Source organism: Adelges cooleyi, unplaced genomic scaffold (assembly GCF_023614345.1).
Source record: "Adelges cooleyi isolate 19-005CV unplaced genomic scaffold, UGA_ACOO_1.1 ACOO_flye_CR_arks_rails_tigmint_CR_PRNA_247, whole genome shotgun sequence".
Taxonomy (NCBI): Eukaryota; Metazoa; Arthropoda; class Insecta; order Hemiptera; family Adelgidae; genus Adelges; species Adelges cooleyi.
The window spans coordinates 12,552,160-12,619,756 of NW_026095912.1; the positions used below are offsets into that span (position 1 = coordinate 12,552,160).

At 33.3% G+C, this 67,597-nt stretch overlaps 5 protein-coding genes and 1 long non-coding RNA gene across 6 annotated transcripts; 1 reads left to right on the forward strand and 5 right to left on the reverse strand.

The window, feature by feature from the left end:
* Positions 1 to 1,673: 1,673 nt before the first annotated feature.
* LOC126836702 (uncharacterized) lies at positions 1,674 to 4,193 on the reverse strand. Its single transcript, XM_050570312.1, has 2 exons — positions 3,693 to 4,193; positions 1,674 to 2,921 (listed from the first exon to the last, which is right to left on the reverse strand). Exons 1-2 carry the CDS (start codon positions 4,077 to 4,079, stop codon positions 1,905 to 1,907), a joined length of 1,404 nt encoding a protein of 467 aa, XP_050426269.1. The 5' UTR covers positions 4,080 to 4,193; the 3' UTR covers positions 1,674 to 1,904.
* Positions 4,194 to 5,448: 1,255 nt separating this feature from the next.
* LOC126837191 (uncharacterized) lies at positions 5,449 to 7,835 on the reverse strand. Its single transcript, XM_050571015.1, has 2 exons — positions 7,340 to 7,835; positions 5,449 to 6,579 (listed from the first exon to the last, which is right to left on the reverse strand). The coding sequence occupies exons 1-2, from the start codon at positions 7,703 to 7,705 to the stop codon at positions 5,449 to 5,451; spliced, it is 1,497 nt and encodes a 498-aa protein (XP_050426972.1). The 5' UTR covers positions 7,706 to 7,835.
* Positions 7,836 to 8,896: 1,061 nt separating this feature from the next.
* LOC126836721 (uncharacterized) lies at positions 8,897 to 11,259 on the reverse strand. Its single transcript, XM_050570328.1, has 2 exons — positions 10,629 to 11,259; positions 8,897 to 10,150 (listed from the first exon to the last, which is right to left on the reverse strand). Exons 1-2 carry the CDS (start codon positions 10,995 to 10,997, stop codon positions 9,095 to 9,097), a joined length of 1,425 nt encoding a protein of 474 aa, XP_050426285.1. The 5' UTR covers positions 10,998 to 11,259; the 3' UTR covers positions 8,897 to 9,094.
* A 7,305-nt stretch (positions 11,260 to 18,564) lies between these two features.
* On the reverse strand, positions 18,565 to 21,256 carry LOC126837192 (E3 ubiquitin-protein ligase SIAH1A-like). The gene is made up of 2 exons (XM_050571016.1): positions 21,250 to 21,256; positions 18,565 to 19,613 (listed from the first exon to the last, which is right to left on the reverse strand). The coding sequence occupies exons 1-2, from the start codon at positions 21,254 to 21,256 to the stop codon at positions 18,565 to 18,567; spliced, it is 1,056 nt and encodes a 351-aa protein (XP_050426973.1).
* A 213-nt stretch (positions 21,257 to 21,469) lies between these two features.
* On the forward strand, positions 21,470 to 22,955 carry LOC126836758 (uncharacterized). The gene is made up of 3 exons (XR_007685380.1): positions 21,470 to 21,649; positions 21,755 to 21,876; positions 22,230 to 22,955. It is a non-coding gene; the product is annotated as an uncharacterized LOC126836758 (long non-coding RNA).
* A 3,193-nt stretch (positions 22,956 to 26,148) lies between these two features.
* On the reverse strand, positions 26,149 to 58,271 carry LOC126836505 (uncharacterized). Its single transcript, XM_050569985.1, has 8 exons — positions 58,023 to 58,271; positions 30,885 to 31,058; positions 28,830 to 29,007; positions 28,612 to 28,690; positions 28,462 to 28,525; positions 28,260 to 28,373; positions 27,853 to 27,984; positions 26,149 to 26,426 (listed from the first exon to the last, which is right to left on the reverse strand). Exons 2-8 carry the CDS (start codon positions 31,020 to 31,022, stop codon positions 26,352 to 26,354), a joined length of 780 nt encoding a protein of 259 aa, XP_050425942.1. The 5' UTR covers positions 31,023 to 31,058; positions 58,023 to 58,271; the 3' UTR covers positions 26,149 to 26,351.
* Between the last annotated feature and the right edge of the window lie 9,326 nt (positions 58,272 to 67,597).

Genomic DNA, 67,597 nt, shown 5'->3' on the forward strand with positions numbered 1-67,597 from the left:
AAAAGGTTTTTTTTTTTAATTTATTGTTTAATTACAGAGTTTCTCTGTTTGAACAAGGACGAAAATGTTATTATGCTGAAAAAAGGTTATGAGAGTTTCGGGCTTTCAGTAGCTCATACAGAAGTACAATTAATAAAGTTCGAGTCCAACATACATTAAGTAGTTACCAAATTGACAGAGATGATCGGCGTCACCGCTGATGAAATTTTCGATTTTACCGGCGCGTGTGAAGGAGTGCAGCTGGAAACCATCAAAAACCGATTAGAAAAAAAATACTATAAATTCCGCACAACAATTCACAGACTGCATTAAAACATCTGATAAATGATTCTTAAAAACGATGTTACGGCTTACAAAAATGGTTTACTTAAATCTGAAGCAAAATAGTAATAGGAATGTTTATCAGCTAGATGGTGTTAAGAAAATCGCTGTATATATTGCATTATTAGTATTGTATTGCTGTTTGTATGTATCTGGCAAGTTTTGACATTTTTTAATTATGTAGCGATACTCTTTTTTATTTTTTTTGTGATTGAGATTATTTTATTGTGTGAAATTGATGGTAAATGATGATGGTGTTTATCATTTGTTTTTGCATTTTATGTATAATTGTATATCATATTTCGTATTATGTATTTTATTTGATTATATATATTTTTTATGGTTCAGACCGCAGAGGTACCAGTTTAGGTAGCAGGTCTTTTTTTTATAGTGACCGGAATTCATTTAAAACCGTCGCTCCCGGAAAAACATTGAATCATGGATATGTTATAGCATTACGAACATATAACCAACATGATTTTCCGATCGCCCCCAGCCTAATAACATATCCATGTTAATGTGCAATTTCATACTTATGTTATTATTACATATGGGAACATATTATATTCGATTGTACGATACTTTTGTTTAAATCCTAAAAACATCATATTTCCTTCTTCTTTCAACACAACCTAACCATCTTGATTTATCTCAGACCTCACATCCACTTGATTTTTTTTTATTCTAACTACTTACATTCGCATATGGTTATTGCGATTTGCGATGTATTGTTATATATAATGTACTCGGACAACACGTTTTTTTCTATCCATAACAAGATTCTTTAATTTATATCATAATTTCTAAAATGTATTAAATTTAGTCTATTAAACTACACTAATAGTGAGTACAAAAATGAACTACTAAAAAAATTACTATTTATTTGTATGTATTTGTTATTGAAAAAAAAATTTTTTTTTGCTCACAAATAAATTAATCTTAAATTACCATTTTTTAGGCGGTTACGCAATACTCTGATATATATCGTCAAGAAACAAACAAAAGAATAACATTCCAATAAAAACCAAACATTGAACATATTTACTTGTTAAAACAGCTATTTGTATCTTATGAAATCTGGTATTTGCCATAATATAAAATTTGATAAAAATTACTCTAATCCTTGAAAAAATTATTTAATTAATTATTTAAATTAAAAAGGCAAGCACAGTGTAGCCAGGGCATAGTAGGGATTATAACAAATAGTAATAATTTCACTTAAGAAAATGACTTCGATGACTAATTTTTATTTTTGTTTCCAACTCGGTTTACACCATGGTTGTTTAGCTATAGAATTTTGTAAATTAAGAACAATTTTGATTATAAAGACTACTTACCTAGTTTCTAGTCTAAATAAACAGAAGGCATACACCAACCTTACATTAGTTCACATGCGAAATTAAGACCGATGTGACATGGGACATTTGTTTTTTTTAATACAAAGGTATATTTTTAAAATAATTTACTATTTTCGAGAGCATAGACATTATTATATTATTATTATTAATAATCTGTATGTTATAAGGGTTTTTAAATATTTAATTATTTTAATCTTAACAAAACATTAGTAATAATTCATATAATTATAACTTAATAATCATATTGATTATCTTGAAAAAATTATTTCCGTTGAAAAATGTTTTAATGCGGCCGATGAATTGATGTGCGGAATCTATAGTTTTTTTTTCTATTCGGTTTTCGATGGTTTCTAGTTGCTCTCCTTCAGACACGCCGGTAAAATCGAACGTTTCATCAACTTCGACATCGAGATCTTCTGCCAATTTCGTAACTATTGTATTTATGTCGGAATCGAACTTCATTACTACATCTATTTTGGATCTAGGAACCCAGAAAAAACTCTTATAACCTCTTTCCAGTTTAATTACATCTTTGTCGTCGTTCAAACTGAGAAACTCTGCGAAGTCGGTCAAAATTGCAAGCCATTCTTGCATGTAAGATTTCACCAAATTGAATTCATGTAGGTTAATCAAAACGATCATAAACTTAAAGTGGATCTCGGAAAACCGCGCCATCATGAGTTTAAGGAAATTTATGCACATCGTCTGGCATTCTACCAGATAACTGAAGTTCGAATTATCTCGGTGAAAAATGCGAGCTTCGTTGTAGGAATTACTAGCATTTTCGGATAGCTTTCCCCAGTTGATCCCCACGTCATATTCTTTATAGATATTACTTATATTCTGGTATAAACCAAAACCGTTAAGGAGCAAATCATGGAGAAACAACGAATGGTAACTAGCTCGTTTCAAGCCGCTTCTGTAGTTTGAACGAATGAGACTTTCGATTAAAGCGATGTTTTTGGAAACATATGTCCTCGTTTTTTCAAGTAATATATCCGGTTTACCATATATTTCTAGGTATTCGTTTGCACTTAACGACAGGTTCACTGCTAACCTGTTGTTTTGGGGACAAGTAGCATCATATTCATCCTGTATTAGTTTGCAGTTATATTTGTGTTCTGTTGACAATAGACTTCTATCAGGATAAGGGTGATGAGGTTTATTCAACAATTGGAGGTAGTAAAATAAAGCCCACAACGTCGGCGAACGTGCGGCGTCCAACTCGTACAGAGTGCTCATCTAAAACAAAATGCAACTTATGATTAACGTTTGAAAGGAATTTGCAAACGTAATAGACCCTAATGATCTATAGTTAGGTTATGGAACGACATCCGTAATAAACATAGGAATACCTAAGTCGAGACAATTAATATGTTTTTATTCAATAGCGTCGCCGACCTTATATATATATATTTATACTTAATGAGATAATAATAATGACGTCAGCACTGTGACACTAAACGTGACGAGCAAATTTTCAGAATGACCCCCAGCCATAAGACATATCCATTGCAATTATTTTAAGAAAAAAATAATGTCCTATCCTTAATGAATCACTCTGTATAATTGGTTTTTTTGGTTGCCCTCTTAGCTCTTTTGCATCTATTCCCGTTGCCACCTTAACTGACTGCCACGTCGTTAAATACCCAAAATACTTCAACCCGTTCTCATCCATTTTTTTGTACAATTACTGGCACACCAACAATTTGTCTTACATGTTCATTATTTATTCTATTCTTCATAGTTACTCCAAATTCAAAAATAATGTATATTTCCGTTTTAATATCTTATCCACTGTTCAACTAGCAAAACCATTAATGTTATAATAATATATTTTTTAATATTTCAATATTTTATTTTAGAGTCCTTATACAGTTTCCTACACATCATTCAACCACATCTTATCTCCATACTAAGGTCGTCTCAAAAGCAAACATTGTTCAATTTTCGGATCTTAATCTCTCCAATCTACCAACCGGCGATTACAATAACATAGCTAGAGGAAATCACCTGTTTCTGGGCGACATTCTCGTACATGGTGATCGTTTCAATCGTCTGTCTCAAATCCGCATTGCCGTCCAAAAGCACCTGGGTAAGACTCAAATGGATAATACTGTTAATCATGTACGTGCATCTCAAGTTCAGATGTAGCCTTGGATCTTGTCTGAATGTTATATAGTCGGTTTCCTCGCAGCCGGTGTCTATAACGTTTGTGTCCATGTTGAAATCGGTGTCGATGAAGTCCGTATCCGAAAAATCGCTTATATCACGATTCATCGGCCCTTTAACACAGGGCAGGGTTAAATTATTACCAGCCATAACAAACGTCACTAGAACTCCACAAAACAAAACGATCACCGCCAAAAATTGTATCTGCCCATAATTAGTGCACGGCATGACGGCGGTAATATCTTTATAGTGTTAAATACGTCAAACAAAAGCAATGGCTAACACACAAATAAACAATACAGCTAGGCGGGATCCTAGTTGCTGGTTGTCGTTCGACACCCCAAAATTAATGGCTTAGGCGTTTTGCATTTTCTGCCAATTCTTGTTTGTCTAAAGTCTCGGCATACTGTTTTTAAACGCTTCGGTAAAACAAAACAATGTCAACATAAACAGTTTTATTTTTAACTCTAAACTACGTTATGTGTACGCTAAGCTTATCTTGATTTATTACTAAAAGCACACTATGTAAGTACAATGCACAAAAAGCTATTTACAAAAATTGCTGGATGCTCAAATACATGACAAAAAAATTGCCACTAGACTTTCATTATATAATCATATTATCTGTATCGCGTTTAGCCTGACGTTGAGTCGTTGAGCAGCATATTGTTATCGTTGGAACTAATAGTTTATGTGTTATATCCAACTGTTAATGGATCACCCGGTATATTAGAACACACACTCACACATATATGTAATACAATTTTTTTTACAGTATATACTCGTTTAAAGTCAATAAATTAAATAATAATTTAAAAAAGGTGTATTGTTGGTTAAAATGTATGTATGTTTTTCAAATGTTTGTTATAAAATGTTATTTTTTATTTGTTCATATATTATGCATAATATATTTGGTTTATAATGTTATAAGTCATAATAAAGTTTTAAGAACTCATTTAATTCATTTTATATTTCTTGTACATTATTACTTGTGAAAGCTTAATTTCAGAAACATACTACTGACACTTATATACACATGTATATATTTTATACCTAACATTGCCTAGACATCTCTAGAAAACCCGGCCGTGCCTTAGCCCGAAATTAACTTTGGTTAGACTAGTCATTAGGCTAAAGGGGTAGTATTATACGCTTGACAACAGTCAACAATTTGTGTAAAAAAATATATAATTCGGGCGGAGGGGAGGGGCAGTGCTCGTGTTCCCGGTGTCCCTCTCCTAACTACAACGCTATAATCATGTAAAACTATGAGATTAGTGTTAATGTGAATTTTAGCGTTTGGAACATATTTTAGCAAAATACACTCTGAACACTGTTGTACAATATTCTGCATTCAAAACATTTTAACAACAGTATTGTAGCATTTAACATGTTTTCCAAAAACATGTGTCTTGTGAAACGTATGGATAACGTTCAATTGCTACCTGGGAAAATGTGTGGCTTACGTTAATAAATAACGCACGTTTAGATTATCTAACAGAAAAATATAATAATTGAAATCTAGTTTTGGTGGAGAGAAAAGCGTATAATAGTGTTAAACGTTAATGTATTTACTATGTACCAAAACATCATCGCGTTAAACAATTGAATGGTTCGATAACGGTTCGGACAGCGTTCGGACTACTGTAAAATCGACGTTTCCAAACAACGTTCGCATGTGTTGGACAAACGTTTTTGAACAATAAATACTGTTTATCTGTATTTTCGGAACTGTCGACGGGTACAGGAAGTTTGGTAATATGAGGGTCGAGTAGTATGTGTAATAGGTCGACGTAAACTCTTTGCCATCCAACACGATCGGCGAGGTGGCGGACACGCCAAGGGCGTTCGACAAACGGCCAAGCTCTAATTGAATGTTGCTTACTACCATTTGGCTTTGCACTTCGTCGTACAGGTCTGCTGTGTTCACGTGGAAATTTGACAGCAAATACTCGAACGTGCGGTCTTCGGTCAAGTCGAAGATCATCGCAAACTCGGTGAGTATCTCCAACCACTGTTCAACGTAACCGATCTTGTTTTTCTTCAGCATCACCGCCATCAAGGTGTCCGAGCGCACTGCTATGACCATTTGTCTCATGTACTCTAAGTGCTTCAAAGTTAGCTTTAACATCATGATTTTGACGAAATCCACGCACATGGTCTGGTACTCGATCAGAGGTCGTAGTTGGTCGGCGAGTAAATCTTCTAAGCTGCGAGCCCTCTTCAATGCTGCTTTCAGCCTTTTCGCAATGTCGTTCCAGACCACCTGTACATTGTACGCGATACTAAGATAGCGGACGTCTCGACTCGACCCGAAATCGTTGAGGTACAAACTCCTGAGAGATATCGACTGGTCGCTAGTGTACCGCAGTGTCTCCGATCCGCGGTTCAACTCCATCATATGGTTGATGGACCAGATATTTGTCTTGACGTGTCTCGTTATTTCGTTGAAACACCCGAGCGGATTGTCTTCCATCAGGTCCATGCATTCTTTTTCTTCAATTGGTAGTTTGCCATCGAACCTGTTGTTTTTGCGACACGATTGCACTCCGTGTTCCATTTGGTCCGAAATCAACGCGTGTGCTTTGATCGCCCTCTCCTTGAATTCCGATTCCGTACGCCCGTCCCCGGCAAAGCATTCGGGATATTCACTCAACAAGTTTATGTACAAATAAAACGACCACATTGTTTTCATTTCTTCGGCGCCGAACTTGAGCAACGTGTCCATCTAAAACATAAACCGTGGCGGATACAATTGAAAGGATGACCTAGGCAACGTTGCATGTGACTTTTTTTGAGACCGGCTCAAATTTAGATGGTAAAGCTCCCCTATACAATTTTAAAAATGTAACGTGCAACGTTGCTCCAGCCGTTCGTTTAAGTCTGTATAAAAGATCTGAGATCTATGCTAATCGATTGTCTTTGATTTTAACCAAAACGATTACATTGCTATTAATTTCATATCATAACTCGATACGTGAATTAATTATGAATTCATGACTATCATTGATTTGTGTTTACTTATTCATAAAATACGCAAAATTACATCTTGAATCTGTCACTTTGGCCGAGTCTAAATAAAAATGTAGCTAACCTTAGCACAAAATAAGAGATTTAATAAGCGATATTGCATATGAAACGTTACCTTTGATAAATTTCACAAGCTATAAATTAATTTTAGAATTTTAGAATTAGATCAATGCACAAGTTATTACTATACAAGGTGATCATTCTAAAGTCATCCACTAATATCTTAAATGATTTAACCAGTAATTGCATTTTGTTTTGTTGTGATTTTATACAATATGATCTCAATTTTTCACAAACGTTTATGTTTTCAACCTCCTACCAAATGAGTCATTTTTATAACCGATCAAACCCTATAATATATTGAGTGGATCACTTTTAAATGATCACTCTGTATACTATGACAATAAGTTTACAAAGCTGTCTAAGTAAACCGAAGACCCCATTATAGAATTAAATACCTGTGTCTGGACTGTAGTGTCATACGAAGTAATCTTCTTAACTGCTGTATCAGTGTTTTCGAAATGCTTTAAAAGCAAACCGGTAAGACGTACATGGTACAAACCGCTTAGTACATACGTGCACTTCAAATCTTTTTGCTTGTTCCGGCGGGTCGATTCCACTAGTTTCTCGTCTCTAATTGAAATCTCTGTTGGCAATTCACCCTCGTAGCCAGTGTGTATCATCATTAATTCGTTATATTCTTGATCAGATCGCCGTGATGACCATAATATATTACCCCCACCCACTGGATGGTATAGTAGTACAATATCCATTAAAATAATCGCCGCCGACAGTTTAGCTTGCACCGCGTTCATGAACCACATAATTTTTTTAAATTACATATTAAATTTAACGTTTGTAATATTATCAAAAGAGCTGTTTGGTTATATTGTGATAGAGAACTGAGCTACTGAAAACCAAACAAGTGACGATTGATTTCCGCAAAGTGTTGTTCCAAAGAACCTCAACGCGCCTTAAAACAACTTTGTAAATACTCGCGATTTAGTTTCGTGCAAATCAAACAAAAGATGCGATAACATATTTAGTAAAATGCACACCTAAAACAAACGCAGATTTATTAAAACTTGAAAATATAACACATAAGGATAACGTAATGAAATACACCTTTCACTACGAAAAATAATAACGGACTAAGGACTGATGATAATGTAGCATTACTACCGATATACAAGGAACTCAATAATTACTGAAAAGTGCAATTTTTTTTTATAAAAACATCTGGGAATATAAACCCCGCTAGTTCAATGACTTAACTACACCTATGTTTACACAAACAATATATTATTCATAACCGATTAATTTTACAGCTTAGGATGATACCACTGTACTACAGTCTCTACTCTTACGCTAAAAGTTTACTTTCACACTAAAATATATTTTGTTATTATCCAAATTTTGTAACTCCTCTATTAAATAATTTTGCGCCCTCGATAGGAAGCTTCGGCTCCTTGGATTTTTTTTTTTTTTTTTGGAGCTCAGGATGGTAATAAAATCATTTGTATCCTTAACGAAAATGGAACGACTTGGCAATTCTTATGTCCGTCACTATTGCCTATGCGGATTCGAGTTTGCCCTTAAGATGTTATAAATAACGTTTTTTTTTAGTTGTCCAGATGAACTGATTAAATTTAGGAGGGAATGTTGGAATTGGCTATAGGGAAAAAGGGAGGATGGGATAGGAAACTCTCCCCTTCCTTGCTCCCTTATTGACTGATCCACTTGTCTTATTCATCCTCTCCCTGCCAACAGGCATGAAGCGATATGAAAGTTAAGTTTTTTATTAATTTAAGAGGTTAATAGGTTTTTTGACATGAATGTGTCTTATATTCGTCTTGCAGCCTCCACATTTTCATGATCAATTTACTTTTCTTAATGGGAAAAACTAACGATTTGTTTTTAGTTACAAACTTACTCAGTGTAATCATGTTTAATGATCAAATGCTTTAATTATATACATGTTTAAATGTGTTTTAATTCTTAATTGCAAACTCCTAACTACCACTACCTGTTAATTACCAAATGTATTTTATAATTTAATGATTCCGTTATTTTTCAAAAATAAATGAGGTCACAAAACTATTCTAAGCTGTAATTAATTAAGTTGAATAAACATCTTTGACTTAACTCCAGTTTTGGATAATCTCGGCTGTCATCTTGAATAAAGACTCACTGATAATTTGCCATAGTTGTTGTTAGGTTTCTATTTGCTTACCAATCATGGTGATGATTTTGAAACTGACATTTTTAAACGAGTCTCTCACCAACTTCACGAACGATTGAGCACTCTTGATACTGTAATTCTCTGTAGGATTGTCTCGAGCTTTCTGGGTGTTGTACGTGTAGAAAAACTCTTTGCCATCTAATATCATCGGTTCCATGGCATCGCAACCGAGCAATAGCGACAAATTGTCGATGGCTGTCATTAAAATATTAAAGATACCGTTGTTTTCCGTTTTATTGTACACGTGTACGCCGTCGAAACTATCCACCAAAACATTGAACAAAGAGTCATCGGTTAAATCTAATATGAGTGCAAATTCGTTTAAAATGTTCTGCCACTCCGTAACGTATACTTTTTCATTCGCCCGCCGTGGTACGGCCGGAACAGCCGGGTTCAGATTCGATAGTACCTTTTGATTCAAGTACATGAGATGTTTCAACGTAAGCCGAAGCATAATGAACTTAACGAATTGAATGCACAAGGTATGGTATCCGACCAGAACCGCCATCCCACTTGTTGTTAGCCAATCCATTCGACGCGCGTTAGCCAAAGCTCTGTGCAGCGTGCCGCGCACATTATTCCAAACGACCTGAACGTTAAATGCGATCATCATGTAATCGACGTTTCTATGAGATCCGAAGTCATTGAGATATAGATTTGTAAGCGACATGTAAGCGGCACTACCCCACGTGACGATGTCCTGGTTGTTCCTAAGCAACAGCGCGTTGATGTTGGTGATATTATTCAGCACGTCCGTCATGAGTGCGTCTAAATTATAAATTATCGCGGGATCTACGTCGTAGTTAGTGGGATCGAATTCACCCCCTGGGCGACACTCGGCGACAGTTGTTTTAATTTGAGTTAAAATTGCATCGTGCACCGTCATAAGCCATTGCAATGATTCGGCGTCGTTAGAATGGCCGTCCGAAGAAACGCAATCCGGAAATGAATTCACTAGTTTGGTGTAAAAATAGAACCTCCACAGCAAGTCAGTATCTTCAAAGCCGAGCTCGTACAAAGTCGCCAACTAAAACAACATAATCAACACATAAGTTATTATTCGCGTGCCGAAAATGTTGGTGAAAAGTTTGCGTGGATCATTAATTGTTAAACTTCATGCAAAATGCATAAATCGATGGCATAGCGTGCATTGTATTTCACATGGCTCCTGAACTTTTACCATGAATATTGGAAGACTAAGAGTCATAGTATTGGTGTTGGATGACATAGTATTTTATCGAGTTCGTGTAACGTACGATAATATGTCATTCTGGACTTATTAAAAAACAGTCAAGTACAATTAAAAAAAAAAATAAAAATCATAACTTAATTCTATCTAGTAGTATGATTCTTAGAAAAATATGTTCGGACCCCTAAATAAGGCCCTGATCAAACCCCTCTTTGATGGAAAGCCATAATAGTTCCAGCATATTTGGTGACTAGGAAAAAGGCGTTTTATCGAAGGATTTGATAAAAGGATAATCAAATAATTATTGTCATATTACCTGTTTCTGCGCGGTTCCGGAATATTGATTGATTGTTTTGATCACTTCGGCCGTGTCACTGCAAACGACTAACATTATACCGGTGCGACTCATGTGCACTAAGACACTGGACAAGTACGAGCATTTCAAATCGTTTAACCGACTACGGCGTATGTTGGTGACCAGCAGTTGGCTGTAGCGACCTGCTCCGTAGTCTTGTGGGCCAAGTGGATAGCCGGTCTCGATGCGTAGTAGCCGGTTATATTCTTGGACTAGCTGAATGCGATCGTCTGGCGTCAATGAGGTATCGCCTTTGGATGCACATGATATGCGAGTCACGCCATACCAAACTGTGCTTGCCAAAACCAATATTACCCACTGCAAATGCATAGCAGCAACACCTACTGCGTGCAAAGTGGTGGCTGATGTACTTGGACGGTTTTGATTGACGTGCGAGGACACCCCCAAACACAAACTAGTACTTAGATAACGGTTTTTTTTCTGTCCCGTGAATTCGGATGAACGGTTAGGTGAAAACGGTGTAATACTTTTTATAGCGAAACGATCTTGCACGCAAAACAAATTGACGCAGCCGATTTACAAGACACAGTTCAACGATTGTAAATCTTGTAATGTTTGCACTTATCCGAACTCTGCTTAACCTGTGAATAACAAACAAAAGAATTAAGCGCATTTTTATTTATTCCTTTGTGTTAACTATGACTGTCTTCCAGCCACGAATAATACGTTTTACTCGCATCTAAAGGAACACAAATAAATAAATATAATGCAGAATTTTCGATAAACACTTGTATTTGTCATCTTCGCGCGTATACCCTCAGTCGTTACACCAGGTTAATGGTAAGTATTTGGGTTTTTTCACCGAGAACTATATGTTATTTGTTTACATTGTTATTTACAAAGATTTCCACACAATCTCGTCAGCCGAATACATAGTCGTATAACCCAAATGGTAGTTGACTGTTTCAGTAAGCTTCTTTGTAACCTCAATATTTACAATATTTAAATAAAAGATGTGCATCTTTTAAATAAATATATACCGAGTGATTTTTTTTATCATGGGCTACTCACCATCTCACTGTATTTAATAAATAATTACATTTTTTTTTCATAGTGTTAATATAATATGATCTCAATTGTCTACACATTTTTATATTCCTATCCCACTCCCAAACTAATAATTTTTATTTTTCAACTTTTGAAACTTAAATGGCAACGCATACATTTTGTTAACTTTTTAAATTGAAAATAATGTACTAAATATTTTGCTGGTCGATAACCAGATTTGGATAATAACTATTTTTTAATTTATTGAAGTTTCAAGTTTAGGGTAGGAGGAAATGCGGAACGTAGTATTATTTTTATCTGCGCCGTCCTAACTTTTAACTCTTATAACTTTAAAAAGGGAGGTTTAAAAATTAAAACTGATTATTAACCAGTCAACATTTTTAGTAAAATATTCTTAACCCTTTCGTTACTGACATCCTCGTACGATGATTCCACTTTAAAAATCGAATAAAATATCAGTCCGATATGTAAAAAAATTGTTGATTTTTTTTTTCGAAAAAAAAAATCCCAGGAACGAAAGGGTTAATTTATAAAGTTATTCAAATTTATACGTTACCACTTAAGTTTCAAAAGTTGGGTAGGATCATAAAAACTTGTGTAAATTTGAGATCACATTATATAAAAACACTAAAGAATATTAAATTATTAATTAAACCCTGTGAGATATTGAGTGGCCCACTATAAAAAAACCACCGTATATTCGATGAAATAAAGAAGTTAAAAAAATAACTTCCTAATAATTTTTTCCATTTTTTTTTTATTTAATGTTGTTATCGTTATTTTAACTTGGAAATATTTGTTTGTTTATATTTTAATATTGCCTTAATGGTTTCCATTAATTCTTTTGTATTGGTTAGCGCTAATTTTAGGATTCTACCGATGATATAGGTCTCGGTTTTCCCGTCGACGGTAACACGTTTAACCGTCCAAGTCGAATCGATTCAAATAGGTCGTTGAATTTGCTATTTTTCCCGGGAAAACCATATCACGGCTGTATAAAACCAACAGGCTCAAGTAACGGGGGTTTTCCCAGTATAAACAAGTATTTATTATTAGTATTGTACAGTACGAGTAGTAATAATTGAAAGCCGTTTTGCGGTCGGGAAATTATAGGTTGACTATGTAAGTGTTACGTCTCCGACGGTGCTGTAGGTGAATACACAAAACGTGTGCATGCGTGTCCATTGTTTAATATTGTATCCCAAGTATACGGGGGCGAGGTATGTTATTTAAAAATTTCGGGGTTATTCTTTAGCGGTAAGGGGTCGCCGGCGCCATTAAACTTTAATGCGTTTACGGTGGCCAGGTCGCACGCTAAGGATGAACACAGCTACTAGAGACACTATATAATTCACAAATACGCCAGTTACCGCCTACCGATACACGAAGATGTCCCCCCGTGCAGGTATCGGGTAGTTATTATCGTTGTGACCATTTAAAATATTCAACTATGACCTTATTCCGTTTAATAACGCTGCACGTTTCGAGCGTGCATAAAAAGAAAAAACTACCACGTCCATCAATATAGTCAGCACCAGTATTGGTTTTTGGTCGTCGAATTATGGGACGAAAACATACACAAACATAGAAAGAATTCGACGATTGGGAAAATGTATGTAACAGCAAATAATAATATCCAACAGTTTTGGGAATCTTAGTAAATAGCGATTTGCCCAGGAAATGGAAACAAACGATTACTATTTAATTTTTGTATTGTTTATGTTCTGACTTTCTTCAGTTAAACAGCTATACGAGCCTACGTGAATCGATTAATTTCATTACAGTCATCATTATTGTATTATGTCGTTCAATCTGACCTTCAACCGTATTATCTCAACCGAACCAATAAGATCCGTCCTATTCGATTCAATTCCCCAGAGCTTTTGAAGTAACGTTGGCCAATACGAGACACTGTGTCTATCAGCAACGGGAAGATTTGTTTACACGAAATCTTTCGTGGAAGTTATTCAAATCACTTACTTCCATTTTGCTCTCCTGTACATACTATCTATTCGTACCTTTATCATACTACATGTACTCACAATGCTATTGGACAGACCACCCTTGTGTAATTCTACCAAAATATACTATGACCTGTCCGATCCAGCTGCTGATTCGTCCGTACCTTTTTTCTAGATATAAAACACATTATTGCGCGTTAATGGTATTTAATGGCAGCAAGCCGTATACAAGGAATTAAGCACTACACTGGTCATTGACCAGATGAGTTTCCAAATAGTAGCTGTTATTCCGCAGTAACAAACACAATAACATGCGATCGTGACGTTTTCTACGATATTGTCTGTTCACTTAAATCTCGAATCTGACCACGCTTCGATAGGTTCGTGCTTGGCGGGTTGCTAAATATATCTTGTTTTTTTTTTTACGACCAATTATAATGAAAATTTATTAGTTTGTCCACCGGCAACGTGTGAGAATAGGATGAACAGATTTCTCTCTCTCTCTAACTGGCAAGATGCTGGCAAGTCGTCAGCGCGCAAACGGTAATAGTAATATTAATAATAATAATAACGTTAGGTTAGGTTATCGTCTTTGTAATAAATTTGTGTACGACGCGGTCGGTGCTTCCATAATTATTATAAATTATAATAACGACCGGTATGTAGGGCCAAGTCGGAGATTAGAACTAGTTTGGCTAGCGACGACCACATTTCGCATAATATCTCTGTCCCTTGGGGCGACAAAGCAACGACCGTCCTCCACGGTTTGGTCGGTAAACGGCAGGTGGTGAGAGCCAGTGTCGTTTAGCATTGACACGAAGAATATTTCATTAAAACAACACACATTGTACACTATGTCGATTATTATGCTTTATTAATAGTAATCATATTTTTTTAAGAAACGAAAAAGTCGAGACTAGTTGATTTTAATAACATGTAGAAACGAATTACGAATAACAAACAACAGCCCTAGAATTATTATGTCCTTAAAGACACTGTGTATTTTCCTAGGGGTCTTTAGCTTTGAGTGCCGAGGGTCTTTGACCCTCTAATTAATTAAAGCGTACCTATACTGTTACAATACAACAATACATGTTAAAGTTTAGGACGGGAGGTGGAGTGTGGTTAGCATTTTCTTTTCCGGTATTTTACAGAGCTTTATCAATTTTTGAAATTTAAATGGTAGCAAATAAATGCTGCGCTATTTTTTAAGGGGCAACGGATTGGCAATATTTGACAAAAATTAATCTAGTAACCATTTTATGTACGCCGACTAATTTTAATGTAAAACGCTTTTAAGTTTTTCCACTTATACTACTCTTTAAATTGATTTTTCTCCGAGTTATGGCGAAAGTTTGATAAAAATGGCCTTTTGTAGAAGACCAGTGGCGTAGTTACGGGGGGGGGGGATTAGGGTGTCGTATCCCCCCCCCCATGACCTTTTTTTTTTACTGGCCATAGGCTCAACAAAATATTTATGTACTTATTTAACATCATTATAGTGAAACCCCGAATCTCCTATGTACCTATATAGTTTATAAATATAACTAAAATAATAGAAGTCGATTGAGTTTTTTTTATTGCGGAGCGACGATGCACATCAACAATGTCGTCGTATAATGTACGTCAATAATCCAACAATATTATACTTGTGTAAATGCTCTGAAAATAACTGATGGATTTATACACGTTATCGGAATTTTCTTAACAACTTTTTGTCTCATTCGATAAACGGTATGTGGACATTAAGATTAAGCATGTGGTCAGTGGTAACAAATTACAATAAGCAGTGTGAGCAACTGGATAATAGTTGACAACAGTTTTCACTGTATTATGTATACTGTATAGTGTATTAAAACATAGTTGTGAATTGTGATACGTGAATCATAGTAAGTCAACTAGGTACACGAGTTTAGACTTAAGTTATTTTATTATTTAGTCGTGTCATAGAGAAAACAATTTTTTTTATAAGTCTAAAAATGGAAGGAAAAAGAAAAAAATGTAAAAATACTAGAAATACACTTTTTTCATATTTTTCAAAAAAAAATCGTTCTAATGAAAATAAAGAAGATTGTAATGAGGTAAGTATCTTTATCGTTTTATATTTTGTTTCATCACTCCAATTTTTGGTAATTTGGTTTATTTTGTAAAACAAGCAATATAAAAGCAATACGAAATTGTTTAGGTATTGTTGAAAAATTATACAATTTTTTCAATACTCCCAAACGAAATCATGTGTTATTATCTACTATCGAAAACAGTAATGTTGATCAAAAAAGAAAAACATTAAAAAGGCTATCTGCAACTCGATGGGTGCAAAGATACGATGCGATTCATGATTTCATTGAGCTTTTTAAGTTTGTAGTAGAAGCTTTAGAATGAATATCAGATTGGAAGGATTCGTCTGCTACGGATGCATCAATAATTCTAAAATCAATGGACTCTGAATTCCTAATTTCAGTTAATATTGTTCAGGTAAAAACAAAATTTTTAATTAAAAAGAAGGTATCTTAAGTCTATTGCAATTACCTGATGTATTTTTCAGCTAATGTTTTCATTTGGCTTACCGTTATGTAAATAATTACAAAAAACCAAAATTGACTTAAAAGAAGCCTCTCGCACAAGATACTGTCAATGAGTTATGTACATTATTGTTAGTTACATACTGTTATGTTTATTACAAAAAAGAGCTATGTACATTATATTATATTATATTATAAACAAAATAAATGTACTTAAAAATTAAGTAGTTTGTATTTTTGTGTGTACAAAAATGTCTATCCCCCCCCTAAGACAAATTCCTAATTACGCCATTGTAGACGACATTTTCCGGCGTATCTAATGGACGGATTTCAATTTTTTTATTTTGTTAATGAGAAGCTCACTATTTTTTTTTATGGGCGCTAAAGGCCCATTTTTTTATAAAACCATTGTAGGATTAGTTGGATTTATTAGAAAAAAAAACCATAACAAAAGTAAAAATATAAACGTTTAAAAAACTGAAATAAAATAATCGACCTTTTAATCCCCATAGAGAAGATGTTAAGCTTAATAACAAAACAAATTGTTTTGAAATCGGTTCAGTGAACATTAAGAAAGTGACTTCTTGTTTTAGTCTTTATTTGTATAAAATTTGGCGCTTTCCGTTCCCATTAATTCATTTTCTCTCGTTTTTAAGTCAAACGTTTAAAACAGGACGTATAAGAAATCCTCCTGTTCCATACTTAAAACTTTAAGAACTTTAAAAGTAATTAACCAAAACTCGTTATATCATCTTCAGTGTAAAAAGTTAATTAAATACCTATAGATGTACTCGTTTCAAAAGTTATCTATCTGGAAAACACTAAAAAAGGTAAAAAATATTTGATAGTTTTATAATATTTTACAAAAACAATAATAAAAATGTTTTCAAAAAGAAAAACTACCAAATTTTCATTTTATTTTTCTAGAAAATTAATGTCTTGGGTTATCATACTTATTACCAATTTTCCAGCTTGGCTATTGTTTTTTTTTTTTATATATTACAATATATTTATGCACGGTGTGTGTGTTGTGTGTTTGTCTCATAGCGTAAACAATATGATGTAGGAATGTTTTATTCATTTAACGTTATGTATGATACAAAGCTGTTGATAATTACCACGGAGATTCGGGGTGTACGAAAATTAATAATTATTGTCAGCCTCTAAGTGTTTTTCAATGTACATAAATACACTTAAATCGAGTTGACCGTGCTCGTACTCACGAATGGCTAATTAAAAAAATAAAAAAACACTATTTATCGTCGGGGCTAATGGAAAATCACTCGTATAATGTATTCCCATACCTAGCAAGTATTTCTTCTGCGTCATCTCGTTATTATTATTATTGTCTATTTGCATTGCGTTTACTCCGTTCGTGTCGGGTTCGCTGGACCGGTCTAATTTATAGCAATCCACCTGACAGTTTTTATAATATGCACCTTATACAGTGATTATTGTTATTATCATAATATAATATCCTCAATTTTCCGTTTACGCGTTCTATTTCGGTACGCGGCGAGCTGTCTATTTGCATACGGTATAAAAATAATGTCTTTAAAAGCAACTATTAATTTTTAGTATTCAAACAGACAGTTCCAGTGAGGAGTTTTGCAGTGTGGTTTTTTAGTACTCACCGTAATTTCTTTATTACTGGATCGAGTTTAATGGATCGGCTACCTGTAGATAATACTAATATGGTATAATTAACGCCAATCGGCTTTTGGTCGTATATGATACGTACAAATTACAAATGATAAATATGAACAATTGATAATTATGAACAGTGAAAAATGAAAAACCTAATACTAAAAACAAAATAAGATACTACACTAAAACAAGTAAATAAAATTCATAATATACAAAACAACTGACCAATAATAGACGATAGAAAAATCACATAAATACTTTAATAACATAATTTAAATAGGAAGTGGGTAGGTAAAGTAAAAATTTGTAGTTTAGGTCGACTCCTTTACAAACAGCATCATCCTAGCGAGCGGTACATTTCTGGAAAAAATTGGACTGTTTGTTATTCACATGAAAAATAATAACTTGTTTTCTCCGCTCCACGGAAAAACGTTGAATCATGTATACTAATGTTATCTCTTATTACTTATATTTTATCATTTATCTCTTATCACTTCTCTCTTATCAGTAAGACCCTACATTAACATTATACCATAGATAAGATAAAACTATCTAATTAAACGTTCTACATAAAAATATTTTCAAAACATAAAATAATTCACATCCTGAACACTATCTTTAAATTTATCTATCCTATTTGTACAAAACGTATATATTTTATTTTATTATAATTACATACCGTATATGATGATGTCACTTAGGAATATACATGTATGTATTTCTAATAATACGAGTGTATCACACATAGGTCGATATTGTGACGTAAATTCCTAAGTTACCATTATCCGCAAACAGCTGTGCTGTACTAGTATCAAACACTAAGCAATCTGAATTTAAAATTGCCTGTGAAACTCCTTGGTGTACACTTCTTGGGGTTGCTTCCCATGCCAAACGCCTTTGATGACCATTAAGTTCCAGACGATAAGCAAATTTTTCACATTGTTTTCGACTTCCAATTAACCGGAGTACAGCAAAAAACTGTTGATGACCATCGTATTTCTCTTGTTTTTCAAGCACCAACATGAAATGATGACCAAAACACGATTGCATCATTACCCAGTCAACGACTCCAGGAAGATTTATGTCTGTTGCTAAGAAAACAGTATCCTCTCCTTGTAAAGTTGTTATAGTTTTATGCGCGACCATCAGATGTCCCATCACTTGCTCCAAACCACCTTGCCACTTGCATTTTTCACCCGGACACGGGCAAGCGTATGGACCACGTTCACAAAGTTCTTCGTGTTCAATTTTTTCGGAATGTAGTAGAGACACGGGACAACCGGAAGACGAATATTTACAAGGGAACATCACTGTAGAAGCAACTTTTTCCATTGCCAAGTTACGAATACAACCAATGGGACCTCGACAGGTCGGACAGCAATTGTTCAGCTTCGGTCGACATGCACTACAAACTAAATGACCGCTTTGGCATTGTAGTATGGGTGGTAACATATGATCAAAACAAACGGGGCAATCAAATAATGATGCCAAATTCCCGGATACAATAGACGCTGACGAGTATGAACTAGAGCCATTACTATTATGAGTACTGTTTCCACCGCCTCCGCCACTAGGTAATAGAACGCTAACATTATTATTACCCCCGTTAGTTGTTGGATTACCAATAGGTGGTCCGCTACTATTTGATCCTCCTGATCCGCTCATTCTTGTTTCTTGCTCAGCCACTAAATGGTGGTTGTAATCGACGATACGGCTATTATTCGATAGGGGAAATTGTTCTCTGCTATGTAAAGATATCGAATAACTATTGATCAGTAAAAATAAAACTGCAATTATTGTGAACAACGTGAAAAAATGAATGTCGTAATAAATAAATCATAAATGATGCAACAGTTCAACAAAGACAATTAAAACAAATAAATCCAAGCAGACAATGAAAATAATTATGACAATTTTTTATTGCTAAGCAAAACACAAAACAACAAAAATAACAAATTTACGAAGCCAACTATATGAACTAACTATATTAGAGAAATGCGACGATTATTTTTCTAATTTAATTAACCATAATTTCGAGTAAAATGGTCGGATCGCATTGAAATTTTTTTTTAGCCGCAGTTTTAGACTCAATCGTTGAAAATTAGGCAGAAAAATCGTACATACAGATTTTTTTTATTACTGAAAAACTGTGTTTTTTAGAATTTATAAATTTTAGCATAAACATGCTATAACTTCCCAAACAGTTATCCAACCATGTCAATATTTGGCCACCTATTTAATGTACGTACCTTTACTAAGTTTGTCTACTTGTTTTATGTCTTTTTAAATTTTTTTATTACCATTTTTTTTATATTTAACATATTTAATAAAATATGTAAAGAATTTTACTTAATACCTAGTACATACATATTACATAGTAATGTTTCAGAATGTTTAACCTTGTAGGTTATAAATTTAAGTCAACATAACTTTAAAATTTAACGATTTAAAATAAATAAAAATAATACACATAAAGTCAATAAAAAATGTTGACTTCTCGTGGATCGAACAGTATAAGTGAAATAATACAATTTTATTAAGTATTGTTATATCATGTTTAACAGTTTATAACTAATAAAGTAGGTTCTCATCTATACATTTTAGCTTTGACGTTCTTTAAATATATTTTTTTTAACTAATGACAGTTAAAAATAATTCAGAAACAAAATATCATAGTAAATTTATGCACATTATGTAATTTAAATAAAAAGTGGTGTCTTAGTATGGCAGTATAAGTACTATAATTTATATAAATTAATTATAGCTTATAAAAGTTAAAAATGGCCTCTTTTTGCATATTTCCGCAAAGAAAAATGTAATCTATCCGCCAGTGACACTGGCTTAAGGCCCAAAAAAGCAAAAATAAATAAATAATTTTTTATATTTTTTAAAACATATTTTATTTTATTGTATGGGTGAATTGGAAATGTATAAGTGTTGATTTTTTTCTTTCAAGTTTAATTGGTGGATATTTTTTTGTGTGTCCTAATTTATTTAAAAACGTATTTTTTTTTTATTGATTGAATAAAATAATAAGCGAACAGTTATCCTTCGTTAGTATTTAAATTCTAGGTTTTTATTGCATTATGACTTTTGTATTACAAACAAGTTGCAACTAATGAATCTTTAAGCCAATAATATAATTTTAACACTAACCTAGAAAAATATCTTTGACGTGTTAACTATATATAAGATACATAGATACATTAATCATTTATAAATTTTAAAAGGAAAATAAAATATAATCTCATACTGATCGGTGGTGTCTGTGAACATACGGGTTTAACATTATTTTTATATAATATTGCGCGACATCTATGAACAGTATTGAACAATATATTGTTTTACATTGCTATCTATAATATTAGTATCAATAATGGTAGTATCACATAATAACCAGAAAAGAAACTTACAAAAAATTACATGGCATCTTTTGCGGCTGGGAGCCAGCATAGACCTATAAAGAAATATTTCTTTATCTAGTCTATGAGAGCCAGACTTTTATAATAGAATAAGTTCTGTAGCTAAATGCTAATTCCTGCAAAAACATAATGTCGGACGCTTATCACTGATAAGTTATCAGTCTCGGCCTAGGTTTCCCTTCTGGTTACTATGTGTTGGTATCGTTGTGATTCCAATGATTTTGTGTTATCGCAATTAACAATATTATTATTAATATAACAGCATAGTCCTTATATTACAATTTACAGAAGATTTTTACAATAATTAACGATGACACTAAATAAAATGATAATATATTTATTATACAACTAGGCCAGATAGAGAATCAGAAAGGGATTTGCGCTTCAATCGCTCCATTAAGGTTCGTGTTTTATGTGTATAAAGAAAATATATTATGCATCTGAACTATATTTCAATATAAACACAACTATCCGATCAATGCAATAGGCCACTTTTTATTTTATAGTTTTGGTGGTTTGCCTAATGTGAAAAACAATTTGTTGTTATCGACCAGCCTCCTGTTGCTGTTGTCGGCAAACACAGGAGACAAATCTTTTGCCCAAGGCGCACCGATAAGAGGAAATTACAGTAAGATAAAATTATTTTCATCATTTTTATGTACCATGTAATTTATTTTTTATTTTTTATTTTTATTTTTTTATCTACAAATTTATGTAAATAAAAAAATTAATGTTTTTAGATAATGATTAGGGTAGTTTCTTGCTCAATTCATTCTTGCATATTTTTTTTTACATTCAATGGTAAAGCCGTTCTTACAATAGTAATATACAACAATCAGTAACCGATTCATAGCCACTTAAAATGCTTGAAAGACACATAGTACATGTTATTGAACATATTGTGAACAAATACAGAATACTTGACTTGAGTATAATACGTTTATTACTTTGGCAATTTCTCTAACATAGTCGTTGTTTCAGGAAGGATATAGACGAATGTAAACTGAGCAGTCCACTAGCAGTCAAGTTTTTGAACGTCCATTACCGCCATAATCGTTTTCCGCACTTGAGCATTGCAAGTACACCGTCCATGTCGAACATACTACAAGCGTAATAACATTGTTACAATTTACATTTTTATCGTTTCCACGGTCGACTAATTTAATTGTAAATTCTTTCATAACTATTGTTTTTAGGTTATTAAACTATGTCAATTATTATTATATAACTTTTTTTTTTTTTATGAACAAGACAAGAAATATGTTTGTTCTATGAAAGAACTAAAAAAAAAATGAATCATATTTGATTATAATAGCAACCGAGGGATTATTGTACTGGCTATTTTATAGGATCGAGGACAAGAACTTTAAATTAGCCATTTTAGCTAGTTCTTGACTATTTATTGATTTAAAGAAAAAAGTTTCTAATAAACTGTTTTTTAGAACAATTTTTTTTTTTTAAAGTTAATTTATATTTGCTTACATTTTTTGAAACCTGTGTGAATATTTTTAATTAATTTTTTGATTATTTTTAAACAGAAATTACAATGTTTAATGACTTGTGACATTTGACCTTTTGCATAAAGTTTTGTTACAAAAGACACATATCATATTTTTTAAAAAGGCCAATCTCACCAAATCATATAATTTAAAAACTATAAATTCCGCCAATGTATAATGTTTAAAATGAGATACTAGATATTGTACATCTCATTTGTTATAAATTATAATATTACACTCCTAATGTGATTTGGTGATTAGTATTTGTCATTAGATGTATTTTTTAATTTTTTTAATTAATTTTTTTCAAGAGATAAAAATACTTGCAGATATTGATAAGATTTTTAAAAAACAACCACAGTAAATAAAAAATAAAATATTAATCTTTTTTTAAATAATACAATAAGTCTATGTTGATTTAGAAAAAAAGTATTTCTTATTTAGAGGTAGTATTAAGAATTGGTTATTTGCTTTTCGTTCCTTTAACAAAATTCAAAACAACGGCTGGAAATTAACGTGCTAATTAGGTTTTGTCGAGACAAAAATGCAATTGAATTTGATAGTTTAAAAAAATAAAATCTTCCACTCTAAATCGGGGGTGTGAAGAGTATCAAGTAAATGTTGTTTTAAGATATTTTTCTGATAACTGTTTCATAAAAAAAAAATTTATTCAACCTGACCTTATTCTTTAGCATTTTGCAAATTTAAAAATCAAACAATGTTTTCTTAGTTTTTTTTTTAAGAAAATCTTTTCAACTTTTTACCTATCAAAGTACAATTTTTATATGAATATAAATTACTTACTTGTTCGTTGAGGGGTTGATGCCTTATTTAACAAAAAATTACTTTCTACTTTAACATGTCACTTATCTATGTATTTTCGGATTTTGTGTATGTTTTTTTGAAGGATTTTTTTTTGTTATTCTACTTGTTTCTTTTTTTTGTAGTTATTTCCAGTTGGAAAAAAAATAAAGCTAGTGTTTAAATATCATTTTTTCTAATTTGAACGCATTCTTCAAGTAAAAAATATAATAACTGTTTATAACTATTCTAAATTGATGTCGTCACAATCTTAAAAAAAACTACTATTTAAAGAACAACATATCATATTTACAAGGTATAATTTCTCTAAAAAAAATTGGTAATATATTTACTTAAAAATTAATCACAAAAAATTCTGTTTGTTATGAAAGCCGTTATTGGCCATTTTAAAAATATATAATACTATATTTTTAAATAATATTTTTTACCAAAACTGGGTTCAAGATTTTTAACCTGAGCAAAACACATTTTAATCTAATTAAATAAAATACAAATGTATAAATACCTACAACTTCATTGTTATTCAAACTATAAGGTATTTTTAATACCTAGAGAGTTAAAATGTATTAAAAATACAACATTAATTAACGGTCTAAAGAAATATGTATTTCAACCAACTTATTATTAGCGAATTGTTACTCGTTTAAGGGGATTACATGTGGTCTGTTTTTAAGGAGTTTTGTATAGGCAATATTTAAGAAAAAAGCGGTTTTAATAAATTTCAGCCATGTTAAATAATTTTCCGGTTAATTAGTTTAAGTTCCAAGGTATAAAAACGTGTGCACTTTATTTATAAGCTATATACATGTGACGTATTAAAAAAAAAAATTATTTAACACATTTCAATGATAAAATAATATTGTCTTTTACAACTTCAGATATAAAGCTATAAAACTGCTCTCTCCGTTTTATTCGACTTTTTTCATTAAACAAAAGAAAAACATCAATTTTACCAATAAAAAGCGTGAAAAGTTTGTTTATTTTCATTAATGATACAAATATAATAGGTATATAATTTTATAATCTTTGGCAAAACAAAAAAAAAGTATGACTAACATTATTTTAAACGATAAAAACACAAAAACCGTGTAACACACACACACAAAAGAGTACAAAAAAAAGAAAACCGTTGTGTGTAAACACACAACTTGGTGTACAAAAAAATATTACATTATTAATAAACTTATAAATCAAACAATTATGTTGTGGTCGAACACGCTTACATTTCCAAACTTTTTGGGAAAAAATAATTGTTTTAAAACATAAATCTCGATAGTATTTTATAGAGATAATAAAAATAGAATACATCAATACAATACAAAATACCATAATCCATACAGTACTTTTCAATTGTATTTTATAGAAATCCAATTGGGTTACGTTATAAAATATATAAACTTATCATTTGTTATAATATAATATGTGTATATATAATTTTACATTTAAAAAACAATTCATTTCCCAAAACAATCTAAAGTATAAATCAAAATCGTCGAGCATAAATATTAACCCCAAAAAAATAATATGGATATTAAAACGAAAACCCAATTTAAAAACATTTTTTTTTAACGAAACAAACCCGTGTTGTGTTTTATATAAATCCACACCAAAAAAAAAACTTGATACACAAAATATGATCCTAACGTGTAACTATTTTTATTGTTAAAAAAACTACTTTTTTGTGGTAATTTTGAACAGACACTTGTTCAATAAAAAATGATAATTATTATTTTTGCACGGTTACCTACATTTATTTTTTTTGGTCGTCTTTGAAAATGTACAAATCAAAATCAATGCAGTTTTCAAAAAAAAAGCTTAGATTGACTGGTCGTTTCATCAATCGATAATGGTTGTTTTATACAAAACATTTATACATAATAAATCAAAATAATTTGAAAAGAAAAAAAAATGTACATAAATACACCTATATAATATATAATGTTATAATACTTTATACTTAATAATAATAGATATAATTCTATAATATTATAATAATTGTACAAATATACTAAGACTAGTAACATTTTAACGCAAAAAAAGCATTTTACCATTTTGGGGGGGGGGGGGGGTGGGGTTTTATATATATAATAATAATAATCGAAATAACAATATCAAAGTATATTATTACCGTACAAGCTGACAAACAAAATAATTGTGAACAACATGAATATTATGCAACATACGATTTTGGTTTCGGTTAAAAATGTACACACAAAATACTAAAATCATTTAACCATCATACCAGTCTCGTTATGTAGGAAAGTGTAAACTATAATAATAATAATACAAGTATGTGATTTTAATTATCAAAGTATAATACGTCTGGGAAATAATAAAAATTAAATCAAAACAATTTTTCAAACTCTTTTTTGACGAATGTGCACTCTTGTTCTTTTTTTTTTTTTTACATCAGTTCTATATGTTGCTTGTACGCGCGTTTGGTAACTACTACTTAAATATTAAATAATAATAATAATAATAATAATAAAAAAAAAAAATAGAATTTCAAAAGAGTTACAGCGCTTTTTCTGCTTTAGTTTTTTTTTGCATTTTAATATAAAAAAAAAAAAAACCCCAAAAATATATAATTTGTGCGATCGATTATCGTTATTGTATACAATCGTTATGAATAATTATAATAATAATAATTAAAAAAAAACAGTAAAAACAAGACTTGGTGTGAAAGATACGGACGACGACGAGCTTCTTTGCGGTTTATCCTTACAAGAGAGCGTAACAGTAAATGCCGTCTTCTGGTCGAGTGGCGAACCTTTTGGCCGAATTAAATGTAAAAGAAATTTTCATAGTCGTTCATGGTGCTTTCTTCTTTGCATTGGTCGTTCCAACTGGTTTCAATCTGGAATTATAAGAGAAAAATAAATTTAAAAAACTTTAAACACCAAAAACTAAACAATATCCAGTCCAATAGCAAAGGCCAGTCGATAAAAATTTTAATCAGCCGTTCAGATGTTTTTTATAAGTTTTATTTCTTCTGTTTTCTGGCACATTTCCTCACACTGGATGAGCTTTTGAAAAGAAATCGCCTAATGCCGTTTTTATGTTAAAATATTTTTTAACAAAATTTGAAACGCATTTATTTTTTTTAATCTTAACTATTTACTTGAGCCAATTTCAACAGCGAATAAAATTACTTGTTTAAGTATGCAAACGGATACTTACAAATAATGTTTATTATTTCTTTGCTTTTTATTAGGACATCACAAGAATAGTTATTGTTATAAAATGTATGATTCTTTGAAATCATTTAAAGTCTAAATTTTGGAATGACCAGTTGTTTAACGTAAATTCAAAATGAACAAATTATTTTACTGCTAAAGCATTTTCAGATTGAGCTGTTTTATTTTTTTAAATAGCTTGACAGCTCTTTTTAGGTAGTTAAATTTTTTCCTTTTGCATAATAGTTTATGTACACCATCCTACAAGGATCTTTCTAAAGGATACACCTGTAGGTAGGGATTAATAACGATGTCAGTATGAGTTTTGCTGCTTATCCGAGTTAAGCCCACAAAAGATTCCCGTTTTTGGTTTGATACGACACCCACATATTGTATTATGTCGGTCAGAGATAAACAAAAATTACAACAAAAAATGTGTTAATAAGGCCCGCCTTGTGCCGTAGTATACACACAGTGGCTTGATGCAGGGATTTTTTCAGATAAGTAGGTACCTGTGTTTAAAATATTTTTTTAAATAGTCTCAAGAACCGCTCAGCATAGCACAACAGCACAGCTGCTGTCGTGGGGCCGTTGTAAATATTTGTGTACCAGAAACACCTTGGCCGACTCGAGGAGGGATTATAGGAAGATTGCTGTAGTAGTAATTATTGTGTTTGCCTATGGATCACGTTATTAAACGCCGAGATTCGGTCGAGATCACTGGCGTCGATCCTTCTTACCTCGTCTGGCCCTTTTACTTTGTTTCGAACAAACAAAAAAGGCCGACCATCTGTCCGGAAGTGTGTTAATGGCTTCCTCTTTCCACTAATACCGTTGCACGTGTGCGCCCGCCCGTTTGTTTTCTTAGCCCGGTACAAATTATGAGCACACCACTTTGTATGGCACGTATTAAAAGATTTTAATAATAATAATAATAATAATAAAATGCACAGAGCAATAAACGTCGACGGTCCGCGACCGGATCAAAAGGCATTCCTCGGACACGTGTGCAGAAGGAGAGAACAAAATAAACAAAATCTGAACGTCTGTAGAAAAGATGCTGCTTAGGCTGTCTTAGGCGATAAGATACGCGTGACGACCACTCACTTTTTTGGATTTGTAGTCGACGTTTCTTTTCAACAGGAAATGGTAATCGCAATCGTACGGCCAAAAGCATTGTACCGTCAACGGCGTGTCGTCGTGGTGGAGTTTGCGCTGGTATTCTTCGGATTTAGACACCTAAGTACAAAAAATTAATATTAACTAGACATGAAAACCACCAATATGGGCGAACACGGGTAATTATTGCACGAAACGGTATAGAAAAGAACGAGCTGAGGAGGTGTTTTCCAGATGTGTGTACCCTATTGCATCCCACCCATCTTTAAACAATTTTTTTGTCTAGTTTTCCAGTGTTAATAATGAGAGTGGTAACAGGTTCGTTATGCGATAACGAGTGGATAGCTAATCCAAAATTGTAGGGGGGGGGGGCGATTATTTTTACCAGGACTTACCTCGTACAACGAGAACTGTTCCACTTGTTCTTTGCTGCTGTAACAGTTCAAGAGGATCCGGATGAGTTCGTCGACGGTGGTCCGTTCGGAGATCAGCAAGCTTTTGTACTTAGACTGGAAAAATAAAACACAAAAACCATAAGTACACTACTCGGACGGGTTTTTTGGTGTTTTTGGGAAAATGGCAACGTGGAAAACATACCCCCGGCATCAGTTCGCCGTCGTAGATCTTCACCAGACCTCCTTTTTTCGACTGCAGACAAAACCTGAGAGAAAAAAGCAAATCACAACGATTAAGCTAAAGAAAACAATATACCCAATTCACAGGGGAAGGCGTAGGAGAGGCACTCACCTGGACTCGCCTAGCGGATGACACGACTGCAGCACAGCGGGACAAGACTCGTTGTCCAAAACGAACACCGTCCTTAGGCCTTGATAAACAACACAAAAATACATAACAATGTTAGTTAATAACATAATATGTACAGGAGAGCAAACGATTGTGGACAAAAATAACTGTATTTATAGTATAATAAAAAATACTAGAGACTAAACACCGCTGGCGCTTACCGAGTTTCCTGAGGTTTATCTCCATGGTCATGTAAAACAAATTTGGGTCCCTGTGACGCATCCGGTACTTGTTCAACAGTATGGAGATCACCTCGCTACAAGTAGTGCTGTAGGCCAACCCGAGAGTTTTGTACTCGAGATCGGCACGAAGACATTTCGTGTACACTTTAATGGTGGCCTGAAAGAGAAAAAATAAAAATAAAAATAGGTATATGAGTGTTTTTCCAACAGTCGGTAAATTTGAAACTACTCGAGTAATTGGAAAAATAGGGTAGTCAAGTGAATTAGTTCAATGTAAATCAAGTACTAATAGATACACACAATTAAAAAAATTCGGAATACGAAAAACCTTGAAATAAGCAAATTAAATTTGTTAATTTGGACTCTTCGAAATTATACTCAAATTTGTAGCTGTTTCCCGGCCCATTTAACAATTCTACTCTAATTTTTCAGTCAGACAGCTTGTCTCTTAAGTGGTCTATCATTAAAAAAAAAAATATGTTACTTTGGGTAAAAATGTTTTTTGTAAACGCCATGTATTTTGGTTGGGTATACTTATAAAAAAAACAAACAACTGGTACGCGTACTTAACGTCAGGCATTATCATTCAGTTTTTTTTCACCGGTTATTTACAATGTCGGGTCTGAGAGTTATTTTAAAAAGAACAAAAACGACTATTTGATATACAGAGTGATTCACGAAGGATAAGACACTCGTTGTCTCCACAAATAATTTCAATTTTTGTTGTATTTTTTTTTCAAAACCTATTTGCTTTTGTCGTTTTACAATATTATAAAACATTTACCTTTTTTAAAATTTTCCACAGCTTTATCGACTAAACTTCAATGTTTATCATACATTTTAAACTTGAAGTGAAATTATCCACAACCGGTTATCGACCAGTCAAGTATGTTCGGCAAAAATTATTCTCAATAAAAAAAGTTTATTAAATGTATACATTGCGCCTTTTAAATTGTCAAGTCTCTGGATAATATTTGCTAACTTTAAGTTTTTACCTTTTTCGAGATTTAGTTTTCGTTTGTGTTATTTTACAATATATAAAATATTCAAGTTTTTATTTTATTTTTTTTTTTGTATTTTTTCCGAAAAATTATTTTTTTAAAGACAAAGCGAGTGTGTCTTATCCTTTATGAATGATCACTGTCTGATAAAATCCAAACCGGGTCGTGCCATCGCGCTTTAGGGTTTATAATCTCGGTAAAAAATCAAACATAAAATATAATATCTCACACGCGTTAATACAACATTATACTAATGTACGATTCTTATGTTTTTTATTCTACGTCTCGTCCCGTCCTTCGTGAGGGGAGGGGGAGGGGAGGGGAACAAAAAGAATGTGTTAATTACACGATTATGTCGGCGGAACCAAACGGTCAACCTAACCGCGTGTGCTCGCGCCTTCGAGGGTGTTTATTAAAAAATATTTCCTCACAGTCTGTCTTTCACTTGGGTCTCGGCTGCTCGGTCCACGAGATTATTATCAAATAACAACAACAGCCACACACACACACCATACATACATATTATTAAAAAAAAACCATTGACGTCGAGCCGCTTGTTTTTGTTAATAACAGTAATGAATCGTTTCAAAAACAAAACGACGGCGTTATCATCAGCCCTAAACGTCCCCCCCCCCTCCAACATTATGCCGTTGAAAAAACCCCATCCACTGTACCCCTCTGCCCAAGAAAGCGAGACACTGTCTGTTTAGGTGTACACGAGTAGAGTGTTTTTCTCAGCTGACCAAGCACGTGGGTGTGTATATAGTTATACAGAGCGTAGGTGCTGCTCAAAGATGCACGTCCAAACGGTTGATTTCATTTCAATAATTTGCCAATGCCTAATGCTAATGTCCTGATAGGAATTCGGATGGAAAAGCCTTAGAAAAATGTAAAATAATACAATTAATAATTGTAAACATTATCACTCGGTAATGGAGATTTGTTTCTACTCGGCGTTTAGTTTTACACGACTCAAGCATGCAATACGAGAAGTGTTCATTGTATGAGGTATGCTAAGTTAACCATGACTTACCACCGGGTTGGATATGTTCAGCGAAGAGACACTGGAACATCTGCTAGACATGGCCGGCTCTTGGCCGACAAACGAATTTGATGTGGACACGATGCTCATCGTGTCGGAGCTCTTGGCTCGGTGCACGTGCTTCAACATGGTGAAGTCTCAGGTGAATTATTGCTTGTCTAACACCTGAAAGAACAATTCCAAATATTAAGCTAAATCTATTTGTTTTGACCGTTTAACATGTTATTGCTGTATGGGGCGCGAGTAAAAGAAAATGCAAACAAGACCCGCGCCGCTCAAGTCAATAATTTGTTTGTTTTCTATAAAGAAATTCCTTCGGGCCGCCAAGAGAAACGGAATGGTCAGTACAACCGAACACCCTGTCCTTCGGTTTGTGATTGTTGTTTGGTTAATAAAAGGATATTATATTAACGTATAACGCTATGATTTATAAACACAAGCAAAAGGAACGTTTTTTTCAATAACCTTTGGTAAATATTATAATCCGCCTAAGAGTCTGCGGGCCAGCTGATTTTCTTTGGAAATCAGTCTAAAGAAAAAAAATCCCTAAAAAAAAAAATTTAATATAAAATTATAAATGATCAGTCTGGTTAATGACTATTTGCTTAAAAATTTAACAAAATCTTTATCCGTTTAACTGTCCCTTGAGGCTACAATCTTTGGGGTACATTCTGGTGAGTTGTAATACATCCGTCACACGTATACACTGATAATAAATTCCTGCACACATTGCCCCCCCCCCCCAAAATGGCGCCTATGTGATCTTAAACACAACAATTATTAAGTGTTTTTTTTTTAATGAGGATTTTTTGCACTCTGCCAAACGGATCGTGTTCGCCTGATCTGGTGGCGGCACAAAATAATAAAAAACAAATTCGCTGATGTTGGCGCCGAGAACAATAAAAAAAAACAAGTAATAAAACTGATTTAAATAAAATCTAATGGTTGCAGAATTTATTTTCGGCTGACCCAAGCAGCAGTGCTCCTCTCTTGGGTACAATAGATACATTATGTATAACGTTACACATGACCGACGCCGAGAGACGATATTATGTAGTCTTAAGGTTTGGTTTTTTTTTTTGTCGGTGTGAAAAAATGTGTAAAAGCGCACCACCACGTGACCGGCTTGGCAAAAACCGTGTTGTACGAATATTATCGTCATATACATATATATATATTGTCACTCGATACGATTTGTTCACAAACGACCGAGCACATGTGCACCGAACATGTGTGTGTGACCTTTGCATGTATTGTGTCGTAGGACAGAGCACAAAAGGCGCTAAACGCAGAGCAAAAGAACAAGACCACATTTACACTCCCCGGTGAATATTATTCTTGTGTAGGCACACAGTGGGACATAAATCAACGGCAAACCCGTCGTCGACCAACTACTTCATCAATAGAAGGCAAACCGCAATTTGTCCAGAAATCTTCGGTCGGCCGAGTCCGAACAACAACAAAAAAGGGTTTAGTGAAAAATTACATACTTAGGGTTGAGTATCTTCTATCAGCAAAGTTGGCGATTCTCTATTTGCTTGAAAAACAACTGGAATGGAATTTGAAGAGATAAAGAGAGAGAGAGATACAGAGAGGAAACCTAATGTTGTCGAAACGGAAGTGATGAAGTGATTGGATAAAAGAGACCAAAAGACAATAGCCCAATGCCAAAGGACTAGGGTGATATTTTCAAGTGTTAAGAACAGGAAGACATATTTTGGTTGATTGATTAACACAAGTGAAGGCTGAATGAATAGCGGCAGAGAAATTGAGTCGAAGAATGGACGTTAATCGTCGTTAAAGGAGACCCGTTGGGTCTGAATAGAAATCCGGCTGAGCAATCGTTGGCTATGTTAGGTTAGCCTAAGTCGAATATTATCAACAGGTGTTGTTCTCGCAGTAGAAACCGCATTAATTTCGAAATGTACAAAATATAATGACAACATTAGTTACAAATAATTTCGCGAAACAAAGTAATGAATTTTTAACCGTTAAGTAATTTTTTTTTTTATAAATATAAATCATTAAGGGCGGACACCGAGCCCAGTAGATAAATTGCTGAAAGTCACGTGATATTCTAATTTAGTGTCTGGCGATTTTTTAATTCCCTTAAGTACATAAAAAATAAAAAATATGCGCGACGACAAACCGCAGTAATGTTCGAGCTAGACCTAAGTATATATATTTATTTATATATATATATATATATATATATCACTAAGCTATGATTAACGAGAAAGCATAATAATAATTATATAATTGAAAACCATAATATTATTACTATTGTCGATCCACGGTGGAAAAATAGTTTTCAAAAAGGACGGTTTTACTTTTGTAGGTAAAATGTGTAGGTATTTTTTTTGTGTTAAATTTGAATTTTTAATTACCATTAATCACACATTAGCCAACCTAGTCGACCGGACTAGCATGATTGATCATGTTTCTTTTGTCGAGTGCAGCTCAGAGGCGATCGGTGCTATACTTAGGTGGTATTTTTCGGGCGGTAGGCTTTATCTTGTGCGACTTAATGACTTTATGATGATTAATCGGCGCGGAATGAGAATCTCGTCAATAGCTCTCTTAAATAATTATTATACCATTAATATTACCGCTGATGGTCAGTAAATACCAAAGTCTGTGGTATGTGTAAGTATACACACATACCCTTCTGTGTAATGTCCTTTTTTTAAATACTCTAGTCGTATAAAAAAAAACATATTTCATTTTCCCGGCGTTTTAGTAGTATCCTTAGTAAACTTATAGGTACCGCCAATTCCATTAACGTTCAGTAAGGGTATCTTTCTAATCGCCAAAGATTGAGACGTCTAAATAAAACAGAGTCGGTTGTATATATACATATATATATATACATATAGACACCAAAAGTGCAAGTTTACAATTTACAGTGGGCAAATAAAAAGGTCGATAGCCTAAGTACACTACGCTAGATATAATAAATTAATATACAACGAAATGTGTTAAGACTTCTAGTGTTGACTTCTTGAACCATTGTGCTCGTTTTTTAGGGATTTTTCTTTTTTAATATTATTAGAAATAGTTAATATATTTTCGAAAATCTAATTGTAAAATATGACATATAAATTTGACCGAGCCATTTTTTTTTTGATTCGGTCGAGGTGGACTTTTTTATCTAGTTCATTGATCCAATACACCAGAGAGGATGTCGCTAATTCAATTTGTATACATATATGGAATATATTTTTTTATTGCCTACTCCCGCCTAAACCGTGTTAATATATTATTATAGTGGACTTGTTTTTATTAATACACACTTGGTACTCGGCAGCAGCTGATGTACAATACCTGCATAATATCCTTTGACAAAAGCCAAGGATAATTTGAACAGTGTATAAAAAATATTAGGAACAGGAAACCGTATTATTCGAGGACACAAAACGGGAACCCGCATCGTCTTAAAAATCTCTAATCTTATGTACACACAATAATAAACGGTATTGGAAATATATACATGTACTTTGATACCGGCAAACACACATCAAATGAGGAAGAGAAAAAAAAAAGAACAGGACAATGATAGATAATACCAATAATAATCGATATTCACACACACACTTCTTATTGTGAGTACAATTCTCCTCTCTCTCACTTCAATAATACACTACTACTACCTGGGATCTCTGGACACCCTGTACAATATATAATGTGTAACGGTTATAATATTATTGTGTATTATACTTACTTATCGTGTACACCTTGTAAAATACACATACATATAGGTATAGTATGATTGTATAGTGTGAAAAATAACCCCACACACCGGAATAGAACGACATATTATTATCATTGTGGTATGTACAAAAACACGGTGTGGTGGTTTTTATAATATTCTTGTAGAGTCTTGTAATAATAAGGATAATGATAAAAATATATGATAATGCCCGGCATCTTATGGACCCCATCGGAAACGACATCAAACGTATTCCAAAAGACTTGTGCTATTCTCGAACCGACAGACTCCACGCGGTGTTTATGACAACAGCTAAGTTTTATTTATTATTATTATTATTACAATCTTTTTTTTTTTTTTGTTATAAACACCCACAAAAGCAACCTCAAACAGACTCGGTTCGGCTACTACAAACAAACAACGATCCGAAAAAGAGCGCATGCTTTGAGAAAAGATTCCAAAAATTTGGCACTCTCATTTTCAAAAAACGGTTTTTATTCGACTATGCATTGCGGCTGCATCTGTCGATCGATCGCCAAAAACTGATTTGCAAATAAAACCAACCAAAAACCAACAAAATGAATACAAAATTGGACTTACGAACAAACACTTGATACAAAAATACTAACTGTTTAGTTAATTAGTTGTTTAGTTTGTTTAGTTAGTCAATAATAATTCATAAGAGTTAATAGGCAAAATAAATAGTATTTAGTATCTAAACACAATGAACTGATTTTTTTTTTTAATTTTGTCAAGAGTAATAAAAAATAAACGCAAAATGTCTAAACCGTGAACTTAAAATAAAAAATATTGAAACATAAACTCACTGAGAAAATCTTTTTCTGAAAATGTACAAAACTACATGCCTGAAATTTGTATTTAAAAATATTTGTACGTCATATTGTTTGAGTGAATTTTAATAATTCAAAATGTGTGCTGTATGGAAAACTTGGAAATGTCTACAACGTAGTGGCGCCAAAGTGTCTCGAGGTTTTCTATAGAGCCGCTCTTTTTTTTTGGTGGAATGTCGAAATGGAGAATTTCTGTTTCCAATACCCTGTACTTAGGCCGGGCTCACGGTCAGAGTACACACCAAAGCGATTTTATCGGTTATCCGTGTCGATAATAATTACTACAAAGCCGGCTCGTTTGAAAAAATATTATTTCATAGGCGGGCCCGTAAGTTATTATTATTGTTTTACATATAATAATAATATGTACCTACTATTATCGCAGACAGTACCGTTCTTATTAAGTATCACATCTCAAGTAGTATTATCGTCAAACACCAGCTATTGAAATACACACGGCGGCTTATCAGTTATCAGCTCAGTGAAAAAGTGGTGGGGGGGAGGTGGGTATAGCCCCTGGACTCGTTTAACAAGGCTCTCACGATCCGGATACGATTCGAATGATTTAGTTTTTACACAGCGTTATACTGGATACTGTCCCCTACTTATTCCATGAGTTAATAACCATTATTATTAATAGGCATACCAATCGTACTTGCACCGTACACACCTGTTGTAGTAACACAACAGCTATGATAGTATCATTTTTTTTTTTTTACACTAAATTATACATAAAGTACTTTAAAACCTCAACAATAAAGTCAATATCGTCTTCGGGCTTCGCATAGATAAACTAAAATTAAACCGTAGCACTTAAGCCGGGTTGTGATCATTATGTATCATTTTTTTAAACTCTTCCAATTTTTTTGTCCGTTAAGCTGAAAAAATTGTACATAAAAGTAATAAAAAATTATTGTTCTTAGCATTTGGCCCTTAGAAAGCCGAAAATTCGCGAACCTACTGTTATAAATAAATATTCAGTTTTACAAAAAAACCGACATATGTGTGAAAATTGTTATGAGCGAAATATTAAAGTACATAATAATCAAAAAAAATATTACATATTATGAATCATAACCTACACGTGTTTTCTGGGAACAGCAGTGGCGTTGCATCGAAATCCAATCAATTTTATTTGCACAGATCATCGGATTTGTGCAACTTTGTCTTATTTGTTGTGTACACATCACGATGATATTGTATTCGTGACTCGTGTGACCTTTTCTAAATGGTATTAATCGAGCAATTTCCCAAATGACCTATTCAAAAATAATACGTACACATGCAAACAGACCCACGTGTTAAACTCCTACGGTTCGTTTTCCACACGATTTTGTACCAACAAGCAATGTACACTTGCAGTGCCAACAGGGGGCGGGGGTGGAATTAAAATAATCTCATGTCATTGCTGCGGTAAACGGATAATGTTTTTTTTGTAATTCGCGGTTGGCACGCGATACGTTCCTTGTTGGTCGGGTTAGGTTTAAAAAAAAAAAAAAGGTCAAACCAGAGATTTAAATCAGACGACCGTGTTTTGCGGTTAGTTTTTTTTTCTCACAAGACGAACCTTGTAAACAGCCGCCACCCCACGAACAGAGACCAACCCTTGAAATTCGACCGGCCGTTCACTCGACCATGCCACCGCAGGAATGTTTTTGTTTTTTTTTATAATTATTATCATTTCAAGAGACGTCAACATATTTTATTTTTTTGGTTATTTTACTACCTAAAGCGCACGCACTTGGTTAAAAAAACATACATTATGCGAACGAAAATGCACAATAATGGAATAATAAAGTATAAACAGCACCATTGTCAATACTACAATATAACGTCATTCATATACATTTTTCAACATCAGTTTGAATCTTTTAAAAAATTTGACACTGGGCTCAGTCCACATTACTTCACCCGAACTTGTTCAGTAATGTTTGCTCCAACTTTCTACACAGATAAGACACAAATCAAAAATTACATACATTCCATTGCATACGACAGATGCACTGAACCACTAATAAGTTAATTGGTTAATTTATAGGTATTTGACTTCTTAATGTTGTTAACCAAAAATAGATGTATTTTGGTTGATTTTAGTTGAAAGAAAAATATTAAAGCGTTCGAAGAAGATCCGACGAGGGATGCGACATGTGTGCTGCGCGATGGTAAAAAATATGACACAGGATGACAAAAAAACCAAAAAAAAAAAAACCCCGTTTAACTGTTAACCTGTATTATGTACGTAGAAGTAGGTTGAGGCCGGTGGTGAGACAAGAAAGACTGAAGACTGTGTAATGTGTTTGGGGTTAGACAATAGACATAGCTGTAATCTGAATGATGTTTAGATGGATGCATGGTTGAAGACTTTTTTTTTTATAGAACATTTAATATTACAGTTGGACAATTGTTATATTATATACTTACTTGGTTAGGGCCATTACAAACGTTGGGAAGGTAACGACTTGTTTTCATGGAGACGCGTCCAGGAGAGAAAATATGTTAAGTGGGAGTTTATATTAATTGTGCAGGGTTAATAATGAATGAGGTACAATTAATGTAAATCCAGAGGCAGAGACTTCATTTAATAATGCGGTCTGGACGTGTGACGGGAGAAAGGAGAAAAATGAAATAATTGTAAAGACGGGTCAATGAAAGCACAAGGAGAGATAATATAGACCAAAGACGACGATGTGGGTGGATGTGTACAACGTGCTGCGGCTTTGTTGGAATGGAACCTCTCGTTATTGTTAGGTTAACACACACACGGTTTGACTGCCAAAATAATCATTAACAATAACTGTACAATAATAGTGGCCGACGAATAGTTTATAGAAATTGAATTTCGTTTATGTAATATCACACAAACGGTGATGTGTAAATGTACTCATAGCTATAGTCTGCTATGTGATGCACGCGTGGGTCGAGGATTTTAAAACCGAAATAACGGCTTGACCGTGTTATTATTATTATCATAACGTGGAGCTCGGCAATCGAGAGAGATAGCGGCGAAGACGGCAAAAATATATATATATAAATATAATATGTTTATTTAATTCTCTCTTTGGGCGAGATCAATACAAATTATTATCGTTTACTAAATAGCGTCGGTCCATATTTGGCGGTTATATTGGAAATTCGAGACGTTGGCGGACCGACTTTTTGTCAATGCAATAAAACACAATATATTATTATCATTATTATAATAATATCCCACGCGCGTTGACGGGTCGGCGGCATGCGTTAAAAAAAAAATACATTATATATTTTATACACACACAAAGAGGTATATACTGAGACTTGGGTACTTATACGACTTGGTAAATTACAATATACAAACGAATCGTTAACTAACCAAACAGATGACCAAAGAAAATAATGTTATGCCGTTGAACGGTTAGGCGCCGTTAAACCGGACCCGTTGGCATTATTATTGAAACAAACCAAACATCTCGGAGACGACACCCACCGCATTTTCGGTTTCGGTATTTCAACATGGTCGCCAAGTAGTAAGTGCGGTGCTAAGGCGGATATCTCGCGAATTACATCTCACAATAATATTAATGTGTCGTTGGGACAGCAATGGGTGGGAGAGGCGTTCGGGTTCGGTTCCCAAATAGCACCAGGAATGATAAAAATTCCTCAGAGATTCCAGAACGAATTCAACGGGAATCCTAGTTTTTCGAGATCAGTGGTGGACGCGGAGAATCTGTGTAATGCTTAGCGAGCAAGTGGTAAGGTAAGTAGAGAGGAGAGATTTAAATATTTGGCAATGGTGGAGTTGAAGAAGACGTGGTTAGGTGGAAAAAGACGGGCGGCAACAGGTGTGATGTGGGACAAGAAAGTGCTACTCAGACTGATAGGGAAATTGTGTAAGACCATAATAAGACCAGCAAAGATGTATTTTTTAATAAAGAAATTATTGTTTGGATGAAGAAAAAAAGTGTACAAGTTTTCAATAAATAATTATACCTAATCTGTCTATTATACCTAATCTAAAGTTATTATCATTATTCCAATTTTGTGTTCTTTTTTTTTGCTGTATACTTGCCAATAACTTTGGACATCCCCACTATCCTCCTTGACTAATTCTGGGTGCGCCTCTGACTCCGACACGTAATCCATATTATAATGATATCATAACAATTGCTGGCAATTTGCATGCACACCAGAAGGCCGTCCGTTTTGACTTTCGACGCAAAACAATCAAACAACAGACTAGAGTGAAATTTCTCCGCCTACGCGCCAAAATAACGCGCTTTTTTATTTTTTTTGAAATCACCTAACAACAATTTAATGGTGTATAATTATATATTATCAGCGATCTAACCTGAACAAAAGCTGTAGGTTCAACACGCGGTCAAAAGTTAAATCCAACTCTAACGGTAAACTCTGTTTAATGTTTGTATTGTTTTTTTTTTCGGAAATAAACAATTGCGTTTTAACAGTTATTATAACATCCTATTCCCTTGACCCACATGTATTAGTGTAATAATTATTACTAATTATGCGTTCTCGGCCCTAGACATTTGACAGGAACCGGTAACAACCGAATCGAATTGCAAACGGAACAGAAAGTATTAAAACAACAAAAAAACCACCGAATGCTTAACTGTTATTTAAAATATTTAGTGTTTTGTGTGTTGATTTTTTTTTTTTTTGAAGACATCTTCTGGTACTCCGAGGTTTTATTATTTTTGATTTTAAACTGCTTAAAAGTTAACAATACTTGCCGACACTGCGGCTGAAAGAGCGTTTAAAATATAACAGAAGTGAGAAGTTCTATGCCCTGGTAACTAACTAAGGCTTAGTTGTTATAAACTAAAAACGTTTCGATTAGAATTTCGACCTGACTATTATTATTTAGAACAAAATATTGTTGTTAGCATGAGTTCTGCTCGGGTAATCTAAATACAATTTTGCACAATTATTATTCTAGCCAACTCGTACTAGGGGGGCTAGAGCCAAAATGCTCGAGTAAATTATGTAATTATGGTATATCCTTGAGAAATCGGTCGTTCCTGTACAGAAAACCCTTGGGGATGTCACCAGGATTCACCATTAATGTTTGCTCCCTGTTTTCGGTGTTCCCGGCAGTTTGATCGGCAACACGCGACGCGGCCAAGTTTTGCTGCTCGAGTTAGAGCACAGCGAAGCACAGTGTGATCAACGGTCCTGAGAACCGGAACGATACGGATACGCCACAAACAGCTTTGATCGGATCTTCTATCGGATCTACCCGCGGGAATTGTGGCGTGAGAAACGGGAAAAGGGCATGCCTACAAGTCTGACACTTGAAGTCTCCGTGTGTGTAGTGTGCGGTATCCGTCAGACGACCTTGTCCTGCTCCCCCGTATCGATATCGGACCAAAACAACTACAAAAAAGTATACACCGCCATACAAGTACTCCTCCCCCGACCTATATATACATGTGAGCCAGCCGGTATCGTTGGGTGTTTGTATAGCACTTTTGGTCGTGCGCCGGTCTATGTAATCTCGGACATCTCACACACGTTGCGGTCAACGGTGTTGTTTTTTTTTTTTTTTTGTGTGTGTGATAACTATTATCGTGTTATATTATATATTATGTGCACTTACAGCCGCATAACTACTCGCAGGAACAGGCTAGAGAGGTGTTTTGGTCGACCGCAAGTACGTCCGTCTCCTGTTACGCGGCTTTCGTATCGATGAATGAACACACAACCGCGAATGAATGACCGTATAGTAGCCGTGTCCTGAAGGGGGAGCGTTTTTAAATTTTTTTTTTTTGAAAACGATTCCCCCCGAGATTCGAGTTTTGTTTTTCCATTTTCTCACACACACACACATTCTATCCAGTAAAATATATAATATTGTATCGGATACCATTGTTCCCCGTGTGATTACCGTGCGACCATTGCGTGCGTTGTATATATATATATATATATATATATATATATATTTCTTTCCTTTTCTGTCCTTCACATTTCTGACAGAATTCCTAGGTCGTCATAATAATAATATTATACGGATTCCGTCACAGCGTGTTAATCGCATGGTATTTTTAAACTATCCTTAATCGATTTCGATGGAAAACAACAGCTTTAAGTATCATACCCAAGCTCACGCCTACCACACACTCATCGCCGCGGCACGCGCTCAACACGAAAATATAATAATAAAAATGTGTCACTACAGTGCAATATGCAAATACGGTCGATGTGGCCGCGAACAGCAATAAAGCACGAAATCGCCAAACTGCCACGTACCTGCCTGCGAATCCTTGAAGAAAAAAAAATACCATTATTAAGACGTATCGTCGAGGAATTTATCACTGATGTCTTTATCATAAATGTATTGAGAGCGGATCTTTAGGTTTTGAAAAATATCAAAATATGATGCTAATACAAAATGTGTTCAAAGTGTTAAAGGTAACGTGGAATATTTCGAACGGATGACCTTAAATCTAAATTTGTTTTTTTTTTTCGTGCAATCGAGGACATAAAAATACACATAAATTACTAAGAATAGTTTTTTTTTTTACCTACTTTATTTTGAAAATAATTTTTTTTTTTTTTTAATGAAACCCCCTTGCTTTTTTAAACGCTGCATATAAAAAATTCCAACTATTTTCAAACAACTTTTATCCAAAAAGTTTAACTCCAAAATTGACTTGAGTTCAAAGTTTAAAATGTAGGATAGGAGTGAGCGTTATGTAAAGTAATTTTTTTTTTTATTTCAGTATATCATTAATAAATTAGGTGATACATGAAATGTTGAACACACTGTTTACATAAATAATTAATTTAACACTATTATTTATGTATGCGTCAATAAAATCTTAAAATAATGTCATAATATCCCATTAAAAACCGGTATAATATGATTTATTCTTAATGCTCTAACCAGAAAATAATCTCCAAAATATGCTCTAATAGTGTTATATTTTTAACACATTCTTGTCTCCAAAAATTTGTTCACATTTTCCACCTCAGTGGAGCTGCATTAAACCAATAAATACCCAAAAACTCACTCTTTGTGTATAGATTTATGTAATTATATATTTTTTTAAATGTTCAATTGTTATTCAATTGGATAAAAAATAAGTCAATTTTAACAAAGAAAAAAATTGTAATTGCATTGAGATGCATCAATTTCTTTGAGAAGTGATAAATTCAAATTAGAAAACATTTTATTCTTGAAATACCTAAGTGCTATTAAAAAACCATTTCTTTGATTACCAACGCTTTTATAACAAAAACAACAAACTCGTGTCAACATAATGTTATGTTAAGAGATCATATCAGCTATTATTATTGGTCGTCATTGCTTTGGTAATTAATTTGAATGTAGTAACTTTTATAAAACGCCCTCCTTTAAAAATGAATATACATTACATATATATCTAAAAGAATACCTACTAGCTTTACTTGAATGGTAATCCAATATCTTAAATACTTTTTTCAAATCGGCTCTTGAAACCGTACACGGGTGACCTAAATAATATTAATATGGCTTTAATAAATGCCGTATGGTCACTTTTGTCCTTTCCGTTGTTTATTGTGTGCTAATTAATTAACCAACCGACAAGTACACAGCCGACACGAGCAGTCCGTGTGTGATCATCAGATAGTTCAACCTGTCTTGTAAGTAGCGTTCAGCAAGTGTACATAACGTTATTGCCAAAGACTTGGGGCACTCTACGGTTATTGTGTGTGTGTGTGTGTGCGTAAAGAGTATGCGGAAAGAATTAGAGTTGTTCGAGTACCCGACTTGGGTCAGTTCTCTTTGCACGGTGCACACAATATAGAATTTTCTGCGGTGGATTATCGTGGAAATAAACAAACGAAGGCCTGCCTCCCCACGGGGCTATGGTAATAGTAATAATAATACACGACTACTACACTACTTTGAGGCGTTAAATTAGCATCGACGGATCCGGTTTGTACGATCGGATTATCGTTAACATGTGTATAATATATACACCTATACATACCTACCTAAGTATAATACATCTAAATCGTTATCATTAAACGTGAGAACCGCACAGAATCCATCCATGACTGATTTCTATTCCGTACAAATCACACTCTGCCCGGTTTCGTATGACTTATATAAACTGTTATAATTTATAAACAACACACAAACCAATCCAATTTATACAACAAAAAGCTTGAGACTTGCTGAACATATGTTATTGTCCTCCCATAAATACAACACCACTGACCTAACCTAACCTGACCTGACCATGTGAACACACATTGAATTCATTAAACTTTGAAATCGAAAGTAATGCGCGGGTATAGTTTTTTTTTTTTGTTATATTGAAAGAAAAAAAAACATAGTACCTAATTACTAACGTTGCTTTGTTATTATTATTAATTGCTGTTGTTATTGATTATTGTGGAAATGAATAATGTTATTACTGCACAAGATTACACACATCACTTGGCGAAACGCATTAAATTCTCTCAGGCGGCAACCGCGTGGAAGACTTTCTTTTCGCAGTGTAATTTCTTAGCAAAGTCACACACGTGTAACCGATGGAGATAGAAACCCGAGTGGCCCAATAGATTAATTATTTTATCAATGCTACCTATCTTTCCCATCGGGCCACAGCCATATCTAGCCACGTGTTATAGGTATGGGAAACTCGTTAAGTGATGATTATTCGTCGGACACGAGCCAATGCCAGACAGATGTGTTCCTTTTAATCCTATATGGCGTTGTTGGATAGTACCTATTCTTGTATAATAGGCGGGTACATGTACATAGAATAGTAAATACTTTTCATTCGGTTTCAAAAAAAAAACAAATAATAATAATAATTAACCCGTGGCCAGCGCGATCAATCCATTAACACCTGACCCGTACATATCAATTTGACTTGTTACACTTAATAAAAGACATTACAATCGAATCCGTGGCGTGAAATCGCAATAGCAGAGTTAACCCATCTGGTCGGTTCGGTCGTCGAATAAGAGGGCAGCAGATTACTGTTTTATTGCAAGAGATTAAAGTAAACTCGTTGGAAAAAAAAAATTAAACCGCATAGAAAAGTAGATTGCAAATTTTTTTTTTTTGAAATTAGAACAAGATACTCTGAACTGGCAAACTATAACACATGCAACACGGTCGACACATGTGATGGATATTTACATAATGGATACATACATGAGTATCAACATACGTGAATATTAATTTGTATGAATGATGTACCTGGATAAAATTGAATCGACAAATGTTTATTTATGAACAGTGCTTATATAGTACAAAATGTCAAACTTTAGGAAAGCATTTTTTTTTTTATTATTATAAATTACACTTGATGATAACAAAATATGGTGTCGAATAAATCATTATTATTTTGTTTATTGTAAACATTTCCCGGATCCGTGCTTGATTAATAGTGTGTGATATTACATTTATAAGTGTAATTTTACCGGGTTAGACTTTAAAACCAAAACAAAAATGATGTTAGAAACCAAACAAATATAACTATTTTCGTTTGTATAAAAAAAAGTAAGTAGTCGAGTCGTAGAAATAATAATTCCCAGTCACGACACCGGATCTAACGCTATAAAAAATGTGTCCGGATTTACCATACATATAAATAAATTTACAATATAGTGTTGGCCAATGCAGAAGATTTGCATTCGTGTTCACACTGTATAATGATCATACCGTAAACACCTAAAATATCGTTTTGGGCTTAACGTCGTTGCCCGGACGGCCCTACCAAGGACACGTGTTCGTATTCTTTTTTACGAGATATGAATAAATTTGCAATAATCATAATAGATCAAAATATTAATACATATATTATAGGTGTATACATTATATACATATGTATATTGTATCACGCGCGACGACGGTTATGCAATTATTATGATTCAGTGGGAAATCATAGTACCTACATTGTCAGTGTTATTTCCAATAGCTGTGATTATCGGCAGACTATAATATAAATACACTAATAATATGGTCCTGATTCAGCGAACACAGGCTTCTCTTAATCTTACTATTTGTAATGTGTACTGAGAAAAACTTACACCGACAGGAGGGAGACAGGGGGGAAATCAAATAAAAGTAAAACAAATTTAGAGTATTTTTTAAGCCAGAAATAACGACCGCCCAATATGGCCAAAACTGAAGTGACTCGGACCAGAACGACTATTATGTATTATAATGTGCTCCTCAGTACAAGTGTCCGTTTTGATGCGAAGAAAATAATATTAAAAGAAAAAAAACAATTAGCAATTATTTACATAAAACAAAAAAAAAAACGATGGCGATTTGGAAACCAAATATGAGTGACAATATATTATCTAACGGTTGATATGAATGGCCATCATACCGAGTATTAATCTGAAATGTGTTTTTTTTTGACACATTCTCCAAGAATTACTATCCTAGTGTTGCATATACCAATTTATGAAGGTTAATAATTTGACTAATTAAAAAAAACCCCGTTACGACTCATTGAAAATTAATCGGACGAACATGAAAATATTTTGTTAGCTCTTTTATTATCAACGTTAACCGAAAAAAATTAATTGGTTTGTCTATGCAGAGATGACGTCAAACGTGGCATAAAGATCATTTAAAATTTTATGTGTAGCAATTGTCGTAAACGATTACAAAAATAATAACTTTGATTTATTTTATTATCTAAAGAAAACCTTTCGACAGAATCTTTGAACAATGTTGAAAGTCATTATTTTTGAAACCACCACAGTGACCGCCAACAAACTAAATGATTCAACTATAATTCCACAAGTGGTTCTAGGAATTACCCATATATATACATCACATTCTTAAAAACTTCCTTGTTTATGCCAAAATTATAATTTTATTAGTTTATTTAAAAATGTTTTTTTTATATTTAAAAAAAAAGTGCTGTCGCTTCAAATAATATATTGTAATAATACCTGTACAGCAAATACAATAGTTATGTGTACGAATATTGTGCAACGCACTACATAATAATATTATTCACAGTCGATTATTATTCGCATTTGACATTCACTGATAGGTGACACTGGACGGGTCAAATTGTTTTTGTTCTTTTGTTTTCTTTAATACATATTATGGTTAATTTATAAGAAAAAAATATACGGTCAAATTTTTAAAGCGGCTACATTATGTGTTTTTTTTTTTTTTATAAAATTTAAATAACAACAACAAAACGATTGTATCAACTTGTGAAATACAATATAATACTATTAGTTATTATACAATAGACGGGACCATCGCGTTACTCGAGTTACAAAAAAAAAAAAAATTAAATTCCAAACTGAAAAATTCTTCAGAGTTGCTGAAATTTATAAAAAATAATAATAATATATTAATATTATTTCGTGGTTTTTTTAATCGCTCGAGTTGTTTTTTACATACACACACACACACACACACACATGGAGAGCGTTATCTGTAGACAACACACACATGTATCATATATATATATATATTTTTTTTTTTAATTTAAGTCACATCAATAAGATATTATACAATATATTCAAACGTTCCCATCGTTTACAACTGCAGAGTAGTAAATATATAAAAAATACTATGCTTGCCAACACGTGTACGTACAAAGAGTAAACGTTCATCGCTAAGTATCAAATAATATCAGCTATAATACAAAGTATGGACTATGGTTTTTTTTTTAATAATACTGCGACGTAATGTGTTTATCTATCTAATTAAGAGAATAACACTAAACATATTGTTACTGCTGTATTATTTGTTATTAGCGTTTGACGGGCGCCGTCTGAGGAAAAAAAATGCAGGCAATAAGTAAATAAATACTAATAAATCCTAAATTCGCCAACTGTTGGATTTTAATCAAACCCAGGTTTTGTCTTAATATATTTTCTGGATATGCTGCTGTGACTTTATTGTTATTGATGTTCTCACTATTCTAATTATGTTACTTATATTATTATGTCTATGATTTATATTGGATGAGCTTGCCAGGAGCTTGGACATCCTTTCACCAATCATTATATTATAACAACCCGTTTAAAACAAAATCCAATGTGCAACGACATTTTAATTTTCCAGATAAAAGATTTTTAATTATTTCTGAAGATTTGGAGTTTGAAAATCTATCTTTTCGCTATAGATTTCTTCTGACTCTGACCCCTGTAAGACACCTGATAATAGTGGACATTTTGATAAATTTTTTTTTCTTGCACCATCACTCCTCGATATTATTATATCCTCCGGCGGACCTTTACATTAGCGTTGTTAAACTGTTGTTATTCTTACCTTATTCCTACGGTCGTTGCGCACACAACTCGGATTTGACGACTTGCTATACAATGTATGTGGCGGTGGCCTATGGTATTCACGGAATACGGCCAAATGTCACGGACGCGCCTTGCCGACAAAACGATATTATACACACAATAATATTGTTGTATTATAATAATATATTGTATTATATTATGCGCTTAGTGGGCGTACAGATCAGTGCAGATAGATACCGTCGACAGAAACGTTGAAATACTGTAAAAAAAAAAAATCCATATTCACACGCACACTGTGATAGCAACCTAGAATTTTACTACGGTCAAAGCGCAGTAGGTTTTTCCTTAACAAAATGAACATTCGCCCCTTCCAGGATACTATGGCACTATGTCTAAAGAATATCCCATACACATTTGGAACTGAAGAAATCGGTTCAACGGTTCAAAAAATATCCTGGGTCCAGACACAAAAAAAAAAAAATACAACACATCATTGTAAAAACAATGACTTCTCAGCTGCTCCTCGTCGAGGCTAATAAATCTCCACAGGACTCTAGCCACGATCGGTCAAAGTACACAACAAACACACACTGCATTGATCTTATTGCTTAAACCGCATGATGGAATGTCATATTATATATATTATTATCAGAGTTGTAACCGGTATTGGTATTACGGACAAGGGGTTACTGCTTGCGGTTAGGTCGACGGATTCGTGAGGATAATACAGCGTTATTATAATATATTTGGGTGGTCATTAAGCCCGGTAAGTCCGTTCTACAACGATTTGTTGAGAGGCCGCTTTTTACAGTTGTTAAAAACAAATAAGTTGGGTAATACTTGCGGGGACTAAGCATGTTTGAGGTGTAGGAGAAGTCACAAGCCTTTCATAATTACTGTTATAGCCGAATGTCATAAAAAATCACTGTTACAATAAACAAAATCATTTTTCGAACAAAAAATATGTTAATGATTGTACTATTTGACTTTTTGGGGGGGTTTGTTCGATGATAAAAATTATATTTTTAAGACAACGTCATTATCTGGTCAATTGGAAATTATGATAATGTTAAAAAACAACTAACAAAACTTATTCTTAAAAACGGGAAAATCTGCAAAATTACTATTATGACCCGAAAAACAAGTATTTTTTTTTTTAAATTGATCAACGAAATTGACATTGAATATCAACAGGCAAAAAACAAACAATTTTCAACTTTTTCAACATTAGACCTTATAGAGTACATTCGGGGCACCATTTTATGATCCATAGCCGGTTTAAGAGATAATATCTTGGACGCATCTCGGCATTGAGGCTAAAATACACTATAAACCGCAATTCGTAAGCCACTATACACGATGCACTGTTCTCGCGATAAGGTCTGGCACGAGGCGGATCCTGTTGTATTGTGTTTTTTATTGTATTTTTTTTACATATAAATTAGTTAATTATTTAGCTGACCCACTGAACAAAAACAACGGTGTATAGTAGCGGGCGGAAATCCGTCTTCACTTGGGTTCGCTTGTGTTTTGTTTCCAAACGATAATAAGGGCGGACGACCTCGCCAAATGAAACTGTAACAATTATGATTTTTTTAAAAATTTTTATTTTAAAAAAAAATCACCGCACACACTGCCACACATCCGTTTTCGGGCAGTACTTACAACTGCAGTGTAGAATATATCGAGTTGCAGTACTGTACACGGCGGTAATGCGCTTAATGGGCGCACTTCCTCGTCCGGAAGGACCTGTGCCGAACCGAATCGGAAGTCCCATATCCTACGGTAGTGTAGGGTATGGAATATAATATATATTGTATACTTACACAAACGATCGTTAATTGGTCATATTATACCCGTGTAGTATTAAAGGTATACCCACAACAATTATCGGTTAGGCAATACAATACCGGCGTCCCGTCGGGGGCAACGGTGCACACCCCGCACAGGTGCGTTGCGTGTCGACAGGAGTCACGGTATATAGCTGGTAAGTACACCCTCACCCCCCCCCCCAAAAAAAAAAAATCATTTTAGTCGCTATAATAAAATAGGTAGGTACAGGTGTTCGGTATGGGCGCACCTTATCCTTGTACGACGTCCCGATTGTGCACGGAACGGAAAAAGAGATTTTTTTTTTTTTTTGGAACGGACCAGTTTTGACGAAGAGCCGATCAAAAGGGGCGTGTCGAGGCTTTTGACAATTTTTAATTATCATATAACAAGTCTGAACGGTCAATTACCTCTATTGTTTTTTTTTGTTACACACCCCGCGTCCGGTGTTTAAAAAACAAAGACGAGGCCTTATGTGTGGCCGCCCTCTTCCCACCCCGGACGAAGGCTAATTACCGCTTCATTTGGCTACTTATAAAATGCACATAAATATGTGAAGAAATATCGTTAACTTCTTGAGAGTCCAATTTTTTTTCCTACTTGTAAATAAAGAAGAGTTTCTTTAATAATTCCAAGATATACATATATGTATAGGTAAAGTAGAAGCTCCGTTTTGGGGATACGAATAAATATAGTTTACTTCTCCTTCCTTCACAGTCACCTCGAATTAAGTTTTGATGACGGATACAACACGGGAGCGCCTTCTCGATTTCTTTGTTTTCTCGTATGTGTAGTGCGTACGCGTTTGAATAGTAATTTCGAGGAAACGATTTTGATAAGGAACGACAAAAAACTGCATTAATAATACTATTATTATTATTTTGTTTGCCGAGAAAAACGCAATGATATTATAACGGTTTGCCTTCTACGCAACTATATACCTAACACAGTATTCGGAATACTGTTTAAGTAATACTGTATTGGTGGAATATTTTTAGCAAACTTTATTAGCTCACACCGAAAACAAGAGGACGGATTAGCGGTAGATCTCCAAGATCCGACGATTTAAGATAACACAAATCCACACGAAAAAAATATAACACAAACGTCGACCTAAATTTAAAATTATCACGAAATAATCTTTTAGTCGGGACACAATCTCCCCTTTTGAAAACATTTGCCACTAGATTGGTTGTTGGTTGCTTTACAGCTGCACCGGGAAAGCTAAGAAGCATCATTCGATTTTGGGAGCAATGTTGTAGCCTTGATGTAAATGAAGCAGAGACTTTAAAAAATGCAGGTTGCAAAAATCGATAGATGCTAAACAGATACCAAAAACAATTATTTAATCGAAAAAAAAAATATACGAATTTTAAAGTCAATCGCTAAGTTCTATCGTTTGCCATCGGCGCGACTGTTGTTGTTTTTAAGTACCAAAAATGAACAGCGGCTTTTGGCGGGCGGGCCTACTTGGTTTCTTCACAAAGGCGACGCCGACTACCGAGGACCGAACCTAGATAACGAAATATCATTTCTCACAATAAAACAAAAAAATTTACAATAAAAATGAAATTGGCTGCGATTCGGATGTGCACTTTGTTTTTCCGTGACAAATCATAATACACCACGCGGCCGTATTGTACCGATGATACGCGTCGACGACGGTCAGGGCCACCATAAAATGAAAAATGAAAAAAGTAATAATAACAACAACAAGTATCCAATAAAGGATACAGCGCAGCGGACAAATTACAAGTGATTTAACAACCGACGGCGGCACTTGGGCACAGAGAGCAGAGAGTAATAAGCATTTTCCTGTTTATTTAGATCAAATTAAGCATCAGCAGCGGCAGCGACCGGAACACCAACGCCCTTGATGCTATTTACCAGCATGTGAGTGTACGTTGTGTGTTTTTTAGTTTAAATAATACTGACAATATATATATACTATATATCGTATGTGTACACGATGGCTATGGTCGGCCGAAGCGTCAATTAAACATGCTATAGTGTGTGTGTGTGTGTGTGTCTTAAACCACCTCACAAACAAATAAACCGAAAACCCCATTTGAAATTGTGTGTGAAAACTCGTAAAAAATAAAACGTACACAACTTAAATAGAAAATAAATATAATATAAACTATGTGTTTGTGAAAAGTGGAAAAGTTCACACGCCCCAAAAAGTGTTCCCATCGCCGTACAACAACAATTTTAGTATTATTGTCAGTCTTAAAACTAATATAATACAAAACAATAAAAATAAAAACCTATGCAAAGAATTTTTTTTCTAAAATCTCTTTTTTGGCAATTTTTCGCCCAGTCAAAACGTCACATTACATATAATTATTATAAGTGTTAACTTGGTGTAAACCAAGCAGTGGCGTACCCCCCCCCCCCTTGATCTTTTTTTTTGCAGTTAAGTTTTCCGTATTTCTCAATATACTATTACTTTCGAGTGTATCTGTTACCTAACTATTCTAAAAAGGCCAAGGTGAGGTGAGGTTCTATCCCCGATATCCCCATTCCCTATGCACTGAAACCAAGTATAGAAAAATACAAACCGGTAAGTGGTGTTTGGAGAACACATTAAAATATTATTACAATATATTATATAGAGACGTCTATGACGTATGCCGTGGAATTCCGCCGGCCATGAGAAATGAGTTAATTAGGACACCGGGAATGACGTTCCTATAACCATCGTTTACATAATAAATAATAATAGGAAGAAGAATACCAGCGTCTTAATTATTTTTATTTATTATAATAAACGTACAGGGGTTTCACCGGACTGACTCACAATTAACAGGGGATTCCTATACACCGTTTGCGACACGTTCGATTTAGGGTAATCGGTTAATTACTAATTTATCATTAACAATGTATATATATATATATATATATATATAATTTATGTGTCAAAGATGTATGCGCAACACATTCCCCGAGACTTTGCCTGTCCAGCAAGTATGCGCAATCTTATGTTATTTATTTGCGGGTAAAGCCCCAAGGCCTATCTGTAAAATGTTGTTTAGTAGCAAAAATCATAGATACAATTTTACAATTATTCAAAATATATATTAACCACTGAATGTGTTTTGCCCAACACGAATAATTGTTGACAAAAAATCAATGTGCAATGTACACCAAAAACATGACAATGATTGAACTCGGAGACATGAAAACGGCGAAGAAGTACAAGAGACAGGCCAATCCGGATAGTGCACGTGTAGAGGACAATTATTTTAACAATACTGTTAACAAGATAGACGAGTGTCATTATTCTGTTAGGTTGGAACGCCTCATTGATATTGTATATTAATTGTATTAAGTATTATTATACAAGGCAGAGAAACAAATCCGACAATCCTACCCACGAGGCGTTACAAACGAGCATACCTATTTTTATTTACCCTCCGCGAGACGTTGGCAGTAAAAAAAAAAAACATAAACAAATATATTTATACAGACTTGACGAATGACAGACCGTCAATCTCCCCCGTAACCTATTTATAAAAAGCCGGTTTACAGCTTTGTCATTCGTCCAGTGTAATAATATTATACACAAGTAGTGACTGGTGCATACTATGCACTGCATTATGCACACCGATAGGTTGTAGACCGGACCGTTTCTCGGACAAAATAATTTATTGGATTGGGTTTTTTTTTTCTTTCAAAATTTCACCATAAAAATAATAAAACCTATGCAAACGCCGTATCGATTAACCCGACGGTCGTCGATTACACAACTCGGTGAAACACAATCTTTAGACTAGTTAACAGCTGTAAATACATTAGAATAAAACCGCAATATTGTGCAAGGAGGGCGAGATAAAAATATATATATTTTAACACAATAATGGTAATTTATTCGTTTTTCAAATGAGAACACACCTCATCGGACATAATTTCTAAAAAAAAAAAAACATAAGTGCAGATTTCATTCACTGAACGACCTGAACGTTTTCTAATTCAATCAGTTCAATTAATACTCTTTTTTTTTTTTTTTTTTTTTAATAGGCAATGTCCGTCAATAACATATTTAGTGTCTCCTTTGGTTCAAAAATAATGATGGGCTTTGTTAGACTAGAAAATAATATGTAACCCATCCAATCGAGACGCAATTATTGTATTCTACTGTTAAACATAGTCTGTAACGGTTTGTAAAAAAAAATAAATATCAATATTATGATTGCACTAGTAGTCTAATAAATTATAAAAAATCTAAGATTGAAAACGGTTTATCGATAATTACTTAAAATCCGATAGCGCGTTAATTGTTGTTGATTGATAATATTATTGGACTGGTCTGTGTTAGTTATGGACAAAACTCAATTCAACTGTTTTGTTTTAGCGTTTTAGTGATCCCTACACGTCGGGGTTTCTTAAATAGGGTCGAAGACGGATAAAGATGTTTTAATTATATTCACAGAAGTGCTTTTGATGTTTAAACAATTTAACTGTAATTTTAAATAAGGACATTTCAGGGGCAACAATTGGCCACGACTGAAATATAATAATAATATTATTCTCACATGGAGCGAGAAGATTTATTTTATTAACGTTATTTTATCATAGTAGCATTATAATAGTATTGTGTTCCCTATGTGCGCCAGTCGTTGGGTAAATGATATTAAAATACACACGTGGGAGGCGGTTACAAATCAAACAGCTATCGATCACCGGTCGTGTGTTGCATTTCAAAAATGAAAAATTAATGTTTTTTTTTTTTAATTTTTTTTTACAAACTTTAAGCGAGTACAACATGATAAACACGATGACGTGCGCTATTAAACGGTTATCGCATCCCACGGACAAAAGTGAAAAAAATAGCTAATCGTGGGAGGCGTGTACCGTTGACAGCTGTTCTTGGGACGAGCACAATCAACCGATATATAATAAGTGCATAATGTATTTTTATTTTATTGATTATAATTAATAAGAGGCTAGCAATAAGCGTGTAGTAAACAACGATATTACTGTAATAGTATGTGCGTAGGAGAAAATTAAACGTGTTTTTTTTTCTAGGATCTTTTCCACGAGGAGGAGAGCCGTTTCAGTTGTTATATAAATAATTGACCGAAAATAGCATAGCGGTCAAACACAATATATTATAATGTCGATTAGATAATAATAATACAAACCACCGAGTTTGATAAACGACCGAGTTGTACCTATCTACTTAAATATTTCATACAAACGTTATAAATTATAATAATATTCTGTCGTGTCGTTAAACGGCTAATCCACAAATCAATCCTTAAGATAATGATAATAAGACGATAATGATAATAATAATAATGATAATGTCAGTGTGAAAACCGCTTTCGTTTTGGAGAGCAAAAAAAAAAAAATACCTGTGGATGTCTTGTACAAATAGGTTTCGATAGTACACATATACAAAATATATAATAACAGCTAACTTATACTTAGAATTAAACACCATCTGTACCCAACCGTGTGTTTTTTTCACCGAGCCACATTACCTACTGCGTTTCCAATTTCTTTAACTACTACGCAAAACCGCAACAGTCTTACAATTATTATTATTTCGGTTACCTGCTGAAAAATATGGATCACACGATGATCCAAGTGCTAAAAAATATTGGTGGGAACACACAACAAAAAAACCGTTATTGAATTTTATAAATACAATACATGGTTTTTACCAGAGAAAAAAGTATTGGATAAATACTATATAATAACCCAGTAAGAGTTATTAGAAGTTTAAGTTCATTGCACTCCGAAAATCCAAAAAGGCCGATTTTTCTTTAAGGAAAAAAGTCAAAACCGTTTCGAAAAACAAAAATTGAATTGGTCGCATTTATGCCTACACCCAATTTATACTGATCTTAATACATTTTTTTATCTTCTATCTATTTATAGAAAATACAAATTTTATTTTCTCTACTTTCTTTATTGGTAAATATGAAAATTCAAGGTGGATCGCAGGACAATACTTGAACATATCTAATAATATTTTTCCGGTTTCAAATGAATAGCAACACCGGCTGAGTTTACTCTGTTACTATTAATATCACAGTTAAATATTACTCAGTCATTAGAGTCTGTGGAGGAAAACTATTTGAAATTAATTTTTTTTTTCCAGGGAAACAGATTGAGAAATTATCCCCCCCCCTTCCGGATATGTACCCTGATTACCAGTGTATACGCATCATACCGAATAAATAGAGGTATGCGGTATAATGTGTAAGTAAGTATGTATGTATATTATATAGTAGCGGCGGCTGTGGCGGCGGTCTTGACGTTTTAAAAACAACACATGTCGGTCATGGTAAAATAATATTATGCTATAGTACCTACGACTGTGTAGAGGATGGTACAGAGCACAAGAGACGACTACCCACATTGAAAACGAATTAAAAACAAAAAAATCTTAACAACGCCCACTAATCGATCTTCGGGAAGAAAAAAAACAACACAAATTAAGTAATAAAACAGTGAATGGACGTACTACCGCCACCCCTACACCTCCTCGCCCCGCACGTACCCTCCCCTGGCTTGTCGTGTGAATGGGACCGCCAAAGCGCTATAAGCGACTCCTGTGTAAAGAAGAAATAATTCATTTCTTCCGCCGTCTGTGGTCTCTCCCTTGAATTCCTCAATGAAATACTTACACACACACACACACACACACACAGCTTCCAACGGGGTCTATGTACATCACACATTCTTCACAAGGTTATCGCGCCGCCGCCGCCGCCGCCTCCTCTTCGGACAACACAATAATATAATATAGTATAGTATATATTATATGTAATAATGATGATAATAATAATAATAATAATATATATAATATACTAATGTATAAAAAATTACCCTGGAATCCGGTGAAAGAACCGGCGGTAGCTGTTGTGCACGAGAGACATATGGGGTTTTCACGGTCGAGTGCGTCGAAAAGATTTTTCACAGCTATCATCCGTTTAACATTGCCCAATAACATTATCTATCGCGGCACCGGGAAAAAGGGTTCGTGTGAAATCCACGGTATACACGTACAATAATAGTAATAATATTTTAAACTACTCGAAAAAAAAAAAACCAATAAAACACCATTGTCCGCCTAGAAAAGCTCGCCGTATCTGACAGGAACGCTCCAATGTATTGGAGTGCCTACTTAAGAATTTTGCCAACCCTGAAAACCCCTCCAGAAATATTTTTGAACATTTTCATACAACCCACATCTTAGGGTAACATACTGTATTATAAATATATAATCTGGTAAGATAAAAAACCAATTTATTTGTGTTTAAAACTATTTCATTTGCTAATAAAAAAAGGTATCATTCAAAGAGTGCCAGAGGCAAAGTAAAATGTATATTGAAGCAGGAAAATTCTTTAAAATATATATTTAGTTACAAAAAATAAATAAAATTGTCTTCCAAGATCAAAAACGGTTAAATTTTGATAATATTAATATTTTACAAGACTGACAGCATAATATTTTTAATAACCCTCTTTTAAATTATTAAGATTTACATGAAAGTTTTAATAACAAGAAAAATATATTATGTAAAACAATAATTGTTGAATTATAATCAGGTTTTCATTATGAAATGCACAATTATTTACTATATACCAATGTACACATGTTTTATTTAATAATATTTTATTTTTAACTTGGCAAAAAAATAAAGATAATTAATAATAAGCACGAAATATAATTTAGGTAAAATAAAAATAATGTCATAAATACATACAAATTTGCACGGTTTAATTTGGGTTTTCAAAACAAAACAAAATACTGGGTTTTTTTTTACAACTTTGGCTCCAATATTACTATTTAATTTACCTTAGATTGACTGATAATTATTTCTGGCAAGTTTCACAAGCACTATTTAGGGGTTGAAAATTACCAATGGCGAGGTGATTGATGCGTTTTATAAAGTAAATATATGAGTATTAGTTTGATACATAATCGTACCTATATTGATTACATGCGAAATATGCAAACTTCTTAAGCATTATAATATAAGTATTTTACCCTAAAAATAACAATAATAATCGTGCACGTGTTTACTAAATTAATCCAACGTTATCAGTTGTATACCTTTACTTCTATAAAATGAATGTCAACTATTTATATACCTACACTAAGTTATACTGATAACATACAAGCAAATAGAACTTAATGGTGGAATGTTTAAACATAAATCTACATTCCAACGATCTATGCATATTATACCTTTTTAATCGACAACTAAAGCCCGTAAAACTAGATTTATATCATCATTTTTAACGGTTATCAGACTAAAGTGACGTTTTGAAAAACATAGAAAATTTGTACCGGTGACTTGTTAACTTAATAATAATTGTTATCGTCATACGATAATTATCGTAGGTACCGGGAAATTGTCAAATCTCAATAGCGAAATTATTAGAAAATATAATATTCTAAAAAACAAAATATCGTACAATGTATAACGATAATCTAACAATAATAACCGAACAGAGGAAAATATATTAATATTATTATGTAGGTATTCTTACCTGGAGAGCGGATCCGCTGTTGGCACGCGTTTCCCGGCTAATAAAATTGGTAACACGAGCGTAAAAAAAAAAACCGACGGTAAAACAAACGGAGAGTGTAAGTATGTGATTTTGAAAAAATAGAAATTATTATTAACTTTAAAAAAAATCAAAATAATTCGTCGGCGCGGTATAACCGGTACGGCACGGCAACAAACACTGACACGCGGGTAAATACTGGCACTGCGGCGGCGACAATGAACGCGCGACGGCCGGACGACGGGTAATGAATCATTGAACAGTCAACAGTGGCGGCCGCGGCGTGCACACCGCCGTCATCCGGTTGGGAACCATCCCGCGCACATGTCGCGGGCGGCCGCCGCAGTGCTGCCGCGGCGCGGTGCACGGCGGACAGGCCCGGACGACGGGCGGAAGCCGGTTCTCGTTTGGGTCCCCATAACAATGATAATTCCCATTTAAGTAAGTATAATGCTATTAAGTATTATTATTGAAATTTCAAATTTCAAAATAATTAAAAGTTTCAACGTAATATTTTGTAATTGACAAAAGATGGCAAAACCCCCGTGGGTTTTATAAGAGCACACACAACAGTTAGATAAAATTACACCAAAATAATGCATTTTTTTTTTTAATAATTCGTTGGTTGATAATTAAAAAACATATCTACCTTCGGTTGGTGCACATGCAGTGGCAAGCTAAATGGGCGCCACTTTTTGTCAAAAGTGACCACATACCGCATTCATTAGAGCCATATTAATATCATTTGGGTCGCCCGCGTACGGTTTCAAAAGCCGATTTTAAAAAAAATATAAATGCAAGGTATTTATTACCATTCAAATAATAGGTTAATTCGATTAAATATCGACCAATATGTAGGTATTCATTTTTTAAGTAGGCCGTTTTAAAAAGTAACTACAATTAGCTTTAATTTGTATTATTCATTTTCTTAACGTTATGTTGACATGAGCATTGTTTTGATTAAAATTGTGTTGGCAATCAAATAAAATTGTGTTTAATATTAAATTTTAATAGCACTTATGTATTTCAGGAATAAAATGCTTTACATTTTGAATTTATTACCTCTCGAAGAAATTGATGCATCTCAAATGTAATTGCAATTACTTTGTTAACATAAGTATTTTGGCAAAAGATAAGCAATATTTGACGAGAATTTATCAAGTACCCGTTTTTAATATGCCAATTTTGATATAATTTTTAATTGATCAACTTATTAAGTTTTTCCAATTGTTATAATAATTTTAAAGTTTGTTTTCTCCGAGCTATGGCGAAAGTAGAAGTCATTTTCTGGCGTATCTATTACCTATTGTACATTAATTATGTACAATAGTTAAATGTATATTACCTATAAATTGAAAACCACTATATATTTACCTTTTTTTAGCGATTTCCGGAGCGCTATTAGCTTTTAAAACTTTAATGGTAACATACTTATTTAATTAACTTTCTAAATAAAGAATAATTTGCTGAGAATGTTGGCTGGTAGATAACCGGTTTTGGATAAGTGTCGTTAAAAGCGTTTTTAAGTTATTATACTTCAAAACTTTAAGAAGGCTGGCGTGTAGTATTATTTTTATCTGCACGCATTACTTCAATGCTCTCCTCCTACCGTCCTAAATTTTAAACTTTAGTAGCTTAAAAAGTAACTATCAAAAACCGGTTATAGACCAGACAAAATTTAAAAAATATTCTTTATTTAAAATTATGAGAAAATATATACGCTACAGTTATAATGTGTTCTTAGGGTTTTAAGTTTTAACACATAAGGCAATTATGTTTAACCAATACAAATTAATATGAACGAGGGTTGACACGATCAATATTGATTAAAACATGGTTTCTTTTGGCATTGTTTTAATTCTTATTTGCTTATTGTAAAACATAAAACGTTATCTTTTAAAAATGAATAAATAGGACCTATTCGGCATTGAATCGGTGATTATATTTTTGTTAAAAGTGTTGATTTGTTCAGCTGTACTTATTGCTAAATTCAGAACTATAAGCCGTTATAGTTAAACGATTTAGCCCGTTGTCGAAAATAGAAGCTACGCAAGCGATAACACTCATTATCTAGACAACACTTTATAATACCACTATTGACTATTTTTTTTAATATTATTATTAAATGTTCTAGTATTTTACTTTGTTAACGGGTTTAGCGACTGTGATGAAATTTTGTACTTTTTCAAACTCTGTATCATGCGGTCAAAAAGAAAGTTATATACATAAAAGTTGTAGGACATTTAGTCTTCTACAATTTACTAATTCAATGTTATCAGCTAAAATTAACCGTTTTCGAAATATATCGAAAAACCTCAAAAAAGTGCGAACATTTTGGGGTTTTTTCCCCTGGGGTTTTTTTGTTGGATAAATTAGGTGAAGCACTACTGGACACCCACAAACAACTTCCTAAAGTTTCATTAAAGTCGGAATTTTTCGAAGGTACCCCCGCGATTTGATCCTCTGACGACTGGACTAAAGGAGGCTTGGATATTTTTAATTTATATATTACATCTGAATTGTTAATCAACTATTGTCAATGTGTAACATATATATATATATGCTTTATTTTTTATCATATTAATGTTCAATCAATATCTGACACTTAAAATCATATACATCATATTTGGTCATACATCGATATGACAAAATTAGTTTTGTAACGCGTACATACAATATAAATGATAAATGAAGTACATCTATAATACCTTTTTCTAGTTTACAATATTATACACACAATGCATACGTTTGTAATTTTTTTTTTTTAATACATACGCTAACATTATTAACTATGAAGGCAGATTATTCGTCTGAATTTTAAGTAACCGTGGGAATAGTCGTTGGAACATTTAATATACTTTTTAACACAATACAATTTAAAATATGCCGACTAATTTTAAGGTGCAAAAATATAAAATTATTCTAGCTGTTAAACACTTAAAAAGCTATTTTTCTCCGAGTTATGGCAAATGTCTAATAAAAAACGACTTTTGTGAAAGAAATTTTAAGGAAAAAAAAATTGTTGATATTGGTTTGGTAGACACTTCAGAAAGTGACTTCGCGTTTTAGTCTTGATAAGTAAACAAATTGACGCTCTCTGTTTCCCTTAAAGATAAGACGCTCGGTTTCTCAGAATACAATTACTATTTTAAAACGCATAAATAATGTTAAACCAGCTGTCATTTACACATTAACCGACTTATTTAAAACGGCTACATGCCACTAAGAGTATTAGCAGTCCTGTATTGGCTGCTCTTATGGGGCGCTTAACATTTTTTATACTTCATCCCAGTTTATAGAGGTTTATAGATTACCGGTTAAAAATCTTAATAACTGTTTCAGTCTATTCTTACTAAAAATTAATAAATAAAATATGCAAACTTGAACGTTTTTTAATACAATTACAAGTACGTTTTTATAATGGCAATATAATAACCTAATAAAAAAATGTTATTAGAATTGATTTCAGTAATAAAAAAATGTATTTCACAGCAAATTTTTATTGTTATTATAAATTGTTGTTAAGTTTTTTTCCATAACCCGAAATTTATATAACTAAATATTCGACAATTTTACCAAGGCTGTATTTTGGTACCACAATGATGCAAAATCCACAAAAATTAAAAAAAATGTCTTATAAATTTTTTTTTGTTAAAATAAAATGTTCAATATTATAATACCTATTATATTTTATTCATTAATATGAAGCTAAAGAAAAATGCCAAATTTTATTAAATTAAAGAACAAAATAACGGTGACTATTTTACAATATCTGTTTTGGACAAAAAGATACTTGCAATTTTAAATATAAGATAATATTAAACTAACAGATAAACGATATCTAAAAAAACGAGAAAAAAATGTCTATGGACAGCTTAAACAGTTTATAAAAGATATATTTGGGAAGAAGAGAAAACACCAACAAATTTGTAAGCCAAAATAATAACTATACCTTATAACATATGTTTTATTATTAGATATAGTTATTTTCTCGGTTAACCAAATTTGATTGACCTAAAATCTAAAAAATAACGAAACCCTTAACAATATTATTAATAAATGACCCGAACAAACCCTAACCAAATACGTAAATAATTTTAGTTTAAGACCTGCTTCAAAAATTCATCATGTTCTCGCTTCTATTTTAACGTAACACCCGTCGACAAACTTTTGTGACCCAGCAAACATTAAACGAAGATTTTCTGGTTCGGGACACTTCTCCGACGGACGGAAACGATAAGACCTGACCAATGTCGAGGCGATAGTTTTCATTTGGAGCATTGCATATTTGATACCAATGCAGTTTCTGTAACCACCGCTAAAAGGAAGGAACGAATACGGATGGCGATTGCGGCAGGCTTCGGGCAGAAAGTGGTCCGGATTGAACTTTTCTGGATCCGGATAAACGTTTGCATTTAAGTGTATGCGAGCAGGAATAATCATGAAAGATGACCCTGTTGATAATTGTTTTACATTACTCAACTTAGTAATTTCAAGCACCGCGTGTGGCAATTTATCCCACAAACTTGTATACGGCCGTACCTGCGGGGATCAAGTAGCCTCCGATAACAGTTTCTTTTCCAACGTTTCTGCCAAAAAACGGAAGCGAGGGAAAATGTCTTAGAGTTTCTTTGATTACACGTTCCAAGTAGTGCATCTTTTGTAAGTCCTCGTAGGTAGGTTGTCGATCCGGATCGTCAGTAGAAAATATTGTCAATAACTCTTCCAACACCTATTATTAAGCGAGAATTAAAAATGTATCATATTTTTGTCACGAAGATTACCTATAGTAGGTATTTAATTTTTAAATTCATAAAACTGAATTCGAATTAGTATTCAGTTTAGTTTACTTTATTTTGTACATCCTGATGATGAGCCAACATAAATATTATACACGCGTTCACCAAAGCTGTAGTATCTTGACCTCCTAAAACCAAATTTTAAAAGATAGAATAAAACAAATTACAGCGCTCTTTATACGCTTGTTTTTTGGAATTATTTAATTAAGAGAAAGGCGCCATAACGCTTTGATATGTCATAGGTTGGTACGCGTTGTGTATTTGTTAGAGAATTTATTATTTTTAAAGGCCCTTATGATACACATGCCGCCCATTCTCTACAAAATGTTTAAAAAAATGTACCAATTATAATAGTTATTGTTTCATCCCGTATTTGCTTAAATGTCATCTGATGTTCGTTCTCGAGCAGTATCTCAATAAAAGATTTACATTTAAGGTCCATACACTCTTCGTTATGTTCTCCTTGGCTGTTTATATTATTTTTAAATTCTGTTTTTTTTCTCTGGATTAAATCTTCGATGAAATCGTAAATTTTATTTTGACTTATGACATATTTACGTTTATACGTCGACAACTGAAACAGATTCCTGTTCAGAAACCACGGGTGTGTTGCTCGGTATTCCAAAACCTACAAAAACAAATTTTCATTACCAAGAGCTGATATGCTAGCTCAAAATCACCATTAGTAAAGTACATTTAAGTTATAAAGAATGTCTAGTTATATTGATAATTCGTTTACACTGTACGCCCAAAATTAATGGTGGCCTCTGAACTGTCAAAATAAAATTATTTTTGATAGTTTATGTAAAAAAAAATCCTGAACTTATCATCAATATTGCAATCACGACAACGTTCCGAACCGGTTGTGTGCTACCTATATGGGTTGGAATGTTGGGCAGTAGATAAGAAAACTCAACAGAAAATGAGTGTAACGGAGATGAGAATGTTAAGATAGATGAGTGGAGTGACTAGGGAAGATAGAATAAGAAATGAATACATAAGGGGGAGTGTAGGGGTTGCATCAATTGTTGAGAAAATGAGAGAGAATAGGCTGAGATGGTTCGGTCTTGTTATGAGAAGAGATGAGGCAGAGGCAGTAAGAGGTGTTATGAAGATGAATGTAGAGGGAAGAGAAGAAGAGGAAGACCAAAGAAAAGATGGATGGATGGAATAAAGGATAGCTGGATATTAGGATAGCTGGGGTGCTTGAACGAGATGTAGAAGACTCTGTGTAGGTGCAGGACTAGGTTGGCCGACCCCATGTAGTTGGGAGTGTAAGGCGAAGATAAAGAAGAAGAAGATTCTCTTTTAATCTTTATTTTTAAGTGACCACGTTGTATTAAGTTATTAGGCGGTTTACTATTTAAAACGTTGTTATTGTACATTAATACATTTTAAGATAAATGTTTCATTGGAATATATCTTAAACAAAAATACAACAATATCATAGTATTATAATAGTAATAATAGTAATATAATAGTAAGCACCGCGATGAGGAAAGAAGGATTTAAGAGAAAAGTTGCCTCATGGTACACACCATATATTTTTTTAAACGACACTTTACTGGTTTACAGTAATGGTGTTATTAAACAATGAAAGTATATCTTTCCGAGGAAATCTATATTCTCTAAAAAAACATGTTTGGCATTTTTCTGTGCATTAAATTTTACACCCAAAGCGGTTCTTCCGATCATCTCCATAGTGGCCATAGCGATTGCACCGCTTATTTCACATTCATTTGAATTGATTTCCCGTTTCTCGTACAATACTTGGCTCAAGAATTTTGCTTCCTCGTAAAATATCGGTACGAACGATTTAAGCATCGAAAATTTAATGATTCGTTAGAAACATTATAAAGTTTAGATTTGTTGAACAAATTAGGATTGGTAAGAACCGCTTCTACTTCTTCGGGGTTTCCGGGAAATACGTATAATTGATCCAAAATCCAAGCTTTGCACAAAGTATTCTCGTATCTATATTAAAATTTACAAAGACAACAAAAGTTATTATTGTTATTTATTGCACTCAAATGCTAAAAATTGAGAATACTAAAAGAGTACTAAAATATAATAGATACACATAATTACAGCGTAATTACTTTTTCTGAAATTTTAATATATTCTTCATGAGTTTTTCAGGTCCTCCAAGTAAAATAGGTAAAACTCCCCCAAAAAAGATTCCATCTGGACCTGGTATTCGATTTGCCAATGATATCTTTCTCCTGTTTACTATTTTATAATACACAACTACTAAAAATAATATTACCGCTATAAGTACAACGATATTGTTATTTAGAATTGCATAATTTATTACGCCTGACACCTGAAAATATCGTATCCACAAATTATTATTTTTATTTATCACAGTATAATTTTTGTTAAATATAATTTAGTGCTATAATTAAAAGATTATATGTACACATAACATTGTTAAAAAAAAGCAGATCATCTTTATTAAAATATCACATCAATGTGTATAATATTAAAACAATTCCATGGTTAGTTGAAGATGGTTTTTAAAAGGCAGGACTCATTGTCTAATGCAGCAATTAGGTACAATATTAATATTACCGACCTATAGCTTTTCAGAATATTTGGTAATTATGACCTACTCCAGGCATATTTCTTTTGGCAAAAAAAACGGCTTAGTTCATTGAACATTTCGAGTAGTCGATTGGGAAATGGGAAATTCATAATATATACCAGATACCTAAGTAAAAATTATTAAATTATCATGCAAAATTGTTTTTTTAGTAACGAAGTATATATAGGTTAATTACGATTAAGTTATCTTACATCATTTAAAGTAAGCGGCTAACTAATAGAACACAAAACAATAGCTTCTCAGCTCTGCTTGTAGCTCAAATGTTTAACTATTATAGGTAGTAATTTATTATTAAAAAGAAAAAAATACTCAATAACTAAATTGTTTATTCTATATCTCTTCGATTAATCTGTTTTAATTTCAAATAACTCTTATGTGATACATACAATCGCATGTCAAAAAATTGTCTGAAGATGATATTATAACTAAAGTATTAACATTAAACCGTTAAAAAGGTTTTTTTTTTAAATTTACATGGATTTGTTTTTATTTGAATTCTATAATCATAATAATTATTGAAATATTGAGTTAATAATTCTTTACCTGCTGAGACGCAACCATGTCATTAAATTGCATTTTCTTTAAGACGATGATACTAGTAGAAGTAATACACAACGACTAATTGAGTTTTTAATTATTCTTAACATCTATACTCTTATGGCGTATGACCTTCTAAAATATTTGATATTTACATATTTGATGTGAAACTCGAACTTGAATAAAAATATGAATTCAAAATATGTGATATAATATTATATAATAATTATAATTTACTAAATTGAAGTGAATGAAGAGGGATGGAATTAAATTATTTTATCTGAAGACTTGGAATGTAAGCCACAAAGCAGCTTTTGTTTCAAAAACTGAACTGTCAGTAGATACATTACAAGGAAATTAGAAAATATATAATCACTAAAAGGAGAATCAACTATGTTATAAAAGTTCCCCACAACTATAATTGTAATTAATTACGTTTGAATGATTCTAGGCAAGTTGCTTCAAAACTTAATTTGACTTGTTTGGCCTAAAAAACCCTACCTACCCACATTCCGGATGGTAATGCACCAAATGCTGACTTAATAATATTATTATTAGATTAATAACGCTAACTGTATTGTGTTGTGTTGTGCTGTATGATTTATAGTGACCGAAACCGCGGATCTATGTGTAGCGGATCAATGAACTTAAACGCCACAACACGGTGGTCACACAACATTGTAAATGTTTAATTCAATATAAACAAAGAGGATAGTTAAATAGAAAAACCACACACAAACAAGAGGATACGGCCTCTAATGTATAGTAATCTAGTATAATAGCTGTCAATAACAAAAACCGTTTTTTTTTATTATTATTATTATTATGAATTCAAGTCACCGCTTACGCCGCTAAACGTACTTAAGCTCCCATCGAGAGTGTCCAATTGAAAATGATCAAAATATAGTGTGTTACTCCATCCAATTTGTACGCATTTACATTTTAAAATATTATAACCATATTATTATAGTCGGTAACAATTTTAGTACAATATAGATAACGCTCATTTAACCTACATCCGCATACGTTATTAATCATCTTGCCTGGCAGAATCAACTAGTACTGCTTACCTAGTGTTTCTCTATTGATACAGCGGTCCAATTAAATAATTTTAGCTCATTGTAATTTGCCTTAAAACAACAGTAGAGCCAAATACACGTGTCCAGTGACGTTGAATTTTTGTATTTATAAGTCCGGCATTAGCCATCTACTCTAAGGAAAATAGCACCGGCTCAGCCGACCAGAATACAGAGTGATACCCATAATACCCTATAGTGAGCCACTCAATAACTCATTGGGATTAATTAATAATTTAATTTTTTTCTTCATAGTGTTTTTCTATGATGTGATCTCAATTTTCCACAATTTTTTTATGTTTCTATCACGCTCCCAACTAATAGTTTTAATGCCAACTTTCGAAACAAACTACTAAAGCTAAACTAGACTTATGGCATTCAATTCTTGCGGGAGCTTCAAGACTAGGTGACGATGTTTAGTACGCCAAAATAGGTATCAAACCATACACTTCACTTTGATCTCAATATTAAAACGTATAATGAAGCTATCTCAATTCTTAACAAATATTCATTTGTATCCGTCGATCAAATCCCAATAGC

Bases quoted from the DNA above. Each gene is read 5' to 3' on its own strand.
- LOC126836702 (XM_050570312.1), bottom strand. From the start codon at position 4,079: ATGCCGTGCACTAATTATGGGCAGATACAATTTTTGGCGGTGATCGTT. The intron at 2,922-3,692 runs GTGATTTCCTCT...ATTTTGTTTTAG, and splicing joins AGAATGTCGCCCAGAAACAG to ATGAGCACTCTGTACGAGTT.
- LOC126837191 (XM_050571015.1), bottom strand. From the start codon at position 7,705: ATGTGGTTCATGAACGCGGTGCAAGCTAAACTGTCGGCGGCGATTATT. The intron at 6,580-7,339 runs GTATTTAATTCT...TTTATGTTTTAG, and splicing joins ACACTACAGTCCAGACACAG to ATGGACACGTTGCTCAAGTT.
- LOC126836721 (XM_050570328.1), bottom strand. From the start codon at position 10,997: ATGCATTTGCAGTGGGTAATATTGGTTTTGGCAAGCACAGTTTGGTAT. The intron at 10,151-10,628 runs GTAATATGACAA...ATGTTGTTTTAG, and splicing joins CCGGAACCGCGCAGAAACAG to TTGGCGACTTTGTACGAGCT.
- LOC126836505 (XM_050569985.1), bottom strand. From the start codon at position 31,022: ATGTTGAAGCACGTGCACCGAGCCAAGAGCTCCGACACGATGAGCATC. The intron at 28,691-28,829 runs GTAAGCGCCAGC...TTGTTTATCAAG, and splicing joins GATAAACCTCAGGAAACTCG to GCCTAAGGACGGTGTTCGTT. The intron at 27,985-28,259 runs GTAAGTCCTGGT...TTTTGTACTTAG, and splicing joins AACAGTTCTCGTTGTACGAG to GTGTCTAAATCCGAAGAATA.